The sequence below is a fragment of the Pagrus pagrus genome, assembly GCF_965226575.1.
Source record: "Pagrus pagrus genome assembly, chromosome: 1".
Classification (NCBI taxonomy): Eukaryota; Metazoa; Chordata; class Actinopteri; order Spariformes; family Sparidae; genus Pagrus; species Pagrus pagrus.
In genome coordinates this window covers 11,120,264-11,192,352 of record NC_140185.1, presented here as the reverse complement: position 1 = coordinate 11,192,352, position 72,089 = coordinate 11,120,264, and the positions used below count along the sequence as shown (strand labels likewise).

The 72,089-nt window shown below is 39.6% G+C and overlaps 1 protein-coding gene across 1 annotated transcript; it reads right to left on the bottom strand.

The window, feature by feature from the left end:
* Positions 1 to 25,865: 25,865 nt before the first annotated feature.
* On the bottom strand, positions 25,866 to 64,890 carry LOC311263115 (mothers against decapentaplegic homolog 3). The gene is made up of 8 exons (XM_084363012.1): positions 64,431 to 64,890; positions 39,042 to 39,235; positions 38,558 to 38,692; positions 37,721 to 37,846; positions 36,330 to 36,542; positions 35,820 to 35,957; positions 33,464 to 33,608; positions 25,866 to 29,882 (listed from the first exon to the last, which is right to left on the bottom strand). The coding sequence occupies exons 1-8, from the start codon at positions 64,631 to 64,633 to the stop codon at positions 29,759 to 29,761; spliced, it is 1,278 nt and encodes a 425-aa protein (XP_084219138.1). The 5' UTR covers positions 64,634 to 64,890; the 3' UTR covers positions 25,866 to 29,758.
* Between the last annotated feature and the right edge of the window lie 7,199 nt (positions 64,891 to 72,089).

Below are 72,089 nucleotides of genomic sequence, written 5' to 3'. Positions count from 1 at the left end.
GCCATAGACATACATCTGTAAGTTGATAAAGGAATTATCGTGACAGGCCTAGTCGGGATGTGGCATCATTTAATTACTTTATCTTCTGTTGGGTAGTTTGATTTATATGATGCGTCAGATTTCATTTGAATCATATGTTAAATCTTGCCTGCAACCTGCAGAGTAACTGATTACTAAAGTCATCAAATTAAAGTAAAAAGTATGATACTTCCCTGTGAAATTCAGTTGCTTTGACCTATATATAAAGAAATTACTCAATTAAAGTACAAGTACCTCAAAACTGTACTTCAGTTTAGTACTTGAGTAAATGTACCTAGCAGTCTTGCAAAAAGTATCCAAAAATCATACTCGAGTAAAAGCAAGAATATGGTGTTAAAATATTACTTTGGTAAAGGTGATAGTCACACATGGTATTAAATGTACTTAAGTATAAAAAGTACAAGTAAAAGTTGATTATGAATATATTTCCATGTACAGAATGTAAATGCTGTATACTAAGGGTCAACCAATTATCAGCCTGGCTACGATGCAGCATGCAATCTGAAAAATACTGTATCTACTAACCAAAGTTAGCAAATAAATATAGTGATGTAAAAAGTAATCCTCCAAAATGTAATGGAGTAGAAGTATAAAGTAGCAAAAAGTAGGAATCCTCAGGGAAGGTAAGCGTACCTCAAAATTGCGCTCAAGCACAGACTCACTGTCACTTCCGGGTCGACAACTGGTGGTTGGTTGGCACAACAGAGATATGTGATCAGCAAACTTGTTTATCACTGTTGTCATCTACAGTCGTAACTGTGACATTTAAAGATATATAGTAACGCTCTGTGGTCCAGCCTATCTGACATTTCTGCTGTGCTTATTTAATGTACTGTGTTGCTTTGCAGCGACATCTCAAACTAACTGCTAGTTTCGGGTAAACTCAAGCTGTCATTTTCTTTAGTCTATTAGGGCTCCAACCTAATGTTAGTGGGAGTTTTGTTATTAGTGCGATATGACATGCATTTTAGATGAATTAAATGTATACACTGTGAAATAACATCATAAAAAGGCAATTGAATTGTATGAAAGCCAGTGTGTGATTCTGGGGTTTTCTACCCAGAAGTTATTGTAAACAAACTTTATGATTGGTTTACAATACTTTCCAACACTGTCCGTCTATCTGTGTCAGTCTACAGACTCTTTCTATCTGCTTGTCTGTCTATTTAACTACACACATACTGTACACACACAGAGGTTAGAAGTTCATTGCATTGATCTGCTTCTACATGCATCGAATCTCTTACACTTGTACCAACAGCTGAGTTAATTGACCAATTCCATGTAATGCCTGAAATTATTACTTTGCCTTATTGTTACAGCAGAGTAAAGGGAAAAACAAAGCATTCTGATTAATGCCTCCACCAGCACTGCCCTCTGATGAGAAGCAGAGGATCTATATGGCACTTTGTCAAACATACTCTCTCAGGACTTGACGTTAGGGCCTTCTGCTTTAGGGGCAACTAGGATGAAGCCCAGTCAGCAATCCACATTATCAGAAATCAAACTCCTGACTTGGCTCGGAGGGGAAAGTGGAAAAGGAGGACCAGCACTCACTGTCTGGTAATTAAAACCTATTTTATCAGACCTCTTCTCTTGCTCCGTACCTCTTTTCTTCCTATTGACAAGCTGCTTAGTGCAAAGTGAGCTCAGTCTGACTCTAAATATATGAGGCACACTTATTTAACTTTCTCAGCAAACAGGGAAAATCAAGTAAACAAGACAGCAACTAAATTGTTCAGCAAGATTGCCCATTATTTATTTACTGTAGTTTTATTGTTATTTATGGATGTTTTTGTGTGTAACTAAGTGTCCAAACGCAGCCTGTGTTCACTTCCTCTCCCTTCTCCATCTCCTCCTCTGATGATTATCATTTCATTACTCTCTGTCAAATGTATTGGTTGGCTTGTTGTGCTTATTGACTAATGAGCCAAAGTCAGCACTGTCTTCCTTCACTGTAATGCTGATATAGAAGATCTTGAAATACTATTTGTCTGCTGGTTAAGTATTGAGCGTTCTTGCAGATATTGACTGTTACTTGGTAGCTTTCTATTTACAATGCCCCTTAACATTAATGGTAATTATTCAAAGTAGAAATGTGTGAGCTAGTGGTTTAAGGCCTTATTTACCTTGTTCGAACCAACAGTAGGGAATATATCACTGGCTTTGGTCTCAATAGGGGCTGAACCTGCTGTGGGTTCAGTTAGAAAAACGTGTCCCACCATCTGTCCAGGGCCGCGTCCCAACTCAGGTATCCAGATGCAAAGCCTCGGGCTGAAATAGAGATGTGTCTCCTCAGCCTTGAAGCCTGAAGCCTGTTGTTTATTGATGCTGCCAGAGTCCCTGCTCAGATCGATACCATCTCCCCTCAGATGGGCCTTCAAACACGCAGACTCCAAATTGAGGTCAGGATATGTAGAGGGTTATGGCACTTCAGCAGACATGAATTGCCTGAGAGGCTGCGATCATTTGTTATATCTTCCTTTAAAGTTCATCTCCAAGTTGACCTGTGCTGAAGCATGGAGAGTTTGTGAGTCATTGGTGTGAGAGTTATGAGGAAATGCACCAATACATGGACAAGCAGGTTGGACGAAATGGATTGTGTGACTACCTCTCAGCTCTCTGAGCCACATGGTTTCCCTGTCATTCCCCATGTTTCCGATTCACCTCTGAGGTCCCCTTTATGACTGCATGTTGTTTCGGTTGTTTCTAATAAAGAGGAAATATTGGTGCCTTCCTGACCTGCTCATAGGGGCCATAGAAAAATTTATGGGGTGTGTCTTCTCCATACAGGCTGCTTTTGAACCGAGCCTGACATAAATAACACAACACCAGTTCACCAGAGCTCTATTGACTCTTCTTTCGTGCTGTGGTCAAGTGACTTTATTGAATTCAAGATGTGACTACATGCTGTTTTTTTTCACATGATGAAGTCAAAACAAAAACACTTAAAGCCAAACAATATTTCACTTGAAGTATTTGCCTTTCATGCATTACAGAGCTGGTAGTTTCAAGGAAAAGCCAAGGAATTTTATTGTTAAAAATGTTAAAATTGTAGATTTCAACTGTGCTGATGATTTCCATGATGCATTATTTTTCCCCAAGCAAATCCCATGTGGAAGCCCAGCACCATTTTGCTCTGCTCTTTTTCGCTTACGTCCATTGTGGAAGTCTGTTTAAATATTAAACACGCAGAAATTGTATCTGTTTAGGCAGTTAGACCCATTGCTGGATGCACTTTCATATAAAATTTAATGATTCATTAAAAAAAACATTTTCTGGCTGATTTTTCAGTCATGTCATCAGCATAAGCAATGACAGTTACTTTCACTTTGTGGCCATGACCTATATTATGTTCCATCAATTAGTCTGTTGTTATTTATGTGCTTGGATTGAGGACTGATTGGCTAAAATATAAAGCACTGAGCTCAATGGACACCTCTCTCTACTCAGTTTAAAAACCATTAACATTTACACGTACGCTTCATTTTAATCTTAAACATCTTACCATTTCAGTGATGCTGTCGGGAAAGTCCACTGTTGAAGTCTATGGAAATATCGGATTCGTTGTCGGATGAAGTAAAAGATAACGGTTGGACTTTTTGACTTTGGTTTACATCAGGAACAAAGAGTGACATATGGTGCGCTGAGATCACAAATGGAGCCAGTTTAGACCAGAGAGCAAGTTAATGAATCTTTTTGTTTTCTCCTGTGTCATATTCTAATGTACATAAATAATTACCAAAAAACATTATGAGACATTTCATGACGTATAAAAGCCTTGCAAAAAACTACTTTACCCATGACGATAGTCATGAACAGCATAACAATATCTGGTTAGAAGTAAAATTCCTGCATTTAAAATGTTACTTAAAGTGGCAACATATGTATTTTCTGTTGTTTGTAGTCAAAACAAAAAGGTGACATAGTCCAGAAGTAAAAATCAATGGAAATAAACATTAAGTAAAACAGAATGGGTAACAACAACACCACTGTAACTGTATATACATGTGCATGCATATGTGCATGACTGTGGCCAAGATGAGCTCGTTCTCTCTAACCACACATTGCTTTGGTGCAGAGTGTCAGGTGGCCTGTTTGTCAGCTGAAATATTCATCAAACAGATCAACGGAAAGTCTGGCCGCCTTTTCAACTGACAACTGCTTGTCAATAATTGATAGGGAATGAGGCAAATGACTTAGTGAGTGTTTGGGGGGTCCTTCTCTTTCTGTAAGTGATGCCTCTGACCTTTGGTGTGTGAAAGAACTCATCATGGTCGGTGCTCACATGTCATATAAAGCCTGACACAATGAGCTGAACAGTGAAAGTAATAAAGAAAAGAAATTATACATTGATAGAGATAACTGAATAATTGTTTGGTACTTGAGTCAAATAAATGTGCCTTTATCTTCTACGAATCAGTGTTTTGAAATGTTGCCTTCCAGAAAATATTTTTAAATGCTGTATTAAATTATTGAGTGTTCATGATGATGCTGAATGACTAAATGGTTGGATATTGTGTGGAGACATTAAACATTGTGTACACAAAAGCACAGTGGATGTATTTATTTATTAGCTTGAAAATTTAATTTAATCTAGACATGTAAGACATTATATATTTTCGAAGAGTAATGCTTAATTTTAAATATAGATGATGTAAGTGTCCTTTATGAAACACACAGGCCTGGTTATTTTTAACTGCATTTTAACATGAAATAATTTATCAAGATATTTTTGAATAATGTGATAATTTGGACCAAGATTCTCATAGCATTAAACATTTACTATTAGTATTTAAATTATTTCAGGCTGCAACTGACAATTTTATCATTATCAATTAATCTAACAATCATGTTACAGAGGAATCGATAATTTGGTCTAAAAAAAAGTCCGAGGGGATGTCTTTAAATGTCTTGTTTTATCAGTCCAAAACCCAAATGTATTCAGTTATTATGATATAAAACAGAGAAGGCAACAAACCTCCACATTTGAAAGACTAAAAACACAACACAACACTATTTTCTGCCATTTTTGCATGAAAAGTTGTTTTAATGATTAATCGATTATAAGAATAGTTGGTAAATCATTTTCTGTCATCAAATAATTGATTCGTCAATGAACTGTTAGAGGTCTAAAAAATAATTAATTACTTCCCCTAAACCCAGATAATCTCTGTCATTCCACAGCATCCTTTAAATACACACTTCCTACAAGGAAACTGCTCTGTCACTAACCTGACCTCTGACCTCCCTGGAGGGGAAACTGTTCTTATTATGAATCAATAAAATTTCATGTTAATATGGTGTTGTGATCAGAATGTGGTGTGGGTAGCAAATTATTTTCCGGTTGTGGTTAATCAAGTAAGGCTGTTAGCGCCTACGTACTTTTGGTCTAATTTATGGCTGACAACATACCTGATACCGTGGTGAGTCAGTGGAAAGTTGTCGTGAGGGTTGGTGTGTGTTGGTCCTTCCTGTCAGATGAGATTCTCCCGACTGCCAACACACTCAAATCTTTATCCTTCTGTCTATTGTCTGACCTTCTGCTCACAATAACCAATAGTGGCTGCACAGCGTTTTCACGGTTCCAATTCCCTCTGTAACACCTGCACAACAGACTGTATTTAAGATACACTGTCAGCATGAAGCTGAAAATACAGTTTCTTGTGTAAAATTTGCGCGTTCACAAAAGCTTTTACATGTGTAAACAATAGATTACACTCAGTCATATTACTGTTTAAGACCATAATATGATCATATTATTGTTATGTTATTCATTGTGTAATAATTGTATGTAACTGTAACTGCTGAATCACAATGTTAGTGACTTCCTGACTCAAGTAGCCTATTGAGAAATTTTCTGAATATATTCGAAAATATATATTTTTATGGAGCTTCATGCCACTGAAACAGGCTGTGAATGGTACAGAAACTGTCTGGGTTCAAGACAAGACTACAGATTTGAGCTTCATTAATTATTTGCCAAACTTGCCAATAATTTTTGAGCTTGCCAGGGTCAGCTGTCCTGTCATTGTCTACGGGAGGCACAATGCAGTTTCTGAATTGCAAAGTAAACAGTTTCAACCTGGGATGGTCAGATGACAATGCCCTATTTTGAGATTGATGGTTTGATTGAAAATTACTGGGTGACACATTGTGGGCTAACAATAAGTGTGATGAGCCCTCTGAAGGTGCTTTGGGTAAATTTCAAAGGGGCCCACTTGATACTGCCGATGATAAGCCCTTACCTATTATACTGTCATTTCATCCAGCTCCTATAAAAGCAGTTTCCTCGTCCAGTTAATGATTAAACTGTTGTGAATTATTAGGATTAATGCGTCATGTTGAATAAGAAACTAACTCGGATGCCAATCAGTTAAAAGGGAACCTAGAGTAGGTGTAGTTTTTACAACAAGAAAGTAAAACCTTATGCTCAAACAAAGAAAATGGTTTTATTTCAGGTGGTGTCTTTTAAAAGCTCTACTGCTTAAAAAAAATGAATTTGTTTTACATATTAAAATCCAAAAATAAGTTAATACATGTAGTGTGAGGGTAATATGTTATTATCACTTCGCTTTATTTGCTGCTGATACAAAACTAATTAAAATGAGACATAAATGACGAACATTATTGAGGCAAGTAAATTATACATTTTTGAGGTGTTTCAACTAGAAGTATCCCGACTGAACAAGTCTGGCCTTGAACACTGCAACAAGCCCACAAAGGTCTCCGTGCTGCCTGCCTGCCTGTTTCAGATTATTACCAAAAATAATAAGATTTTCTTCCATTAACAAAGTGCCATTTAATGGACATATATTATAACCAATATGTGAAGGAAGCTTAAAGACCTTTAATATCTAAACACGTTTGAGATTCTGTCAAATGATCAAAGATACCAACATTTGCTTTTTACAGGGAAATACACGTGTTGTCTGCCACTACAGTAGGTGTTATTGTCTGGTTAAATCTGCGTGTGTGCGGGTGTGTGCCTGAGTGTGTGTACACACTGCCTCATTGTGGAATATAACAAAGCCCTGGAAACACAACCTCCAGGGGTCTTACCTGGATGTGGCGGCCCCCACTTTTTCATTAAAAACTGCAATCCTGCAGCTGAGGCTCCGTTACACCACAATGTGACAGAGCTATACAAGGGCAAACATATGCGACCTGGACACAACCTTCAAATATGGCCCAATAGATAGATCTCTTGCTCATCTCTATTTTACGACAAGTTTGAATGCAAATTGATGCAGACCATTTTCAACGGATGTGTGTCTGGCTTTGTCGTTGGCCTTGCTGTGCTGTTTTCTCAAGCGTCCCTTGTTTAAGTATTGAAATGTCTGCATATCGAAATGAAGAATTTACAAGCCTGTCTATGGAGGTGCATGACAACTAGGGTTTAATTTTTTCCTCCCTGACATCATGTATGTTATTAAGTATCCAAATGACATAAAAGGAATAACACTTGACATAAAAATATTTGTCTTTTGTTTTTCCGTTGTCACGTTTTCCCTGTAATGGCTTTATATTGGCAGACTTTGCTGTAGCACACGTAGTAAAATTTGAATCAGTCTATTCCCTGGACTATCATTATGATTTTGCTGGGCCGCTGAGAGCAACAGAGGTATTGAAGTGAGGTAATAGAAGTGTCCGAGACCAAACTACTCCAGTGAGATGTGAGAGCAAAGTAGCAATGTAATTACAGGTCATAAGTTGACCACCTCAGAACCGCAGCAGGTGCAGGGAGAGCTGAGCCTGTCAGGCACTCTGACATGTCTGTACACACACAGACTCACACACACACACAAACACACACACACACATACCCAACATACAGCCGTCACTTTTGCCATAAATCCTCAAAATCAACTGTCATTACACCATCTTCAATCTTAGTGCTGTGTGAGGATCCTGGAAGTTGTGAGTGAATTTGCCAGAAACAGATTTGATTAAAGCTGTACCAGGAAGTCAGAGTATCTTATTGAGAGCCATCTTCAAGTCCGTCCATATAATACTACCCCCTAGTGATTAGATGAGGAACTACCAAAACTAGGAGGGTAATGCAGTTAAATTAAGAGGGAGCTACTCTAGAGAATTTAATATATAATTGACAAAAATGTTTGTAATATTCAGATAAACATCTGAATTTTATGATAATCTGTGGATTTATCGTCATTATTATCACGCTTAAATTCTGGTACGAGGATAAACAATGGACTCTTAAAGTGTGTGTCTGTAATTGATTTGGACACATCCTTTACCTGGTGAAGTGCTGTAACTGGTCCAGGGTGAGTCAGGCGCAGCACCCTCCCCCCTCAGTTGAGTCATTTGTTATCACCTCATGGCTCCTCCAATGCGCTGCGCAATTGTCCGAGCTCCTCCGGGGTGAAGGGGTCAGGCCTTTAAAAGGGAATTACTTCATTGACACAATAAGAGATGACAGTTTATTTGACGTCTTACCACCACTTCACTCCCCTCCTACATCCAGCCCTGCCCTGCATCCTAACTGCTCCCTGGGGAGCACTGAATCTGTTTGTGTGTGTGTGTGTGTGGTTGTGTGTAGGTTGGTGGGTGCATCCATGTGCTTTCCAGTGTGTTTATGTGTGTGTGTTGTAATTTTATCTGTCTTGGTGTGTTTATCTGTGTCCAATGTATCTTTGTTTCTGCGAAAGCTTCTGTGCCTGAAGAAATTGTGACTTAAATGTAGTCATATATGAATATAACGCGACACAACAGGGGGATTATTGTGGTTTTAGAGAGATGCACAGAAATGAATGGAAGTGTATTTATGATTGTAGTTAAAGTTTGTACCTGCGTATCCAGATCTCACATTGTATTGTGCTGTGTGCGTGTGTGTGTATTTATTACTGCATACCTGTCAGGTGTATTTAGAATGAATGGACTGCAGATGTTACTTAGGATTCAAGCACAGTCTTGCGGCCTCTGCTCGTGTGTGTGTGTTTGTGTGTGTGTGTGTCTTTGCGTGTGTGTGTGAAAGAGAGAGACAGAGAGTGAGTGAGAGAGTGATTGACACCAGACTTGTGTGTCACACTTCAGGGGATTGGGAGAGGCCATGCAACCAGTCTGGCAGGTCATTATCAGTGTGTCACACAGCGGCGTGACGGCTACTTCCTCTGAGACAAAACACATCACACACACACACACACACACACACACACACACACACACACACACACACACACACACACACACACACACCGCACACAGAACACACACCAACTCCTTCCCTAAGTCATTGAGGAATGCCTATCCAAGCCAATCAATTGGGCGATCAATTGGGGACCAACTGGCAATCCCCTGCAATCAATACGCCCCTTGTTGCATGGCTCCAGAAGTGCCACAATGGCTGTGGCACTTAATTAAGTTGTTAATTGCTGCGTTAAGCTTTCTCAGGTACCCTCCCTAGACAGTAATTGAGAGTGGCTGGACAATTCGGCTATCGGCAGCACTTTGCTAAATTTAATCACAAATCCAAGTAATGGCAAAGGCTGTGATACAACGAGCCGAACAACACTTACAGTGTCAGTTTAAGTGGAGGAGAGACAGAGCAGACTGTCACACTCTGACTGGTGGAAGTAGACGCAATGCCGAATTCAGTTTCTGTTGAACATCCTGTTTATTGCACCATGTAGACGTCTGGATGACATCATGCAGCTGTGCCAGCCAATCACAGTGCAGTACAGACTAATCAGCATTTTTAGGGATGATGAGGTTTGTTTTAAATATTTCCTCCTGCGGATGTTATGAAGCTCAACTGTGAACTTTATTCAGCTTCAGGAAATCAACAGTAAGGAAGAGGAAGGTTTTCAGAAGGTGGGGGTGCATACAGTACTGGTGCTACAACAACATCCTGGCTGGTTTCTTAGTTACCCACAGTTAAAGTAACCTTCAGTTTTTGTTGAGAAGATGATGAAGGTGAGAGAAGGTCAAATTTGTTTTAGTGCCATACCACCAGACTCAGAGCAGCTTCTTTCTTCTGGCTGTGACACTCCTCAATTCATCCTGAGCACTCGGCCATGAAAAATAGTTTTAATTTGATGACTTAAGTTGGAATCTGACCCGATGATGGGCGTTAAGAATAACTATAATTATCGCACAGAAATCTTCAACTTCTTTTGCTTATGTAGGTCGTATAGAGGCAACAGTTTTGAATCGTGACCGTTTCATAACCAGGTAAAACTCTGTGTAGTATGTTTAAAGTCACTCATTACTGAATTCATGGCTGTTAGTTGACAGCCAATACTGACTATGCATGCTCAGGTTAAAGTAAGTAGGATGATTAATCCCTCGGTAATCACTGTTACATCTACTTACATCTGAAAGCTACTTAGCAACAGCATCAAATAGCTATTAATAAATCTCTGGTCCAGAGTATTAAGATAGTTATTTTGTGATGAAGTAAATCCACTTCCACTCATTGTCTCATCTCTCAACAATTCCAAAAATGACTTGCTGTTGTGGATACAGTGGAAATGTCTTGGCGCAAGGTCACATTACGTGTCCTCAGTTATCCAAAGTAATAATAGATAATGCAAAAAATAGAAATATACAGTATATTGACAACAGTTTAAAAGTTGTATGTGTTTTCACTGAACAGAAGTCCTGTGTTATTTCTGACTATTGTGTTCAGAATTACTTCCATGAAGAGGTCTCTCATAACTCCATAAATTCAACACATGACAAAGTCTTAAAATGTGTGTGTGTCGTACGTATCGTATCACATTTCTACACATGTATGAGCTGACTTTAATGTCGGGAGGAGGAGAAGTTGGTGGTGACCAAGCCAGAGGCCATGGACCGAGACAGCGTTATAAGCATGAAATCACTGCATATATTTAAGGAGACGTCAGGACAATTTCCAGTCGTGTTTGAGGTAACAGCACCAGATACTGTAAACCAAAACATCCCGATCTTTTCCAAACCCTAACCAGACCATGAGCACAGCGTTGTTGCACCATAAAATTGAAACTTTACATAAACAAACTAGAGCCTGGGTGATACACCGGTTGAGATTCTAATGCAGAAAAATATACTTGGGTCATTTTTTATTATTAAATTCATAGTGACTGTTTCTGTGTTCTGATGTAATTTTTGACAATAAAGTTTATTGTTAAACATTAACATATCCTGCTTCTGTTGCATATTTTTGTCAAGTCAAGTGTTTGATGACCACATTTGTCATTGCAAAGCGTGTGTGTATATCAGCCAATATAACAATATCAGAATTTTTTATTCCCTAATATCTGTATTTGGACCAAAAAAAAAACAAAAAAATACTCAAAAATGTAGTATCTAGTATTTAGTAACGTTAAGTTTCAACATAAAGCATCAACATATCCACACTTTGCAGAAACTTACATTACACTGTGGTGTATGGGTTGGATGTAATATGCTCACATATAGAATTGACCCTGATCACTGCAAACAACATGAACTGCTATTCAAATGGATTTGTTATACCATATGCAAGACGTATGGTACAGCTCTCCACTGTCTGATTGCTGTTCTGTTCGCGCTTATCTAAAATGTTGCCCATGCAATGAAATTAAAACAGCAGGTCTTCCATTTCAAACAGGTAGCTTTACCCGATTTGTGTGTTCTTAACAAAAATGGGTCTAATTTAATGAAATATTGATGTTCCTGCAAGAGTTCTGTGATAAAATCAAACACTCTACCTCCCACATAGCCGAGGCCTGATTCCTCTCTCCTCTACATGGTGCTCAGTCTGAGGGGGGTGATTACCAGCACTGCCTCCAAACAGGGTGGGGTTACGAGGGAGTCAGACCACTGCTGGCTGGCACTTTTATAGTGTTATTAGTGCACGTCTCGGTGTTAACACGCCTTTTGTAGTCTAATCCCATTACTTTCAACACTCAAATGGAATTCAGATGGAATGGGTGTCCTCCATTTTAAGAAACGACTCCAAACACAGCAGGCGTCTACATTCTTATCCCTGATTTGCTGGGAAATTAGAGCAGCGCAGGCAGGAGCCAAGAGCGTATCAAATCATCATTACAAAATAGGAGCTTTTACCTCACACATAGTGCAAACCGTTTTCCTCGCAGCACATCCACTTCCCCTGCTTTCAAAAAGGGCTGAAAGTGCTGCACAGCTCTTCAGAGATTTCGTAAGAAGTGTTGGGGTGTAGTGGAGCAGGAAAAGTGGAAGTAGCAGTGAGACAATGAGAAACAACCACTGCTGCTCTAGGCACTGTGAACAGGCTTGCCATTGATTAAAACAGCAAGGTGTGCAATAAAGCGCAAGGCAAAGTGTTGCCTTCCATATGGACCCCAAGACCCTTAGGCTCTGGCCACCAATTGGGCCTTTCTGTCTGCCGCTGTTCCCCCTTTCTCCTTTCTGCTTCCCCTTCTCTCTGTCCCCAGATGGTAAAAACAATTTTCCAGCCCTCTGTCTCTTTCTGCTGCTGTCCGCCACTCTGCAACCACAAAGGGCCCTGGCCGTGATTCAACCGTTTACTCCAGTAATTAACAGCACCCATACCACAACAATTACAGTCACTAGGCTACTACACTCCAAATATACACTCTCTCTCTCTCTCTCTCTCTCTCTCTCTCTCTCTCTCTCTCACACACACACACACACACACACACACACACACACACACACACACACACAGTATTAACGGTGTCACAGTGTGAATCAGACGGGAAGGTAACAGCCGGAAGCTGTAAAATAAAATAAAAATAGTATTAACAAAAAGGTGAAAACAACATGTTGGCACTACAGCAATGATTACCTCATAATTAGACGAGACAAAGCTCTCCCTCTGTCTAGTGGCAAAACACTGTAATTACTGCCGTGACAGAAAATCAAAGGCTACTTTGTAAGCAGCAGGAAAAATTAACATTTCAGGCCCTGAAGCTGTATGTCCTGATTAGAAACGTATTAAATCAATGCATTGCTAACTGCTGGGCATAAATACGTCCCCTCCTGAAGGGGCCTATAATTGCGAGAGCAAAAAAAGTGGGTTTCAATTTCACAAGGAAGTGGCATTAATCCTAATGGCGGTGTTATGTGGCAAACGTACACTCCTTTTGTTATAAGATAACGCACTTAATGCAGCACTGTTTTCAATGTGTTTTTGGTTGAGTGAAGATCAAAGCGTGGGTTACTTTAATTGTCATAAATGTGCCTCTCAGAATATTGCAATACACCACAGCAACAGCATTTGGTGCAAACTCTATTATACAAGACCATTAGCATGTTGTTTTTTGCTTAATTCTTGCTAACTGGGGATTGGCTGTTTGAAAATACACTGATGAGGTTTTTGATTTTAAATTTCAGAAAAATGCAGTTAGGGCTGCAGAAATTGTAAAACCGTTTTCAAGGCATGCAATGGCATGACCGTTGTTCAGTGTACAAATTCATTAACTATGGTATTGAACTCTACCATATTAGTATTGTTAAAAAAATTATATTTCAAGTCTGGCAGGACATAATATTTTATTAGATAATACCAAAACATTTGTTCAACCAAAACCCTTCTGTTTTCATTTTGTGAAGGGTCACTGTAACTTATAATAACAATTATAATAATTGTGCAATACCATAGACAGTGATAAAATCTCATATTGTTGCAACCCCAAAGGCAGAACACGTGGTCTCTGCAAGTCCATTTGTTTCTGTCTGCTTCTCCTGTTGTTTGTTGCCTTTTATTATGCTTTTCAGCTCCACTAATTAAGACTTGCTTTATATGCAGCATGACATTGTAATAAGAATTTGCTCTGAGATTGGCTGAATCAAGGTTAATAAAAAGGAAATTAATTATGTGATAGCCATCAACTACAAAAACAAAATTAGCATGCAAAAACCTGTTGTTGAACTGCTCCGGGGTCATGGCTACAAACAATATAAAACCAGTTTTAGAAAAACTGCAGTGGCACATGAACTTCAATACATAGAGTAATATTTTCTCGATTTAACAAAGTGATAAATGGAGAGGCTAATTTTTTGTTAATTACAACTGTCAGCTTGTATTTATATTGTCAAGCACTGCAGACATTTCACCTACTCTCCAGGCCTGCATGGTGGACATGTGACTCATCAGAAGCCACATGGGTTATGACCCACCTAGTTTCTGTTCCTGTTTAAATTGATAAAAGCTGCTGGTGGGAAAGCCAGCTGATCCCGAGCATCTTTAACATGCCCACAATAGGCTCCTTGGGAATACAACTAATTACTTCACATCTGTATTTATTTGATCCGCGTGGAATTCTCCCTTCTGTCACCACTGCCGAGCTATGCCAGCTTGGACTAACAGTGATTTATCTAAGTGACACTTCTGGCGCAGATTCACATCAAAGCAGCGCCAAAATCAATGAGGGAAACATGGGGAAGACGGGGAGGAGGAACTTTTTTTCCCCTCAGCAAAACTGTCATGCATAAAATGCACCAGCATAAATAAAGCACGCCTGTGCTTGCAGGTTTGCTGAATCAGATTGGGCGGAAATAAGATACAAGCTGTTTGTTAATGGTAGCTTAAAGAAAGACTTCCACAACTACAGCATTTTTAGGGAAACTTTAGTCCACAGCATTCAGTATGACAGACCGGCTCTGATGGAGAGGATGTGCCAACTTCATGCAAGAGCAGCTTCTACTGACCTCTGTTGTACACTGAGTAAACTGCAAACACCTCACCCTGTGGTGGACTGATGGGGTCCTGTTCAGTAAATCAGCCAGTTCAAATGACTGGAGAGCTGCAAAACCAACAAATGTGAATATTTAGAAGAACTATTTTCACAGAACCAGATTCATATCAGCTTTTTCTTACTACTTTACTTACACACATCATCCAAATTAAAGTTAAAAATGACCCTGGCAGCCTGTTTTAAGTTAATGAAAATGGTTTGATAATTGCTCTCATTAAAAGGTTGAACACACAAGTCTAAAGCCCCCTAGCGCCCCCTAGAGGTTACAGTATTCATCACATCATATCAAAATGTTGGACAGATTAAACAACTTACTCGTTATTTATTATAAGACCCTTGGAGGTGGAGAAGGCCTGAGGGCGGTTAAGGAAAGAAAGGTCATTTCATGACCAATGTAAACATCATAAATCTGTGCAGTAAATGTCACAGCAATCTGCTCAGATGATTTGTGAAATAAATTTGGTAGACATGCTGTATTTTGAGTTTGGTAGTGAAGGCCTGATCCCTGGACTGGCAGGATAAATCTGGTTGGGGAACAGTAAAGAGCAGTGCTAGCCCCTTGTTCATAACAAAAGATGATGTGATGCTTCTGTAATGTAACGTAACGTAATGTAACACACAACCCTGAGCTGCTCAGAGGACAACTTGTTTTTTTGTACAAGTGGATGGTTTGTGTGAAATATAACGATACATCTTATGGAGACCATGAATAATGCGCAGCATCTTGCCTTTGCTTTGAGTTTTTTGAAATCGTATTGTGGTACAAATTTTACATTTTTGGGAGCATCCATTTATTAATATCTAATGTTAATTTACACTAATTAAGCAGTATATGGCAGCCATTAATGCAAACTCATCACTGAAAACAAACACACATTTCATGATAAAATCCATTCTAAATCTTAAATGTTTCATTTTTTCTTAAAAGCACAGTATGTAATTTCAGCCGTTTAGGAATCCCAATCTAAACAAACACACAAAAGACATAACTAGAGTGGGATCATGGGAGTTGTTGTTTTCAGGGATAAACAATCATTGCCTTTAAAAAACTATCCAACAGACTCAAACACAAATGTTTACGGACAGGTAATGCATTTAAGTTTTATTCATGTTCACAGACTTTCTTTCTTACTCTCTGACTTGCTCCTGGAAGTGAAATCCTCCATTGCCTTGAATAAAATTAGGATTTCTAAGGTTTGAATATTGTTGGAAACATGTAGAATAATGTAGTTTAAGTACACAACTCAACAAAATATATAACAAATGTCTATTTGCTTTTATGCAGAAATGCTACATATCATATGTTTGAAAGGCTTGTAACCCACCGAAATGAAGCAATGTCTACCTATAAGGCAACTTCACATGTCGAGAAAAGTATTCTTATATTTATCCCTTTATCTTATGGAAGTCATAATCCCCAGGTTGGGAATGACTGAACGGACTTGTTTATTTTCTCTTTTTAAAGTACAAATCAATAGCATCTGTGGTATTGTGTCAATTAAAAAACAGCATTGTTTTCCTTAAGACATTCAGTACCATAGCGTAAAATACTGTCCGACTCACTTGAAGAGTTACAGTCTCCCCAATGAGCCCTCGGGCAGCGTGAACATCTCAGCATGACGCTCCGCAGCCTTTACACGCTGCTTCCCTCCAGAAAAGAGACAAACTGAAGTCTCAATAAATGAATACAAATCTCTACATCTCCACAACCTAGAGGCTTGAAGGTGATAGCTGCTCCTGGCAACGCATTCATAAAAACTATATTGCTAATTTAAAACAAATTTACATTATAGTGTTGATTATTTAAACACAACTTGTAAAAAAAACAGGACTTCAACTTCTTAATTATTCTTGTTCACACTGCATTTCCCATGCACACAGTCGCCTTAAGTGCAAATAAAGCCTCCCATCTGTTTGTAATTACAACTACATAATTTCAGTCATTGTGGCTAATCATTTTGACTGCACATTCAATTAAAACGAGTACGGAAATGGTGCAGGTTTGAGTTTTTGTGTTAAACCTTTTGTGCTATATACAGATGTGAGCAGAAAATATAACAGATTTACATCTGTCTACAAAAGAGCGACTGAAAATGTATAAAAGCTGGTTTAGGCCAACTGGCTCAATACCAAATCCTTTATAGCCCATTTTCCATGAGCACTGAAAATTACACCACTGCTAGAAAGCGTTTCCAGCTAGCTTGTGTGATGCTTTTTATTTGCCAAATCCCCCAAATTAAATGATCTTTGACGCAAGAAATTTAAAATGTCTTGTCATCAAGCCTCTGCTCTCATCATGTCTTATTTCCCTGTGGTGCCCGTGGAATAGGACAAGCAGCTCGCATGGCAGGCTCCTTCAATAAAAGGAGGTGAGAAACGTCATGTAACATCACTTTACTGCGTCTCTATGTAAGCTAATGACATTATGAACCCCGGGGCAATGGTGAAAGCTAATGATGGGAGGATGATGGCAACGCAATGTTGCCATAGAAGCCAATTTCCAGTGGCTCGCCAGATGTTAAACATCTAAATGTGCATTGATCAGTGACAGGATAGCCCATAGAGATTTCTTCATTTGCCCAAATAGAAAACAAGCTTTGACTACGCCCCTCTTCAGTTTACCAGGAACTGAGCGAGGCAGCATAAATGATATGATTTGAATTAATTACATATGTAAAAAACATCTAGTCTCAATTAATCTAGTTAGCCTGCAACATGATTCCACTGGCAAGGGGTAGATTAGATGGTGTAATTAACAGAAAATGCCTGACAACACAACAGTACACACACACATACACACACAAGGAGTAAACCCTAATTAAAAAGTGATCAGCACACCCAAACAGATTTTAGTTTTGACTTAAACACTATAGGCCTTGCATTAATATACACAAAGTTTACACGGCGCTGAAGTGATTAGTCAATTAATCAATAAGTTGATCAACTAGTAAATATATATGAATATATATTGATATTAATAAATATATATTGGTATTAATAACAACTAATTAATCGTTTACAGTAAATTATCTAAGGAAAATATTTCAAGCTTCTTAAATGTGGGGATATGAGACTTTTTTAGGCACGCATATAATTGTAAATTGAATATATTTGGGTTTTGGGCCATATTTCTCTATTTGCTGGTTATATGCTTGTATGGTATTTTGAAAAACTTTATCAATAAATCAAAAATAACTGACAAATTAACTGAACATTTAAATAATATCAGCTAAGTGTAGAAAAGCCCATTAGTTTGAAGGGCATCATGTTCCCTTTGACTCAATACTGTATTGTCCAACATCAGTTTCCTAATTTCAGTCAGATAGCTAATTTGCTGATATTTTACCCATGCAAGACAAACATGCAGATGAATAAACCTACTGGGTTAAAGTAGCAGCTCATTTTACACACAAGCACATACACAGTGAAGTTTGACTCTCAAAGCTCATTTTCAAAAGGGAATAATATAAAAGCATTAATATAAGATGTGTACTGATAACATGTTAGCTAATGTTAGCTATCACTAGCTGGGTTAACGTTAGCCCTACTAACAACAAAAGCAATTCAGGGGTTTACTGTATACTATAAGGGCAATGTTCGCATTAGTAAAAGAGCTCTGATTAACAAAAATTGAAAGATGAATACATTTTTCTCAGTTGCACAAACATTCAGTGGCGTATTATATCATTTCCAGTTAAAGTGTGAAACATACATCAATATGTTCTAAAGTTTAGTATTCATTAAATACTGTATAAAGTCAGTATGTGGTGGAGCAAAGTTTTCCGTGGGCTCTCCTCCACTGCAGGACCCTGGATGAACTCCTCTCCACCGTCATGTGACAGAGTTTAACCAACGCCTGCTGTGCTCTGTTTATCTGTGGCTCCCATTCAGCAGCACTGATTTATAGCAACAGTTGCTGAAGAGAGATTGCTGAATCTTCCAACTCTGTGAAGTTGGCTGGTTCAGCAGCTTGTGATCAGTGCTGAGTCACACACACACACACACACACACACACACACACACACACACACACACACACACACACACACTGCTGCTACCCTGCATCATCTGACATCTTGTATTAATTTGGTTTGGTGGAGTACAGACCTGCCAGCTGACATCCTGCTCTGAGGACTCATTTTCATGTCATCTTTTATCAACAATCACACAACACTGTTATTCAAAATGACAGCTGCCCTGATCTTTCGACAACAGATCAATAACATCATGTTTATCTCCTCCCATCTGACTCCACACCAGTCAGACTGATAACAGCAGCTCTAGTTACCATCAAACTGATTTTCTCAGCTACACAAAAGATGACAACCAAGTGACAGGGCCTCGCCCAATAAACACGAAACAAGCAATTAACCCAACTATCACCCTATAATCAGGAATCAACTGTGGAGCTAGCTGGTTCCCGCTTTGCTAGCGACCGTCTCCATTTTGGCAGCAGAGGCTTTTGGAGGGAAAACATGGAACATCTGGTGGAAGCAGACAGGGGCTGGCGCTACACGATGGGAGAACAAGTGCCTGAAAGCTTCATTATGTCCCAGCTGTTGGGCTTGCTGTTGCCTTCAGCAAAAACAACCTCGGCAGGATGATGTTCCTGGCAAATACACCGCAGATTATCTGAAGCAAGACCCATTTTTTTGTGGTGCTTTGTGGAAAAATGTGAGCAGGAGCTGGTGGCGATTTCATGTGTTGACCTGTGTGGAAGTAATACCAACATGTAGCTCAGCATGGACACGCTCTCATTGAATGTTTTCTCTAAAGGTTTCTTTCTTTCTTTTTCTTTCTTTCTTTCTTTCTTTCTGTTGGTCTAAAAAAATTGTCTTGACTAAAAAAGCTCAAACTACTTTGTAGACTCTTTAGTTCTTTATTTGTGAGTTTGATAAACAAAAACACAAAATAATACATATTCATAGGAAAATGCACAGTTGGAATGAAAAAACCCCTGATGCCTGAGGATTCAGGTGTACAGGGAGTCTGCAGGTTGGCTGACCACTTTGGTTCCAACTTAAATAACTCAACATTTATATGACGCATTGCCGTGAGTTTGAATACAGTCATTCATTCTCCCCTAAGAACCAACTGTAATAAGTTCTTGTCAAGCTTCTCATTATCGGCTTAAACATTTAACTTGTCCAAGACTTTGGTTTTTCTGTTTAGCAAATGTTCATATGTTAACGTTACCTACAAGTACAGCCTCACAGAGCTGTGGAGTCTTGTTTTGTTGTACATAAAACATATGACTGACAGGTTCTTGGTTCAGTTATCACTTTGCAAAGTGAATATACAGTATGAACTAAAGTTGTAGCCCAGTCTCGAATCAGTCTAGAATAAGCCTTAAGAATGTGTAATTCATGTGTAAATACCTGCGCTGCTTTTTGCTAAAATGTAAAAAGTGAGGTCAGGACTCAAAATTACTGTAAAAAATGTTTCAGCAATCAAAAAAAAGACACAGAATACAGTCTGTAAATCTTTACCAACCATAATTGTGTTAAAATGTGAAGTATCAACTCCTCCTGGGTTTGATAAATCCCCAAATTCCTACAACCAGTAGCTACTGAGGATGTGTCCTCACAGATGCCACAGGAATGAGTCCGAAAACCTGGAAAATAAATCAGCATTTCACTTCTGGTTTCCTCGTCTTTGCCATCAATGAAGATTATCTTGCTGAACAAAGAGAGAACCAGGGCGATGCTGACTTCCAGGTTAGTCAACAAAAATACTTGATCCCTGCAGCGCTCTACTGGCCCATAACCTCACAATGATTCACCTTTGAAGAAACCATCAGTTACAGTTATGAGACACCACAGCTGTCAATGATGCCACACAATGATTGATTCATAAGTATCTCAAATTTACTGCTCACTGCTTGATACAACTATTACAGGTGTATTAAGTAGAGAACAGTCAGTGAGTGAACAAAGTGGTTTTGGACTGAGCGTGGATCAGTTCAGGTGTTCGGAGTTCAAAGGTGGCGACGTGAACCTTCTTACCTCGTTTCTAACTTTTCTTATTTCCTCTTCCTTCCAGCTGTAGCACGGCCCGCTCTCTCTCAGGTTGGACAGCTTGTTCAAGTCGAATGCTATTAGTTCTAGGTCAGCGCCTGGGCTTTCTCTACACCCCAACAACACCTTTTCACCAGGCAGGGATTCCAACCACCATTAATCAGAGCGGTGACAGCCCATGGATGTCAGTAAATATGTTTCCCTCACTGCCTCTTTTTCCCACCACTTTCCTTTCCCACCCTCTCTGCAGCTCCTGATTGTTCTTTTTCCTTCTTCTGTGGGGTTTAATGTTGCTGTTCTTGATTTGATCTCTATCGTTTACACCAGGTTTTAGCACTGGAAGCATCCCTTTACACTTTCAAGTGAAGATAGTTTCGGTAGAGAGAGAAACTGAGAACATATTGACAGAAAAAAAAAAAGAAATTGTTTCTCGAGGCAAAAATTAAACTCTTTTTCTTGTTCCTGCTGCACCAAACATCCTCCTACAACCAGCCTGCGTTTGAATATTCTATATGCATGTTTTTCTGCACTGAACATAAGTGTTGGCCAGGTGCTTATGAATGTTGTGGAGTGAACGTGGAGACAGTGTGACAGTTTCCTCTCCTGCACGGGTGGTAAAGCTGACAAGGCGGGATGAGTGTTGGCGAGCATAGAGGCTGGTGCGTGTGTGTGTGTGTGTGTGTGTGTGTGTGTGGGTGACGTGCCGGCAGAGGGCCAACGGCAGCCAGTTGGAGAAGTGGGCGCACATATCGGTTGGCATGCAGCGCCGGGTACCTGCTGCTGTCCAGAGACAGCTGTAATGTAGCCACCCGTGGCAGTGCAATCAGGTTGGTGGCTACTGAATGCTGATAATGCTGCAGTATGGCAGAAGGAGCTGTGACCAGCCAACGACAGGAAGTCCTCATGAAAATAACTCAGGCTGGAGAAGTAAACAGAAAGCAGCATAGAGCAGGAAGAGATAAAGAGGGGATGCAGAAAGAGAAATAAATGGTGACCTTTGCAGAGATGGATTTGTTTACCTACAAATGTTCTCGCCGTCGACACCTGCTCCACAGTGACCTTCACACCGAGGCAGAGCTGACGGCACTCATCTGTTCATCTTTGTGCCCACTCGTCAAGTCCTATCAATTCAACACACATCATGAGCCCATGTTTCCTCCATCTCTGTCCATGCAGGGAGCCCTTTCATTCCCCTGCATGCATTCATGTTCATTTAATCACTATTAGCTGTAATCACGAGGGCCAGAACAGACTCGCGGTGATGATTTTTTCCCTGATTAATGGCTCATTCTCATACTCTCTATTGTTGTAGAAAAATATGAACCCATTTCATTTAAAAATATCTGTGCTGCTAAATGAGTTCAATATTTGTGCAGTGATTGAATCCTAATATGATTATTGGTGTTGAACCGTAGTGTTTCATGTGTCGTCTCAGTGCAAATGTCTAATTTGAAGCACCTGCCTCGTGTGTTTGAACGGCGCCTCACAGGTCAACTGGACATTTGTTAGTTAACTTTTAAAGGTCCTGATCAGTTTAACTAGAAACAAAAAGAAAAACTATCTGTGAATATATTAGAGAGCTGAAGTCACGCCCCTTCCGGTGGACCTCATGGGACCTCGATTCAGAAAAACTTTGTATGGTAGTGAACGGAGAGAGACAAATCATTTTTTGATCCTGCTTGAATTGTGTCATGAACTCCACCACATATGATGTCAATTTAAAAGATAATTTTCCAAGTCAATAAAGTCACAGTTTGTCGTAAAATACCATCTAGTTTTGTGTAAAACTGTTCAGTGAACTACTAAAAATGATGAAAATCACAATAAATCTGCTCACACTGACAACTGCAGTTATGTGAAAGGAGAGTTCATCAGTTCTGTGAGCTGCTAATGTACAGGAGCAGCTCTACAACGTTTCAGTTACGGGTCTTGGTGAGCGTTCAACAAGACGATGTCACTAACGAGACTGTTGGCTGTGACATCTGTTAATAATGTATTTTCACACTCTTATATTTCATTAGTTAGACGACAAACTGCGACTTTATTGACTTGGAAAATCATCTTTTAAATTGACAAACATCATATATGTGCTTCATGACACAATTCAAACAGGATCCAAAAAGTTTTTGTCTCTCTCCATTCACTCCTGTACTAAGTTTACTACTTCTACATGAAGAAGCTGTGCTGCTTTCCATCCTGCTGACAAACCAACCAACCTACAAACAGACACCTACACCACAACCTCTGTGGTGTAGGTTATAACAGTAGTGGTGGCATTATGGTGGTGGTCACACTGTAACTCCAGAGTGCAGAACCTTTTATGATTCTTTGACAGTTTTTAATTCATTTCTTAATTATTGTGTAGTTGTGATGTTTCTGTTTGTGTTCTCGTGAATGTTTAATGTTCTCGGGTCTCCTTTAGAAAAGATATCTCGATGAGACGGCCTGATTAAATAAAGAATAATTAAATACATATGCAGTTCACTTTATATCAGGCTCGTCAGTGATCCCTGCAGCCAACAGATGGCAGTGTTGAGATGAAGAAGCAGTTGCTGGGTGGCTTCTACTTTACACACACACACTTCGGCTGCGACAGGGGTGCAGCCTGTCTTATAATGAGTGTGTTCTCATATCAATGTAAGTTAGTGTTAGTGCCAAGCTGCCATTGTCAATAAGAATTTGTTCTTCATGACTTGCCTGGTTAAATAAAGGTCAAATAAATAACTGTTTCTTTTTCCAGGATAATGTGAGACGTTATGATGGTTTTAACCGACAAAGAAAATACAGAGATAAAGAGAGAAAATATTTAAAAGCTAAAACGATTATAGAGCATAATGAAGTTGACCTCAACATGTCCTCCTGCTCTTCACTCATTTTAAAATGGCTTTTTTCTGCATCTCGTCTGTGTAGAATAAATCATACGAGGCCATGATTTATAAATGATTTTCTCTCAGACAGAACCAGCGTCTGATGCCTGACATCGTCTACTGTATGACTGTCATTTACTGTACAACACCATGGACAAGATACATCCCATTCTTTATTTAGTTTGGTACATTAGTAATCTTAAAGTATTTTATATTTTCTGTCTCGGGGTATACTTCTGAAGAACATAACTTGATAATTAGAAAGTAGCCACATTAAACTGTATTTCTTGTACAAGTCTCAGTGAGTGTCTTGTTTATTTTGTTAGTACAGCTGATGAACTACATGACATAGAAAAGGTTCCACATAGAAATAATTCAGACTGCTAATTCAAGCATCGATTAACCTGCCGATTATTTCCACAATTAATCGTTTAGCCTATAGGATGTCAAAAAATCATGAAAAATGTTCAACTGACATCTTCAAAATGCTTCTTTTGTCCAACCAACAGTCCAAAAACCAAAGACTCTTCATTTACTGTCATAAATGACAAAGAAAAGCAGCAAATCCTCACATTTAAGAAGCTGGAACCAGCAAATGTTTCACATCTTTGCCTGAAAAATGACTAAAACGATTAATCGATTACCAAATTGCCCAGCAACTTTTTTTTTTTTTTTTACAATCATTTAATTGTTGCAGCTCTAATTAAGTTGCTTGTATGTTGCTGACTGCATGCACCATGTACCTATTGTGCTGTCCTAATTCTTTGAGAAGCAGCTCTGCCTCCTCCATTATTACTGGAGCAGCTCCAGATGTAATGCATGCACATATACAGTACAGTCTCAATCAATGATTCATATTTGTCCTGCGTTTGACTCTGCTGCAAACCCTCAAATTTAATTATTCAATGTCTGTGTTGTCTGGAACGAGGCTCAGGCAGAGCAGGAGACTGTGGTGGAGAGGTAATGTAAAGCTGACGTCACACAATGGAGACACTCAGACCTGCAGCTGTCATGTTGTACAAAATGTAAAAAATATCTTGATGGGGACTCTTCCAGCTGACCTGACTTGTTTTGGTCCTGACGTCCTCTTGCTTCAACAATTGATTTTCTCATGTAGCCCCAAACTATTTGTCACCACAGTGCTGCGGTTTGAAGTACTTTGTTCGTCCCTCTTTACCTTCAGGGCGTCAGAACAAAGCAGCATTCACATTCAAAGCCATGTCGTGCCTCTGTGACAGCACAAACACTTATGGCTTGCATTAGCTTGGAACGTAGCAATAAGTGAAGAAACATGAGAGTGTCTACTTGGAGCCTTTAATTACTGGTTCTGTCTGTCTCTGAAGACAGCGCCAAATTATCCACCACAGATGAGGAAATCCCCAAACTGAAGAAGAAAACCTGAAATGTTTCCAAAGAGGACCGGAATGACTGCATTTATATAGGCTGCATGCTAACAAACAACTGCAGTAAGGACTCAGTATGCTATAATAGTCTATGAAATATCATTGTATGTGAAAGGTGTCATTTGTAAGAAATGGCCAGAACTCAAAGGTACATCCTTACTCTTTTTACATTTCCCATTTCACAGACACTATCAGACGATCTCCTCTTGTGATATGAAGTGGTATTAGGAGACAGGACGGGCCGGGGCTAGCTGGTTAGCATGCTAACTTCAGTAGACATCTTTGCAACACAGAACGCAGACGTCTCTAACATAAGGTCAGCAATGTTGTTTTTTCAAATCCTGTTGATAATGTTAGTTCTTTTTTTGAATGTTTTAAACTAAAAACTTGGTCATTTCTTATATATTTCTCCTTTAACACACACAATGAAAACTTATGATACTGTACAGATCATTACAACATACTATGAGTCCTGCTACAGTTGATTGTTGAGCATTAAGAACATCCATAAGACACCAGAAATAATAATTTAATATAAATCACATCGATAATGTTTTATAACTGTTGATATAGAGTGAAAGCATCGTGGGTGTATGAATGTAGTCATGAAGCATTAGGAATGCATTCTAGTTCACTATGAATGCCCCCATGAAGCACTATAGATGGCCTACATTCTCACAGAAAGTGTTACATAAAAAGTTGGCTTGGTTAGTCTGATTTCTAATGTTGAATTATTCTGTATTTGATCACTTAGAGAGAATCTGACTGAACACGCTGACTGAAATACAGATGTGGTTTGACATTTAAGATGCTTCAGTTTCCTTCTAAAACGTAATGTTGGCCGCAGTATCACCACAAGATATATATTTTTATTCATGGACCAACAATAATAAACAAAAATATAAAGCATCACATCAACTTTTTATAGGCAGAGAAAAATATGGGTACAATTTTTATACAAGACATCTAAAAAGACCAATTGAGAGCACAAAAACATGAATCACAACTAAGAAACGACGATTACAGTGAACAATTTAAACGTGGGGGAAAAAGCACAAGCATCATAACTTGAAGAGCATATAAAAAATGACAAATTTGCTTGCAAAACATTCCCTACTGGGTAATTACATTGACCACTGGGTGGTTAAAGAGCCCATTAGGATCAGGACTGCTGCGTTCAAGGACACTAGAAGCTCTAAAAGAGCTGTCTGTCTCAGATTAGTAGATGCTACTGTTTCTGAAACAATCCCACACTACAGTTTGAAAAAAAGAGATCGATATCTACCAGCTTTGAGAGTCAAATCCTATGGCTTTGTGGTTCTCTTGAGTCCCTAAAATGTTAAAAGATTAGCACCACTGGGCTGGCATCAACATCAAAAGCTGGGTTAATGTAAATAAGTACTGTAAAAAGAATCCAAACATGTCCGTGTTCACCCACTGTGTCTTTGTCTAGTGTTATAGAACCAGAAGGAAATCGATCCACTTCCACCACAGCGGGGGGTTGACAGGAAACAGGACCAAAGCTAAGACTTTTCTTTTTCAGCAATAGCTTTTCTTGACATTTACTTAACTTTTTTAATTTTCAAGCTTCTTTCTTTTGTTTACAAAACCATCAACATTATAAAGGTTAATGGTCAGATTATAACACATGTATGTGCTTTATGTACATTGACCTAAAAAATAGGGACATCAGATGTTGAGAAGCTACTGTTATTTACAAGCCTCCGTCTGTCTAAACATTTCCCTTTGTAAAAAGCTTTGCCTTTGTCTTCACAGGTAGAAAAATACAAGGTTAGTATCCCTGCACCTGCTGGCAGTATTTTTCTGTCACGTCATGCAAAAACACTCGGGGCCAGATGTATAAACGATGTGTACGCACAAAAACAAGAGCACGCCTTTTCCCAAACACAAACTGGTAATTATTATAAAGGAAGAATGTGGGAATACATACTTCACACTAGGGGTGTCACAATATACTGGTATTTTAAAAATGAAATATGAATACTGTGTTAATAATAAAGGTATGATATCATTTAAAATATAACATGGCCATAGTAGGTGGCGGCTATAAACTGTAACGCTGGTTTCACCTCGCCAGAGAACTGAAGAAACTGAAAAGGTGTAATTGTTCTTATTGAATGCTTTTGTACAGTTCTGATAACATTCTTTTAGATTATTCTTTTATATTTAATAGATTTCCCTTTTAATGATCCTTTCATTTGATCCTGAATTGCGAAGTCTTTTTCAATATGAGCTCTATAGATTAATCATTGATCATCTGTCTGATGTTTAGTAATGATGACTGAGATGCAATGATGGTTTACAGGGACATGTGCGTGCGCTATAATTAGCCACCGTTGTACATAACCGTTGTACATAATGACAGCTGTTCTGGTGCTGTTGAATTGCTGATGCAACACAGCCTATAAATAACATGGCTCTTGATACTTTCTGTTTTCTAGGTCTAATGAGTGGTGTAGCGGGCACAAATATCAATGTTTAAGGACAGTTATGCATCGATTTATGGATAATTGTTGGAGTGGAAATGAAGCTTGTGCATGTGGATCCATTTCCAGATTTATAAAACAGAATCAGCAGTGACATTAGCTTGTCAGTCAGAGGAACTATGAATGATCGACCATCACCAAATCTTCAACAAAGTTTAGGATGAGGCTACATCTGTTGAGTGTTCGAATTTTTTTTAAATGACGGTCTTAGTAAGTAGTAGTTTGAGAAGCAGCCTTGACGCTGAACCAGAATGTGACACTACAGTTTGATTTGGTACAGTCACATATTGACTCAAGACCAATAGACTCAAATAAATACAAACCTTCAGGCGACAGAGAGAATGCATATACATATTTCTGTCTTTGTGCGTACACAGTTTTAGTCGTGAATCTAGACAGTTTTATGCATCTGGCCCCTGGAGCGGACAAAGTCGTCGTCACCTTTAATGTCCTACAAAAATAATTGGTAGCAAAATAGACTTTGAGAGTCACGCGTTTGTCCTTTTCACTAGAATCTGTACATAATTCTTTTTTTTGTTTGTTTTACAATCCTGAGTGTGCAAAAAGTCGATATCACTGATGGCTAAAAATAAGACCAATGTTATGGACTGCTGAGAGAGAAAATTAAAAAAGCAAAGGCATCTTCCTGCTCTCTTTACACAGCCGTCTGCAGAGCACACACAAGTGTTCCTACTACAGTTTGTGTTCACTTTAACTAAACATTTGCAGAATATTACAGTCTGTGAGATGTTTTCAAGTTCTGTGTAAATGCCTATTATATATACTACCTACGACACAATACAATGCTGCAAAAGTATTTTGCAAATTGGCAAAGCATCCTGAAATTAATGCAGGATATATTTCATAAAACCCTCTGACAAGAACTACCGCAGCTGTCAACTACAACTGCCATTAAATGTACTTTGCCAACTAGAATATTAACTTTTTACAAAAGTGCATCCTCCTCCTCGTGACATCTGATGAATGCCACCGTCTTTAAGTACTCATATATGGGTTCAAAGAGTTGTACCACCTGTCTGCTTTGACTGCTAAGTAATCTGGCCCACGATTCAAATCAAAGTGAGTTTACAGCTCGAGCACACTGAGAAAATAGTTTGCCTAAATCAGTAACTTTCAGTTTAGTGTAAAGGGTCACATTCAATGTTTGCTATCATTTTCAGCCAATGTGAATTAATAAAACAACGTAGTCTGATTAAACTAAATAAATGGGAATTTATATATTTAATAATTTATATAAAAACTTTATGTCATTCAGTTATTGCATATACATTTAAGGGGGACTTCTACACTGACAAAGTCTGACAAAGTGACTTTACTTAAAACGTAAACTTTAAACTACTTTAAGTAAATTCACTGTCAGATTTTACAGTGTAGGAAATTTTGCATTAAATTTGACCTTTTACACTGAACTTATCTAATAGAAATAGATGGAAAAATGTACATGTAATAAAAAAATACTTAAATTCACTGTTTTAGGCAAATTATTCTTCTGAGCTCAGGGGGGGGGAAATGGTTTTACCTCAAGTGTTTGTTTCTGTCTTTCTTTGTCTTGTCAGAGTAACACAGGCAGCATGAAATGACAGTATGAAAACCTAAACAAATATTCGTGCTAGGCTTACAGTATATTCCTTCACACAGTGCTAATAAATGGTGGTTGAACATTTCCTGTTATAAGCGCACTGGGTCACATTTGTAAATGTCTTCATAACCTATCAAATGCCCAAATACAGAAACAAAGTAACGTGAAATGCATTTAACATGATCATGCTTTACAAAATTGTTATTAATGCTTAAAAAAACGTAATTCATGTTTTAAAACCACTATTCACGTTAAAATCTGTACAAAAAATGTAAAAATCATGAAAAATAAGGAAAGAAAACCTCTGAATTAATAAAAACTTCCTCCCATGGTTTCAGCCTTTCTGGCTGTCAAAGATGCAAAAATTCTGGACAAAATGTGGAGATCATACTAACACGGTTTACTGCACTCGTCCCCTTTTGCCACAGACAACATGTATATAAAAAGTGCTTCGACAGCTGGTGGGAGGAAGTTACAGATTTAGGATTGGCTGAATGAGAGGGTGGGGGGGGGGGGGGGGGCTCAACATCTTTCCGTACTTGTGTAGCCGTTTCTTGTCTGCATGCAGTCTATGTGTTTTTAGTCACTGACAGGAGACGTGGTGTACAGGAAGTGAGTGTGAATGAACTGTTTCCCTAAGAGACGCTGGAGCAGCGGATGCTGGGGGAGCCCATTTGTGTGAGCACCTTGTCGAGCCACTGCAGGGGGCCGTTCAGGTGGAGCTCTATCCAGCAGGGGGTGCTGGTCACCGTCTGTCGCCTGGGAGAGACAGAGGAGAGCAGAAACAGATGTTGAGGATACAGAGGAAGCTGTTTCAAAGCAGGACCTGTGTGAGTAAACTTACAAAGTCAAGTCAAACTGCTCAACTTTCATTTTAGGCCTGAAGTGAGGCGGACAGAAGAAGCTACCCTCAAAAAACAAAACAAAAGTACCCAAAAATCTTTCTGTGAGTTACAATGAAACACTTTTAACAAACTTTAAAGGCGAAGTATGTCATTCCTGCTGTCAGGGATCTCTCAATTGAAACAATGACAACAAAAGATGGAGTTTGATAGCATCGTACAGTAGTATGGGATCATGGGAGTTCTTGTCTTCAATGTTAAACAACTGCCATCACAAATGAAAATGAATAATTGTGTTCCATCACGAGGTGAGCAATACAAACAGTGGTAAACAACAGAGTGTCTAACAAATTTGTCAACTTCCTTACTCACTCTCTGATGTATCATCTGGTGTTTCCCTGAAGTTATAAGCACTAGATGAGGAAAATTAATATGACGCCATTGTCAGGTGACCAAGTGCAATGCACCGTTAGTTTGAACAAAATGTATAGTGACTGTGAAGATAATTGGTAGATTAATCAATCAAGACAACAGTCATTAGTTGCAGTCCTATTGGAAACATTTGAGGTAAATAACTTGTAACTAAAGTTTTCAAATAAATGTAGTGAGTAAAAGTACAATATTTTCCTGCAAAATGTGGTGGAGTGGGTATATAAAGAAAATGGAAGTACCTCAAAATTGTACTTCAGTACAGTACTTGAGTAAATGTGCTTGGTTACATACCATCACTGATGTAAGTACACAACTTAACAGCCAGTCCTTGAGACATTTTAACTTGGATTATGCCTTTAATGCCAGTTTGGAAAGAATTTAAGATCAACACAATCTAAAATCAGCCAAGAGTGAGAAGTGAGCTGAAAAACAACCCTCTCTTTTTTATTCATGTTCTCATTTTTTTCACTTTTCACACCAAAACTCTGAGATCTGATCTTGGTTAATTTAGTTTCATAGGGGTCTATCTTATCAGAATAAATGTGATGTCCTGAGTCAAACTTGCTAGCCTCTGTGTCTCTCTAGAATCAAATAATACTGAAGAGAAAATGTTGTTGGCACATTTCATATGTCATCATATTGAAACTGAAAATAGGGAAGTTCAGTTTTCTAAACATTTTTGACCTTTGATCTACAAACCTGAAAAAACTCAGGATATACAAAGCAATGCCTATGTTTCTCCACTTACAAGCCCCATTCACAGTGCGGGAATCATGCGCTGATTCTCCGCATCGCCAGCTGTGTGAAAGTTACAGATGTGGAGAGGGGGAACAGTTTCACTGACGCCGGCTCTGATCCGCCTCCGGAGGCAGATCAGAGCCGGCGTCTGTGTGAATGGAAAAGCCGGTGGCGCGGATCAGGGGCTAATCGATCTGATGGTGTTCACAGTCTGACAGCTAAACAGATACTTCACTCATTAGATAAAAGAGAAATGACCCGCACTTCAACACACAAAGCAACGTTACAGGACCAAACAACAGTAATGTGGTAACTGGTAGTGTCTTTGGCAACTTATATGAGGAAAAAAACCCGCAGTTATACGTGGAAATGTGTCTGTCATCCTGTCTAGCATCCTGTCTGTCCTACCGACTCTTCGTCACATTTCTGCCCGATAAAGAGCGTCTGTCCCCGGCAGCAGAGCCAGGTGGCTCCTGCAGTTGAGTGGCGTTTATTATGTGACGCAATTCAGAGCAAAAAACTTGAACTCACTATGTCTTTGTCTCCTTCCACTATTGTGTTATTGTAGTTACCGGCTCTGGAATCTTGTATTGAAAAAAAATCACTGCGACTGTCAGCCCTCCCGACCGAGGCTTCAGTGAACTTTCCCCCAGAAAACGGCATCCCTCCCCACGAGTGAGAGCCAGTCAGAGTCCTCTATTTACTGATGGCGATTATGTAATTATGTAGTTTAGAGCCAAAAACTTAACTTTGTCACTTTCCACGATGCATGGTGGGTCAGGATCTCAACCACAACACTTTATAACTGCATCAATATGATTATAAATAGTCGGCGGATACATGTTTAGATTAACAGGTGGAAACTGGGGAAAACAGGTTGAAAGAAAACACACAGATGTCAACATCATGATGTGTACCGTCACGCCTCTTTTGGTTTTGCAGGCACTGCCTGGTTCAGTGTGAACAAACAAAGGCGGAGAAAAGGCGAGTAATATAGTAATAATGTGGAGTCTCTGTGTAAAAAGGGCTACAGATTATGTCTGAGAAACATCCTTTTCTTTTGCTCTTGATTCTTGAAAAGGGAAACCTTGAGAAGAGGCAGTATAAACAGAACTTCTTGATCTTTAAAACTTTCCCTGATTACAGCCATCATGCAGAAATAAGACCAACATCAGCAGCAGAAACACTGCTGACACTGTGTTATAAAGTACAGATTGTACTGTGTGTGCTATTTAAAAAAAAGAGGTTAGATTTTCAAAAAGATTCTGGTTTCAGTGAGCCTCACCCAATGATAACCCTGTCATTTCAGCATGTGCTCTGACACGGACTCCAGAGAGTGATGAGTGGACACGGCAGCAGGTTTAAGGGTTTTTATAAAACTGAAAATGTCATTTGGTTGAAAGTTTTGAGGCAGCACGAACAAGTTAAGTAAATAAAACAACTAATAGGATCTTCTCTCAGTCAAAGCCAACAACAGCAGCAGGAAAAGTGTTTCCTGTATGTTGTCATCCATCTAATTTATGTGTTGGCAAGCCAGATAAACAGAGACACTTGCCAGCTCTGAGTGGTTTATACGGTTTGTCTCATGAGGGCTGGAAATAAGCTGCTGTCTAGATCAATTAGGCGCACAAAAAAAGTAGTTTATGCAAGATCTTTTCGTTCATCTTTACATTTAACTCTTTGTTGTCTATTTTTAGTGAATTAAAAAAGGAAAGGTAAAAGGGACAGAATAGTTTTAAAAAACAACCAAGAGTCAGCGTGGGAAAAGAAGGAGAGAGTGAAGTGTGGGTGGAGGTAGAGGAGAAGGAGAGCCTGGCTGGTCCAGTAACCTGAGTCCTGTTTTTAAGTGTCTCCACATGTCAGGATCTGGTCTGGACAGGACTGCAGCATAAAGGTTTCCCCCTGAGGAAACCCTTGGGTGCAGAGCCAAATTTCAGCCAATCATCTTCTCCCCTTTTATTCCATCGCCTCCTTTCTTTCTTGCTATCAGTGAGTCAGACTGTGTGGAAAACGGGGAGGGGACGGAAGAGGGAAAGTCTGACATCTCTTTTTGACACAGCACATGTGTTTGTTTAAAAATACTCAGCCGTGCCAACTGGGGCTTGGTTCTATTGATGAAGCCTCGGCGACGTCACACACAGGATTCACCAGAGTGTGAGCAGATGCCTGCGAGCGGGGGCGGATGGATTGTGGGATGTGATTCATATTCTTTTTGTTTCTGTTGTCTGCGTTTATGTAAAGGATCGATTTTTGCACAACGGCACTTCTGTTGGCTGTGAGTTTAATCATCTGTGAGCCATTTGTCATTGTTCAAAGCTGATCAGTTACCTGTACTCGGCTCCCCAGCCCTTGACGAAGCTCATACGGATGGTGCACATCCTGGTGAGTTGGTACACAGCCTCAAAGCCCTGGTTGACTGACTGGGCCAGTAGGGCAGCAAACTCCTGGTTGTTGAAGATCTTTAGGTTACAACCTGGAGGGAACAACCGAGACACAACCACACGTCAGGCCACAACAATGTGTCACAATCACCTTTACTGTATTTAGAGGTTTACGTAAGATTGAGGACAGCTTTTGGAAGGTTTGATTTAAAGGGGAACTCATCACATTAAAGTATCTCTACAATTCTTGTGGAGTTTGACTGCATATGTGAAAAAAAGTATAAAAAAGACTTTTGTGGCTCCACTTTAAATACTGTTTCTTTTAAACTGTCCAACAAAGTTATGGGAAAGCAGTGCTACATCTTTGGAGCATTCTTTGAAACATGTGTGGGAGCTGTGGACGACAGCTGGTCTGAATGTTCTGTGCTTCTTTTTGCCCCTCACAGTTTATATGGACTGATCTGACATCGGTGGAATCTCCCTAGCATTGTTAAACCATCTGATTCACATTGTTTTATATGTACATAAATGGATTTTATTTTTTTAAACACAAATGTTACTCAAGTGAGATATTTAATACACCAGCCTTAATCATACCCCCTTTCCAACAACGTGCTCGTTCTGGTGCTCGTTCGTGCTGGTTCGGAGTTGGTTCAACCTGCGTACCCCGTAAAAACCTGTTTGCTTTCCCACCGACTATAGAGCAACTATAGAATCACGTCATTACGTTATTGCATACATCTCTAAATTTCCAAGCATCACGAGGAACAACTATGATGGACTACATCAACTTCTAACAAGTGTTGCTCCTGGCTTTGCATGCCTACACTGGCAACACTTTTGTGCTGGTCATCGTGATTGCTATGAAGGATGATTATGAGTGAGAAGAAAGGTAATTACCTACCACATTTTGATTATTTTGAACAATTAACATAAGCTGCTAATGTTAGCATTTGTAAACCCTTTAGCCTTTAGCTAGCTACAGTATCTAGCTTCAACTACGCTGGTATCAATACATAGAGAAAATCTTTTGTTTATTCCTCTCTGGATAAGTCAGACTATATGCTACACTAGCTCTGATTTTTAAAAAGGTTTTAGATGGTCCTGGCGTAAGCGGTTCTTTCCTCTAGTGCTAAGTGCTGTATCATAAGCAACTGGACTTGTTTTAGTTGCCTACGGTCCAGATGCCTACGATACAGCACTTACAGAATTACCAGAATTACTATGACCAGAATTACCAGGACCTGGATGACTGACAACCTTCATCAACATCGTCTTCCCTCTAGACCAGCAAAGTATTAGTGCCGCTCTTGAACCAGTTTTTCTGAGCGGAAGAGACAGTGGCTGTCGAAATGTGAAGAACTGGTTCAAAAATAGGCACTAGCTGCGGACTGGCCATGGAACTACCTTGGTGTAAAAGGCCATCAGATATACAAGATGTGGATTTAATTTCTAGGTATATTTAACATTGTGAAGCCTTAACATTAATCTGACTGTATCCAATCCAGACTTGTGTGGAAAGTGTTACAAAAATGTCTGAACTTATAAGAAAGCAGTCGTATCTTTTATGTAAAAGTGACTCAGGTGCTTTTTCAGAAACGAAACTAACACTGCACACTGACATAAAGAGGTGCAAATCTGAAAGGGGGAGTGACTCAGACAACCAAGTGCAAAACTGTTTGTGTAATCATCTTGCTTCTGACAACAAATCTCTATTGAGACTTTAAAACATGTTGTACTCAGGAAAAACTTGTAACACTCGGAACACTTTTGCAAGTCATGTGGTAAAAGTAAACAGATCACTGCGAAGAGGAAAAACTTCTGCTCTGAATCATCCATATAAAAAAAAAATTAAGTTAGATTAATCACAATTTGGCAGCTAACGATGTTCTCCAGTGTCGTCAGTTTTGCCAGAGAAATTAAAAGTGCTTAAACTGGAGAATTTGGCAGCAGAAAGTCACTGACAAACACACATCTGGAGGAGATGTGATTGTCAGTGACATGCAGTTCTGCAGGTTTATATTCCTGCCTGAAAGACTATACTCTTTCTCTGGGGGCTCAGTGTCTTGCTCAAGGACTCTTCAACATGTGGACAGAACGAGCTGGAAATCAAACCACCATCTCTGTCATTGGTAGGCAACCCACTTTACCTCCTGAGCCAAAGCTACTCTCCATTTCCAGTAAGCCTTTCGATTTTTCTTTCCATCTACCTCCTTGACTCTTCATCTCTCCATTTCTCCCCATTTGTACATCTCTCCCTGTCCCCAACTTTCTCTCTCTGTCTCTGTCAGCTTGACACATACCTGGAGGGATCTTGCAGACGGTGGCAGGGTGCCAGCCATAGCGTTGGTTACAGTTTGGGCTCTGGACAAAGATGGCGCTGTCGCTCAGACACTCAGCAAACACCTCTCCTCCGATGTAGTAGAGCCGAACTCCACGACCTTGAAGAAAACAGAAAGAACAACTCCTCAGACAAAACTCAAGTAAATAAAGAGTAATATCTTACTTGGAATTAGCATAAAAGGAAGTATCATTTGTTTCTGAATGAATTATCAGATGTGCAGAGCAGATGTGAATCTGAAATTTCAGATTATTTTCCCCAGTATTATTAACATATCTGTGTACAACAAGTTGGAAAAGCTAGAGGAGATAATAAATAAACAAGACCATAAAAGCTTTAAGTCAAAACTTGCTAAAGAAGTAGAAGGATAGAAAGGTGTGTGAAGTGGGAAAATTCAGTTGGTTAGTTGTGATTCTCTCCACATTTTTACATTAATTTTGCTTACATAATGGTAGGAAAACCCTTTAAATACCAATATGTCTGCGTGTTAACTCCACAGCTGCGTTGCGGTTCACGTTGGACAACAGGCCCAGGCAGAAGCGCTCTGAGTTGGAGGGGTCTGTGAAGCCATCCACTGTCAGCGAGGGCTGTGAGGCATGGAAGGTCTCTCCTACTCGCTGGTTCAACTCGTAGTAGGAAATGGAGCACCAGAAGGCCGGCTCGCAGTACGTCACTGGCTGAAGGTCTGACAGAGAGACGGAGAGAGTTACAGTTTGCTTTAGAGCAGCACAATTAATTGAAATATGATTATAATGAAGTGCTGTAGTGCTGCAGAGATCTCCTGGCCACTAAACCTTGTTCTCCAGGTGTAGGAAAACTACACACCAAAACAAATGTTGCATCATCATGACTTTAATAGTTTTTTTTTCAGTGTAAATGAAAAATTAGATGCAAAAATGATCATTCCAATCATTCATATCATGACTGTAATCTCTGTCAAAATAATCCATATCATGCAGCCCTAGTTTGCTTTCATCAAACCAAAATGGAAAGTACAGAGAGAGTCCAGAGACGGCTGTAAACAGGCTGAAAGTGCAGATCAATAAGAAATTTAATGCATGAAATAATACAGCAGGAGAGAAACGAATGGGTAATGGGAGACATGTGTCGAGGTTAACAGGGTGCAAATCAGAGACACAATAGCCAGAAAACCTTGTTGATGGGAGAGAAAACAGAATTGAAGAGCAATGGAAGCAAGGAAGATGCAAAATGGGTAAAACGTGGGGAGAGCAGGGGCTGAGGTGGATGTTGAGGGGGAAGAAAAACACTACCAAAGAAAATATTAGGATGAACTTGCGTCACAAAATGTCAAACCCATACGCTGTTTCCCAGAAGCTTTTACCAGACAAAATGTGGAAACTCAACCCTCACTGGTGGGACGCTGGAGCCAAAACTGTCTAATTACAGGCTTATCCATGATAATTTTCAGTAACTTCAACTGCTTCTCGTAATTTGCTCTTTTTTCCCTCAACATGGCCACAGTGTCCTTCACTTTGAAGTCCAGAACAGAGCTGGACAGCACTGCCAAATGAAACTGGTGTGATTTTGTTATTTCACTAGTAGATTTCCAGCCAAGTCCCCTGGCGTGTTTCCCATCCTGATAGAATAAACGTAGGATATTGTTATTGATGTTAGTGTGGGCTGAATGGTGTCTTGGCCTGTTCAACGGCTCACAGGGTGAAGGGAAGACAAAGGCTCCTTTCATCACCTGGTTTCCTCTTACAAAAATGGAGTTAAATCAAAGAGAGAATTCCCACTGGGGGAGATACACTATTGAAACATTTGTCTGTGAGAGAAGTCAGACAGACAGGAAGGTACACAAACACACACACACACACACACACACACACACACAGTCCTTACCTAAGTTGCTGTGTGTGGGTGAGACGGGGTTGGGTGAAAGGTTTGGGGAGCTCGTGTCCATGCTGTGGGTCATCTGGTGATCGCTGGTCTCTCCATCCTCACTGAGGTAGCCGGGCGGTGGCGTTTCTAAGACAAACACACACACACAGACAACAACTCATCACATTTATGGCAAAGTTTCCTGAGACAGATTTGGAGGAAAGCTTTATTCGCATACACTAGCTGGTTGATTGAAACAGTAACACAGGAACACATGAAATTAATATCAGATACAGCAAAAATTTAGTTTTCCTCATCTGCTTGTTCTCTGTATATCTGTTTCTCTTTTCAACTTGCTCTTTTTCACTAATCTGACACTGAGTGGAATTATCCTACCTGATAGAAACTCATTGTCAGGTTTCATAAACAAAGAAACCTGATTGGTATCTAATGTTCAACACTGGTTTGGAGGAGTATGTTGAAGCCATGTTAGATAACAATTGTTGACTCGTTAAGATCCACGGCATGTAGGTAGCTTGCCTTCCAGACATGTAACTTCTGATCTCCAAAACTTTCCCTGATTACAGCAGAAATACTCCTGCCACAATATTACAAAGTAAAGATTGTACTGTATGTGCTATAAAAAAAGGGGTCAGATTTCATAAAAGATTCTGGTTTCAGTGAGCCTCATCCAGTGACAGCCCTGTCATCCTCTGTCCTCTGACACTGACTCCACAGAGTTGTGTGGAGTCATGTGTGGAGGATAATCTGACTCGGTTTAAAATATTCTCATACAAGTCTTTGGTCAAAGGGGTTTCTGACTCTCAGTGTGAGTCATGGTAGGAAGCCTGCTGGTACCTGGTATGTAGTTGCTCTGGGGCTCAATGCCAGCAGGAAAGTTGGTGTTTTCAGGGATTGAATGGCTGTAGTCATCCAGAGGTGGGAACTCACTGGGGATTTCTGTGTGTCTGGGCACCAGCACAGGTGGGAGTACTGTATAATGGACATAAACACACAAACAGACCAAGTAGTTCCTTAGAACATAGCAACAGTGATTGGTTTCATGTAAGCATGAAATAAACAAATATGTAAATCAACACAGCTAAATATGAAAAAAATAAAATGACGCAATAAAACAATAAAATAGGACAAAGTTAACTTCAGTAAATCACAGGACAAATATTGGATAAGCCCTCAAGATAAAAACAAGTCTATAAAAATGTGTCCTGGAAAAATAGGCAGCTCGTTCCAAAGAAAAGGGCCCTAACAGAAAAGACAAATGCTTGCCATGAAACCACACTAACATCTGAAGAAGGAATCAACACACTCCAAGCTGTCATACCTGGCGTCTCTACTCTCTGGTAGTGGTATGGGTTGACGCACACTTCATCCTTCTTCGTATGGAAGGCATACTCGCACAGCTCCACCGCCCGCAGCTCATGGTGGGACTGCAGGTCGGGCCAGCGCCACAGACGGCAGTAGATGACGTGGGGGAGACCTTTTCTGTGGGAAACCTGCAGACGGCCATCCAGAGACCTGCAGACAGACGGAGAGGATGAAGAGGGAAGAATAGAAGGGTTTGTTAACAGCCTGCAACATTTTGTTTAAACACACAGTAAGTCATTTCTGCCTGAGGTCTCTCAGTCAAAATAAAAGTTAGTTAGTATTGCTGGTTCATCTTCATTGTTTAACAACCACAATTATTGATGAACATCTAATTTCACATTCCCCATCTAATCTTTTATAACATCTATAGACACATTTCTTTTTCTTTATTATGTGTTGTAGTCAAAGGACTTTGACATGCATTGTTCTTGATACTGATGTGGTAATTGTCTCAGGTTTTTGAGATTTAACGCCTCTTTTTGACTGGTTATTATAACCTGCAGTTTAACTACCAACATCAATCACATTGTGATTATTTTGACGGATATGAATGTGATATGATTCGTGATTATTGGGAATAATCCTTTTTTCTTTTCTTTCTTTCTTTCCTTTTCTTTCTTTCTTTTTTGGGGGGGTTGTTCGTACTTTTAGAAGGACAAATGTGTGTTCTAAATAAAAACGACGTTGTGTACAGTCCAACTGAAAGCTCAGTAGTGCCCCATCTGGGTCAACCATTGTACATCCAGCAAGCAGAGAATTGTCTTTTAATTTTTCATGGCAGAAGCTTTCATTCACTGCTTCTGTACTTAAAAAAGGGGCTGGGAGTGTTGGAGGGGGAGGGTGTCTAGCATTTGTAAACAGTGTCTATACACTTAATGTCCACACAGACATACAAGAGTACAGTTGAAGAAGCAAACTTTCATGAGAGGACAGCTGGGGACACTTCAGATCTGAAAACCACATCCTTAAAGTCAAAAGCGAGAGCTGATGTGTTAACTTCTTTGGAGTCACACCTAAAATCTGCATCCAAAACCCTCATAAGATACCAGATCTTTCAAGAATAAGTTGATATAATTCAGAAGAATTGTCCTGCACACTACAAATCGTAAATGACAACATTTCCAGTATGATGAAAGTCAAGTAATGCAGCGAGAGAAGTTCCTTTACAGGCATCTTGTTATTGAAAAACTGGAATCAGAGGCTAGGGACAGATCGATTATTATACTGATATGACTGATATTCAGCATTTTTCAGATTATAAGTATTGATAATTTTTCTGTCAGATTGCCGATAAACTAATGCAAAAATGTGCTACTTTGCCTCTGAAGATGCATCCTCTCACAAAATGTCCCGCCCCCACACTATGTGATTAGTAACACGTAATCATGATTAGGCTATAAACACTGAATAATTTGAATCTGCAGTAACTAGTGATATATTTATCAAATAAATGTAGTCGGGAGGAAGTATGAAGAACCGGAAAATGGAAATACTCAAGTAAAGTACCTGAAAATTGTAATAAAGAACAGTACTTGAGTAAATTGTACTAAGGTTCATTCTTTCACTGGTTGTTCTATATTTTGAGACAAAGATTTTCATTTTTACTGTAAATGTATTACTAAAACCTTGAGTACAAATAATCAACCCTGAAAAAAACATATCGGCTAGTTCCTAATAAGTTTATGGCCTCAGGTAGAAGAGAAAAGAAGTAGTAGTAGAAGTAGAAGTAAAAACACAATATTAGAGTTAGTTGTAGGTTTAAGCATTCATTAACATCAGAAATGTGCGTTTTCCCTCAGAAGACAGAAATTAAAAGGACGGACGGACAAGTTAAATTAGGTAAAATGTTTGTGGCAATTAAGACTTTACAAACTCCAATTAAGGCCCAGTACTTATAAAATTAAGAAGATATTTTAAGACACAGAAACCCTGTGGAATTGAGTTGCAACTGATGGTTTAAAGGGGGCTTGAGGCTTTACACTTTACTGCTCCAGCAGCCACTATTGGAGAACTGAAAGTTAGCTCCCTCAACCATAAAATGCTATCAGGGTCATTCAATAACACATAAAACAGTTGTTTTTCTTCTTCATACGTGTCACAATAAAAACAGAAATGGTGTCTTTCTTATCGTACATCATGTCTCTATTGAAGTTTGTCATTATATTCATAAGTCATTTCTCAGAGTGAGCCACAGCAACAACACGCAGATTATCACTGCTCACACGTAGAAAAGGAAGAGAGCAACATTATGATAAAAATAGACAAGGCAAGCAGAATTATTTATTTAGCACCTTATAATAAACAGACGTCAGTCAATGTTCTTTACAGGCCAATAACAATAATAATAATCATATTAAAAAATCTATTATATCACGGCTTAGAACATTACATAACAAATGCAACACCAACAAAAGCGTCTGATCAAAGAAGTCCCAGACTTCAGGCTTTAACATCAAGGACAAACAGCCGAGCTCGGCTCATACTCTTTTGATCTGAGTGTCTGGAGAAAACATTTATCAATACTAAGAGCTCTGGCTGTATCACCGAGCACAATCTGGATACTTAGACTAAACAAACAAACAGGAACACCTTGGGTTGTTACGCAATCAAGTACAAACCTCCTGCAGTAGTTACAATCTTTGCAAAGCTAATATTTTTAATTCTGTCAACAGGTTTTATTGTAGCTTTGCGTGATGTGAAGCTAACACATAGATAAATGTCCTTTTGTTTGTGAGGGGCCACTTGTGAACACTGTTCCTCTTTTCTATTGTGAATTTCCTGTTTAGCCTATATTTTCATGATTTATTGAAGCTGTTTCCCTTTACCAGACTGCATCATTATTCATTGCTTGTGACTGAAGCTACAGCAACTGATGCCTTTTAGTACCTCTGTAAGTAGCCACAAAACTCACTTAAAAATACCAGTTAACTTTCCACTAAAGCTAACTGGTATTTAACTCACTGACTCACTTTGGAACCCTGTTTTACAAGGTTTGGACAGAATAAAATAAACAAAAAAAAGGATCACAGTTTATGAAGTAACTAAATAACTACAAAAGTGATTCACAGGAAATTGTCCAAAATTCATGATGGCATGAGGGAAACACATGAAAAGTTCATTTGCAAAGAGGAACAATGATCACATGCGGACACTCACAGCACTTACTGAAGGAAACAAGATATTTACTTAATAACAGTGACAGTGACTCTAACCACAAAATAGTGCATTAGAAGCAGTATTTAAAGCGGGGTTATTGTGGTCTTTTGGAGCAGAAAAGAGACGTTTTCACTGGCAATGTGTTAAATGGTCAGACAGGGCTGATCTGATGTCAGTGGTATGTGTGTTCGGTCCCTGCTGCTGAGTGGGCGTTTGGTGGGGCTGGACTCTGCGTGGGCTGAGACACACATGCACAAACTGCAGTGGCATTACTGGCTATTTGGTGTCCTGCAGTACTAAGTGTCCTTCTCTCTGTAAAACCTTTTTCCAGTCAGTGTTTTTCAAGAACAGAGTTACAGTAACAGTATGGCATGAGTCACACTATTAAGTTCAAGAGTTGAACAGCACATGTGCTATACAATAGTAGCAGAGTATCTACACTGCACCCGTTACAGTGGACCAACATCACCAATTTGCCATTATTACTCATTTTAAGTTAATGGAGAGTCAAATCAAGGCAAGTACACTTATATACATGCCCAGTTTAAGGTCTTGGTGGGATTTACAACTGCACAAAAGGATCAGTTGACAAAGCCCAAATTCTCCAAGAAGCCTAGCAAATGTCCATTACAATTTCTGAGAGCCTGTGGTTACATAATTAAAGGTCAGGTTGCACCCATTTATATTCTGCTATTGGGGGAAAAATGTCCTGGCTTGATTGTATTTCCTTAAACCAATCACAACCGTTTTTGGCACCACAAAGCGTGTCAAAACAGTGGGGAACTTGTTTTGGTGGTGTCATTTGCATGTGGGGAGGCAAGCGCTGGAATTAAAATGGGTATATCGCCACAACAAAGGGTGAAACTGCTATCTTGTTTAAGATCGTACCATTAGCAACTAGGTTAGGGTTACCACCGCCACTAGTAGGGTGCCACTTTCAGGTTGCTAGCTTGGAGGTTGTTTTTGTTGTTTCCTGAGAGATGGGGATTTTTAAAACGCTAACATGCAGATAGAAAGGAGGAGAATGCCAGCTGAAATAGTCAGCCAATGGCGGGTTTATCACCACAGTCTACATCCGGTGAGTAATAGTATGTTTTCTCCAACTAAGAGTCAAGACCCCAGATTTACAATTATATAGGATGAGGAAAGGGCAGCAACCTAGAACCATTACATTTTTTGCTTCAAAAACAACTGAAACGATTAATGAATTATCAAATAGAAGCCCATTTATTTTGTGCTGATTCCCTAATAAATTAATGGACTTTGATTGCAGCTCTATTGTGAATTGTTTAAATAAACCTTTACCTGCCACAGGCCCTTCTTCTTTAGTGCTTTGGTTTGTTATTTGTATGTTTTTTGCATGGTATTGCCTCCAAATGTTGAACAGAGGAAAAGCATAAAACTGACAGCAGGAAGATAATTTTCCAAGGGTGTTGTAGTCATGCCAGCCCTGATCTGCCTCTGATTAGTTAATACTTGTTGTCTTCATTGGTTCAGTTAGTTAGGTTAAGGCTTGAGGTGTTAGTCAAGCCTTCGCTTTCCTGGGAAAAAAACATATTATCAGCAGGAATGAGTATCACATCACCAAAAAGCTCATAAAAAAGCATGGTGGATACGTGAAATGCAAACAGGACAGGCAACAGCTCATAAAAATATTGCTCAATAGCACTACTTGTGGTAAAAAATGTTCCTGGGTACCTTTAAGTTATTTGGTGTAGTCTACAGTATGTGAGGGCCATGACTGTTTACTCTGGTTTAATTTAGTTCTAAACAGCAACAGTCAAAACATTGTGCTCATCCAGCACATGGACAGGTCCAGACACACACCATCAATCCGAATTACTCACTTCATTGAGATTTATGACGGCACATTGAATGAGGAGCACCTCACTGACAGTAAAACCACTCCTGCACCAGCTTCAAGTCCCAGCCTGTTGTTTTGAGGAAGAGCAAGTAGCACTGTCTAAACAGCCAACCTCAGATCCTCCAAAACACTTAAAATGATTTGGAGCTCAGAGTCTTCAGCTATGTGGCAGAGGGAGGCAGGAGGGGGGAGAACCATGACCCCGAGTTCCCTGCTGTGTTTGTGTGTGTGTTCCAGACTGAAGATTTGAAGGACATGGCTGGGATCTGAAGGCTTCCAAGAATTTGGGCCAACAGTTTTCAACCTTCAGCTCCACCAGAAAGTGGTCAACACGCCACAGATCACCACAGGCTGATTTTATTTACAGACGAAGTCACGCTAAAAAAACGACGAAGAGCTTTATTTTTTTCCCCTTCAGACACATTTTTTGCAACCCTGACTTTGTGTAAATAGTTTTTGTTGTGTGCCTCATATTTGGCTTTCAGAAAAGCAAACGGCAGTACCTCAAAACCTCAACATGAAAATTGCATAACTCTAGGCTGGAGAAGGCCGACTTTAGCATGTGCAGCTAGATAAATGTGTTCAGAGTACAAGTGGTGCACTGTGTGGTATAAGGGCTGCAACTTCATTATTTCACAATCCACCATTTCTTTCTTGATTAATTAAATTGTTTTGTCTCTAAAATGTCAGAAAACTGTCAATAGTTTCATTGCAGTTTCACAGAGTCCTATGTGATGTCTTTAAATGTTGTTTTAGCAAGACTGTCATTTACTTTCCATTTAATGTCCATCAATTAATTGATTAATATCCAGATGTTTCAGCATATGGCATCTCACACAACTGCAATAGGAATTTTAATGTGATTTTAACTCCACATTTCACACTACAGTTTGCAGGTTTGAACAATGTGATATGTCACAATTATTTGAAGTTGTTAGTAGAGCTGGAACGATCAGTTGATTAATTGATAAGTCGATCGAAAGAAAGATCAGTTAAAATCGGTTAAGCATTTAAGTCACTTTTCAAGCAGAAATGTCACATTTGTGGGTTCAAGCTTCTTAAATGTGAGGATTTCTTGCCGTTCTTAGTTTTTTATGATAACAAATGAAGAGTCTTTGTGTTTTGGACTGTTGATTGGACAAAAGAAGCAATATGAAAAAAGTCACTTGGGTCTTTATGATGAGCATTTTTCACAATTACTCTATTAATCATGAAAATAATAAGCAGATTAATTTAAAATGAAAATATTTTTCTGTTGTAGCCCGTAGTTACCCCATCAGACACTCCAGAAACACCAGATATTTGATTTTGTGTCACATGCCACAAGTAAAAACATTACATTGTAGGACAGGCTAAAACTAGGGGATATTTGGCATTTTTTAGACAAATGGCTTGAAGGATAAATCAATTAATTATCAAAATAACTGGCCATTAACTTCCACAGTCAATAGAATAACTGATTAACAGACTAACCCTTTCAACACAAGGTAATAAAAACAGACGTTTCCATTTTAAAGTTTACTGCAGGAATGAAAAAGATCAAGGCGAATAAATGAAAGCCTCACTGCAAGCACAACTGCACAAGCACCGACTAGATAACCCAAAGAATAAAAACATGAGTTGAAATATCCAACACTCCCTCCACTCTTCTGTCCTGTATTGATTATTATTTCCATCTGTGGATACAACATGTAAGGCTAGTTAAAGCATGCAAGTGTTACTTTAGGCCATCTAATTCCCTTGCTGACAGAAAACAAGATCCACAGTGCTGACATTTCTCTGTCAAGAGACACTCAGAGTGGAATTGATGTTCAAAAGTGAAAGGGACAAATTGGTATAGATTTTTTGCCACAGGGGAAATTGTGTCAACATCATAGTGCTCCATGACCTGAGGCTGCGGCTGAGCCTGACCTTTACGCCCAACCTGCTCTGTTTGTGTGTGCATGGAAGGGAGTGCAATCTGTCCCTACACACAAAGGACACACACACACACAAACACACACACACACACACACACACACAGACACAGGGATGAGGAAGAGGGAGATAAAAAAGCTTTACATCTGAAGGAGTCACATTTTGTTATAATCTGAGCAAAGGGAGTGTTTGAATGGAAAAGAAAGAGCTGAGTGATTGTGAAGAGGAGTGGATACACAAATTTCAGATGTGTGTGTGTGTGTGTGTGTGTGTGTGTGTGTGTGTGTGTGTGTGCGTGTGTGTGTGTGTGTTTGGATGACTCATAAAACAGACTCAGACAGAGCAGATTGAGCTTCACTGAGCTGGGGAGGAGGGAGGAGGAGGGGGCAAAACAAACACTCTGAGGCATGCCCAGTTACGCTCAGAGACACAAACAGTTATACACTGTTGTGTGTGCGTGTGTGTGTGTGTTCAGGCTGGCGATGGTCCGAGCAGTGCTGAACAAACACACACACACACACTCGCTGACTGTGGGCTCAGACCTTTTGACATGGACTTTTTACAACTCTCTGCCAAGCTTCAAACTCAACTGAAAGTTTGAGCCAGCAAACACTCAGAGAAGCTGAACGTCTCTCAGAGTTTTCATTATCAAATTGTTATATATTAACTTTTTTCAAGAGGCTAAACTCTCATGTTGAATTCAAGAAAGAAAAGAAATGATTTTAAGTGCCTGAGAGTGTATGTAAACACGAGGACCTCCACTCACAAACTGTCCTATAAGAGCACAGAGGGGGGAGGACAAAGTGATAAAGAAAGGAGGGTGCTGCTGGACAATAGGGCTGGCAGACTGTCTCGACAGCTCAGGGCAGCTCAGAGTGTCTGTGACCGGGCCCCTAAAAACCCCCCTTCCCTCTCCTCCGTCTGTCCCACTGTCCCACTATCCTGACCGCCCTGCCTCCGTCCCAGTACTGTGCGAGTGAGGTGTGAGGGTGGGAGTGTGGTGGGGGTGTGTAGGGCTGAAATGGCCTTTGTGCTTTTCATAAAGTCTGTGGCCAGTCTGTCGAGCCATGACCAACAGGGCTGCAGTCCAATGACATTTAGCAGAAGGCTGCTGCTGTCCAATAAAAACATGTGAAGAGACAAATCATTCACTAATTCCGGAGAAGGGGCTGCAAAGACGTTTTGAAACCTGACACATTTCAGGAGTTATTTTGCGATGGATTGTTGGTGAAATAATTTTCTCTTCTACTGCAGTTTTCCCCTTTTTACGGGACACCTTCATCATGCTGTTTCAACCCACGCTGGGTTTGTTCTTGCACAACTGTGATCACAGGTTAATCCCCTGTTGTGCCACCATTCAAAGAATCTGCAACCAAAGAATTACACAGAATTACTGACATTACATAATTACAAAAATAAAAATAGTCACAGTTATAGTCCTCTTAGCAGCAAAATGCTCCATAAGCTCTCTCTTTGTCTTGCTCTCCCAATATAATTGTTGGAGGGAGATGGCTAAATGTTATCGAAACACCAATAACTAGTACAATAATAAAGGTACAAGAAATACCTGTTCAGCTAAGATGGGTAGCATCTACGTTCAATTTTGGTCAGGAGGACAGATTCTTCAAGGATAGGGGTGTTTCACAACAACAGCTTGACATTATTCTGGTGTCTTTCTCCAATTTTGGGTTAGGCAAGTTAAAAAATGATTCACCAAGAAAGAAGATATCTGAGTTCAACAAAAAATGCCATCCTTTGGGAGATCAACTATAAACAACAAAAGACACTAATAGGTTTGACAAAAAGTTCAGTTTCTCAAATCCTCTTCTCAAACAAATCAATAAAGGATCTCATCTCCAATCTATCTCAGTTGAATCTGGTACTGATCGCCTTCGTGCACAGAGAATAAGTGTCTTGGGGTGCAACTGACGGTAAGCTAGCTATATATACATATATATATATATATGTATATATATATATATGAACAATTTTAATCTGATATGTAAAACAGAAATTTTCATAAGGAGGTAAGGAGGAGAAAGAAAATAGCTGACTGGATATTATTAGAGGTATGAATCTTCACTGGCCTCACGATTTGATTTGATTAAGATTCAGCTTTCAACTATTCGGATACAAAACGATTCTCCATGCATCTCAGTGTATGGCGTCCTCAGTGATCTATATTACTGCACATGGCTACCTTTCATCATTTAAATTCCCCTTTTATTTGGAAAGTCCTTCCAATAATCAGACAGCAGTCTACAAAATAAAAGCTTTTTTTCAATCCATAAACATTACAAAAACAAAACATTAATCCATCTGCTGTGCCTTACACGTTTGTTGTACTATACAATAATATTGTTTTCACATGGCAGCTTTAAGATAAGGCATTTATTGACTCTGCTGCACACACCTCTCTCAGAGTTGAAAGGCAAAGTTGACAGCGCCTCCTCAGATCTTGGCTGATTAGCTGGGCTTATTGTAACAGTTATTATTTATGGCTGCAGACGTTAGCTCAGGTGAAAATGGCTAACGTGATTGTTGTGAGCCAGAAGTCAAGCTCAGCCCGGGTCTCGTCCAGTTCCTTCTTCACCATCAAGTTGATAAAATCCGACACGTGCCCCGAGATGTCCATTTTAAGGAATGATGATCTCTGTCTCCCTCTGACACACCTCCTTCATAAGTAATGTTAGCCTAATGTCAGCCCACAGTTCAAAGTATGGGAGCAACTTCGCAACGTAAATCTATTGTCCAGCTGAGGTCAGACAGTCAACAATCAACATAAGCTGCGGACTCTAGATTATCAGCACCCAAATCCCCTTGGCTTTGAGTGTTGGCGTAGAGCTAAATAAGAAAACGATCAAACTTTCAATCATAGAAAGAAGTCCTTGTTGTTTGGTAATGAGAGACAGATGGTAAAACCTTAGTCTTGGTCAGTTTTATTTTAACATGGATATTTTCTCAAAAATCAAACTGATTTCAAATCCTTTTTCTTATTTGGATATTTTGGTTTACGCAAATATTTAATCATTGTGGGTAAGCAGCGATCAACATAATCACAGAAAATGCTTAAAGAGAACAAAACTCGACTCGTGAGTACAAACCAACAGTGGTGCAACTATCGCAGGGGAACATATTCCACACACACACACACACACACACACACACACACACACACACACACACACACACATACACACACACACACATCCCACTCTCTCTGGAAAAGCCATCAAACTTCTCTTTTTCTTACAAAAGAAGGGGGGCGGTGAAGGAAGAGAACCAAGAATAGAGTGTGAGAGAAAAGCAAGTCTGACTGTGGCCCACAGGTGATATCATAGGACTGGAGTGTGCTCGGACCAGTGAAGGAGTGAAATCAGAAACCAGCAGACAGGCGACCGGCAGGGCTAGACGACAAAAACATAGCCTGGACTTAGAAAACTGGGACGACGACAGAGGACTTGGATCCATTAGTTTTACTGCTGATAGTCAATGAGCTGGCCAGCCGGTTTCTCGCTTTCTCAATCAAAATGATGAATGAAAATATTCCAGATGCAAGTCATCAATACATTTTTCTCCACAGTATTTTTCCTACAGAGTGTAGGCAGGTCTACCGGTCCAGTGAATTAATGTTTATTCATTCTTATAAACAGACAGACACGTACCAGCCTCCACCTGGATCTGATATCCCACAAATTATAAAGTAATAAGTTTGCAGCATGTTTGAGCTTGATAAATAGCTGATATTTACTTGTTATGACAAATTACGACTATTTCTTGGGACTCAGTGGCTAAATTTATTTATATTAAGATTTTGATTTCACCTATGTACAAATTTTGGCCTATTTTTTATTTTACATGGATGTTCATAAATCAATTCTAGTTTTAAGGAGGTTTTTTCTCTGTAACTCTGGCCACAAATGTTAACCTTGTGGTCAGTCGCACAGCTGACATCAGTGGTTGATTGATTATTTTTCCAAGCTGATGGTCAGAGATCTGAAATATAGGCCAAAGTAAGTCAGGTCAAAGTCAAAGGTCAAAATGGGTCGGATGCAGCTAGAGTTAAAAAAATAAAAAAACTGTGTGTGTTTATTTCCCAATGTACAAAAAACATAAACAAAAATGAAAATATACTCATACTGACAATACTGAGAGTAAAGTACACTACTGTTGACAGATCAGCAAAAAGTAATTTGATATAGAGGCTCAGTTTTTCCCATCCTTAACTTTCTAAGGATAATTATAAATGTTACAATCGCAGCACAAGACAGGAGACGATATTTGTCATCCATCTATCCCTTCATTGTCTAAACTGCTTATCTATTCAGCATTCTTGAGGGGCAGGAGCCTATTCCATCATGCACTTCGAGTTAGGAAGGGTACAGCCAGGACAAGGACTAGGTATTGTTTGAAAAGTTGTAATTCTGGTGTTTTTGAGTTACTGAGTTGACAAATATCAAAAAAATTTGGCCACAAAAGCTGTTTTTCATTTGTGAAATGTTAAGCCAAAGCTCTAAAACGTTAAACGCTGTCTAAACATTGGCAGCCACACATGAACTAACAAAGCCTTTGATGGCAAAAATTGGATTTAAATTTAGATGTAATCAAACCATATGTGAACAAGACATATGTAAAACTTGATATGCTTGTTTAAGGTGCATTCTGCCTTTTTTGAAATAGAGTAGATGCGCTTAATGGAGATCGAATAACCTTTTCTGAATACGTTCTGACACAGCATCCACTCCGAGAGAAACAGAAGAAATTGTTTATGTTGTTGTCGTCTTCCCAGATATTCGCATAACATGCACAAACATGGATGGCGACTGGTTTGTTTCTTCTTCTTCTTTGAGGTTTTTAGCAATTGGAAAAAACTAGTTTTGTTTCCAGCTTGCAACCTCTTCTTTTACTCTGTTTATACAGTTATGTGAAGTGTAGCCTCAGCCAAATTCTGATAAAACTCTGCTTAGTGTAGCCTGGTTTATTTGCTTCAACCCAGTCTATGGAAAGATGGCTAATTCGCATTTTCAAAAGTCTCAAAAGTTTGATTCAATTAGTTGGTAACACATTTATTCAAACATACAGTCTCCAATTTACCTGACCTGCATGTTTCCAGACTGTGGGAGAGACCTGGAGTACCCAGGGTTCCTTGCAGCCCAGGCAAAGCAAGTCATAGTTAAATAAATATCACCCGTACTTACACAACCTAGAAGGTGGCCCCTTGGGGAAATACATAAGGTTGAATATTTTGATCCCAGGATACAACAGTGAAATTCGACACAAATCTTGACAAACTCAGATGAGGCTGCTGAGTTCAAAATCACTTGTGTTACTGTATACGGTGTCCCTGACAGTGTCTCGGGACCTCTTATCTAGACTTAACTTTCTGGTTCTACTTTGGCTCAAGCACTGCTCTCGTCTTAAGAGTAGATTCAAGGATGAATTTTTCAGACAACCTGATAAAATAAAAGATCAACAGAGTCGACCAGTGTCACGCAAAGATTCTTATCTAGTCCTGAACCACTATCCTCTCCGCCATCTTACACTCTCTATCTGTATTTTAAGACTTTCACTTGTACTCATAGCTTCAAAGTAATCCCCCTTCTCCATTTAAACCGCTGCTCCTTCATGACAGGTTGTTTTCCCACACATATCCAGCTGTAGTCCAGCAGCAGTAGCAGCAGCGGTGGTGGTGGTGGTAGTGGCCAGTGGAGCACAAAGGCAGGCTTGTTGTCTGGTGAACGTGTCTGTGTGCATATGACTGTGTGTGCGTGCGTGTGTTTCTGCGTTGTGCACGTGCACTCCCCCGCAGATAGTGAGAAGGCCAGAGCCAAGTTGAGGCAGAGCTGTCTCCATAACCCCCTCCACCCCTACTGCAAGCTGTAATCCAAACAGCAGCCCACGCCCTCAAGGCCCCAGCAGGCAGAAAGAGCATTCCTCTGAGCTGACTAACCACACACACACACACACACACACACACAAACACACACACACACACACACACACACACACACACAAACACACACACACACTGAAATGTATGATGACATAAAATCCATTTGATATTAGTTCACTAATCCCCTTGGTTAACCGGCCTGAATGAGGTAGTCAAATGTCTTTACGTGAGTTTATAATAATAAATATAAAATCACATGTTAAATCAAAAGCTAACCACAATAAACTATGGGATTTCATTCAAAACATTTCAAATACTTCTTTCACACATTGTTTTGTTAGTTTCTAAATAAAATATAGCTGTCATTCATCCACACATCAAGAATATCAGCAATAAAATCATAAAATCACAATATGTTGATACCATCACTGTATGACTCCTCCTAAACACAGTATACAATTCCATTACATTATTATCAAGCAGTAGCAACCAGGTTTAGCAACTTAGTTTTGACTCATTCAGTTTGCTTTTAAGTCAAAACTCTCTGGTTACAACAAGGTAAACACCATAACACACATACACTTCACTTAGTGTGTGCATCTGTCGTGACTCACAGCTGTATTCTCTTTCTATCAAACAAATCAAACAATGACAGGAATCCTGAACCCAGCTTATTACAGTCATTAGAGCAGCCAAACCACACGCAGACAGACAACACACATCAACTTTGTGTGACCTGTCTTGCACCGTGTCCCTGTTGAACAATGCTGTCTCGGATGACTCAGGTGTGAAGCTTGACATGAAAGCTACCTAAAGGGAGTGAGAGTGTGTGCGTGTGTAGAAAAGGAGATGGTCGACTTTTGGCCTCACTGAATAGTTAGGATAAAGGTGAGAAAAGTATTCTGATCATGTAACTGTTCATTTGTAATATTGTGATTGTTTTATGATTATTCAATCACTTTGCAGGGGGGTAATGGACATCAATTATTCCTGTGTCAGTGTCAGGCTGTTGCTACATAATCTAGAGCTGCTACATTTATCTATTGATCTATAAACAGAAAATTAATAAGAATCTTTTTGATCATCTTGAAAATGTATTATTCTTATAGCACTAGCTTGATGAGCCGTTTGTATGCAGTATAGAAATGATGCTGCTGAAATGTAAACCTCAGAAAGATGGAAATATGACTCATGATTTATAGTCTCTAGAAGTGTATGATGTGACTTTTACCTCGGTCCGGTGTTCAAAAAGCAAACTAGAAAATCGAAATCAATTGTAATATTGAATAACAATACTTGTAGAATTTGCACCCCAAGAACTATACTATACTAACAAATAGATCACACAACCTTATTCAGACCAAACAACTAATTGATTAATTGTGAAAATAATCAATGGATAATCGGCATTAGTTGCAGCCCTAGTCAAAAGTATCCAGTTTAACTGGTATTGACAGATGCTTCTGCAAGTGATTTGCAATGACGGTGTTAATCATCAGCTTTTAATATCAATCTTTGGTTCAACTTCAAATCCACTGCAATCCAAAACTGCACCTAAACCTGGATTTAACCTGCGCAGGTGTTGCTTAAAGTTAACCGCTGTGGCCGTATAATCATCACCCTCCATCTTCGGCTTTGCTCTCCACCATGCATGTCCATTCTTATTAACTGAAAAGTGAATTTGGTGTCTCAGCATTTCACTTGCGGCGTCATTCTAACAATCACAGTAAGAAATCAGCAAATACGATGACTACTACTGATTCAAGAGACATAATGGCGATATCGTAATAAAAATCAGTAGTGCATCCACAACACACACAATTCAGACAAACAATACGCACTGATACAGACAGGATGCACACATTTCTGCTACAGGTCGACTATGCTAACTGACAGGATGTATGCATACGATATGTACAGTATGTATGTGCGGCATTCAAGCAGGAGGGGTATCTCTTTCTCACAGAAGCTGCAGTGTGTGTGTGTGTGTGTGTGTGTGTGTGTGTGTCCTTAAAGCAGTCTGTCATCCAGACACACGCAGACACACTTCTTTTGAAGTTGAACTGCTGTCTTGCTGGAAAACAAACCAGTTCTATCTTAGCTATTAGCGTGTTTCTTTTTTAGCATGCAAACCACAGTAAACACAGACTCTGTCTGATAAGCTGCAGAATCCAACACGCTGCCTGTTGCCAAATATTCTGTCTCCTTCTCTTCCTTCATCTAAACCCCTAGCTTTCAGGTTTGCCTTTCTCTTTCACTCAAAATGAATCCCTTTTCTCACCTCTGTTGCTTTCACTCTTTAATTTGTCTTCTTCAGTCTAACATTTATGTGTCTTCCTCCCTTATTAAAGCACGCTCTCCCACTATGATAACAAGCCCTCCCCTGCAGCACCAGACACAACACTGGGAATCCCCAACTCCTCTTCATCCCTTTGTACTCCCACGTTTTCTATTGCAAACTTTCTCTCATTCAGATAAAAACTTGTCCTTTTATGTTGGTATTAATGTATTCACCTAGTAGGGCTAAGAAGAGCTGATGTGATCTTCAAAATAGTCTAAAAACTGGCACAATTTTATTTAAATCAGAGCTATTTGAAAAGTAAGGATGTACAATATATAAAGGGCTGATAATTTATGACTAGAGAGCCGAACATGTTGTTGCTGGTGTACATATTATTTTGGTCTTACAGTTCAAAAGGCAGAAAACTTGTTTTTTCTCATCAACCTGACATCAAAGAACTAGTGCCAACAAAGGCTGACTGTTGCGTCGCCTCACATTGCCTGTGTCTCGACCTAAAAGCTGCACCTGAACGCACTACAAAGACTACAGCTGACGGCCAACTAACTCATACGTCCCGCGCCTGTGTTAGAGGAAATAATTCTCCATACTAACAGGAAGCGGTACACTGTATTAGTCATTCAAAAAGGGACACCAGAAGACTCGTGACTGCAGATATCTAAACCATTGTAATGATAAAGAATCTTGCTATTGTAGTCACTTCTAATCAAGAATATGTCTGATGAAAATCTGCAAATGGCACTGGCGAAGATGTGGAGGTGAAAAATAAGGGGAAATCACGCTACACGGGTGAAATCACAGGCTTAAGGGGTTATCCCTCTCTTCTCCCATTTCATTTCTTGTGCATTGATTCGCTTAGATGAACAGCCAATCAGAGTGATTTCTCTCACCAACAGGCTCTACCAGTGATTCTACGTGCTCAATCGGCCAAAAAGCCGCTAACTATGTCTAACTAGTGCCAACGGTGCAGGACACACGACAGCAACTAGGGCCACAAACGCTGAGCGGCAGGCCACACACTGGCTGATAGCCGAACACAACAGATCTTTTTAGTGCTGTGGAATATTAAATCATCCATCTTTACTCATTACATCTTAGCCTTTCTTATCCTCATTCATGAATAAACTACAAACTTTTTTATAAAATACAAAATTATGAAATTTACCATTATCTTATCGGTATCCGCTGAAAAAAATCCATATTTATATGTAAATCTATGTATCCAAGTTTTCTTCTTTTGGTCTAATCCCAACCACGTTTTACTCTGAGTCTGACGCAGCTCTGGTATGAAATAGTGACTACAGGTTTCTGTAATTAGAGGATAACCTCAAGATTTAAGTTGATCTATGGGTTGTGACTCTTACAGTCATAAATCGTGCTGTTTGGATCCCAAAGAAATGGCTATGAAGCACCAGTTTTAGCACACAATGAGCTGACTAAATAATTTAAGAAAACCTCTCAACCAACACTAAATCGTACAAGAATCTCAACAACCCCGTCAAGTATCAACACATATAAATACTGTTGTGTTCTTGTCCTGTAAATTGCAATGTTTGTATTTGAAAAGGGTGTCTCTTTCCTGCTCTGCTTCCTCCCTTTCTTCCTATCTCCCTCATCCTCATTTTATCACATCTTTTATTTCAGTGCCTGAGACTCCTTCACTCCCTCCTTCCTGCCCTGACATGCAGCTGTGAGAATCAGACTGCAGTCTTGCTGCCAGGAGGGATGTGTGCGGACAAGACGAAAGCACTCCCCTGCACTGGCCCAATCTCAGGGAAAGTTAAGGTAGGTAAGAGAAAGGAATCCACTCCCCCAGGCTCTGTGAAAAGACACAACACACTCTTACACGCAACAAACACCTTGGATAATTTATTTTACCACTGGTGTTCCCCCAGATTATTTTACTGCTCCGTAAGCTCCTATGAAAACCTCTTAACTCATAAGCCACTGTCAGACATATATACCTGTAACATAAGTGGGTTTATTTTTCAATAAGGGTCAAGTCAAGGGTTGTTTGGCTTCATTAACAAAAGAACAAAAACTATTGCGTAGTTGACTGCAATCAATTAAAGCAAAAAGGAGTTCCAGTTTTTCCGGTGTGATGATTTTCTGCTTTTATTTGTTTTATATCAATATAAATTGAAAATGTTTGGGTTTGGACTGTTCGTTGAAGAAAAACAAACAATTTAAAAGTGTCAAACAGATTAATAAATGATGAAAATAGCTGTCGGTTGCAGGCCTGTTTGAAATACAAGTTAAATAATATCACTCTGTGACTGTGAAAAATTGTATTAAAATCATTTTTAAAGTTAAAGATACGATTACGATACACAGACCTCTGGATCGATCTAAATGTACTGTCAACTGGTCGATGGCCCGATTATAAAGTTATGAATCGGCTGAGTGAAGCTGATATGCTGCTACCTCCTCACAAAATCGTTAGCACAGAAACGTTAGCTTAGCGTTGCCAAGGGAACAAAAGCAACATGTCCGACAAAGCCGAAAAGATTTATAATGCACCGTCAAATCTAAAATCAAAAGTCTGGAAGAGATTTGGATTTTATAAGAAGAATGGGAAGTTGGACAAGAAGCATGCCGTTTGTAAGCTCTGTAGAACAGCACTCAAGTACAGTGGTAGCACCACAAATTAGCGTTCACCTGATGAGCTGGAATGGTGAAACCTGTGCAGATGACAAGGATGCTAGTAAAGCTAGCACTAGCAAGAACACACAAGACAAAGACACGGAGATTAAACACTTAAACGCTTTTTCCAGCTACAACTTAGCCACAACTCTTGGAGGTCTAAGGTAATCATCACATCTTTAGCCCGTTTTATTGCTAAGGACTTACGACCTGCCTGCTTTTGAACGTATTGCTATCATTAGCTGTATTCTGTGACTGCTGGTAGAAATATTTGAAGGTAAGCAACTTTTATAGAATTGGCTTATTCTAATTGATAATAGAAAATGAATGTCTACATGAAACTAAGAATTATATCGGATTGTATCGTATCGTACCCAAACCAGATCGAAACGAATCGCACCAAATCAGAATCAAGTCATATCAAATTGTTCCATAATAAAGAGAATCGTCCTTGAATCATATCGTAGCCCATGTATATAGATACGTTTCGAATCGTCATATAAGAGAGATGCACACCCCTACTGAAAAGGTTTTTATACAAGTCTGCCTGCTAATTAGTTTATTATTACTAATTATTTAATTAGTAGATTAGTCAATCAAAAGAAAATTAGTTACCAACTATTTTGACAAACGATTAATGGTTTCAACCGGGTTTTAAACAAAAATGTCAAACATAGATGGTTCCAGTTTCTTTGCCATTTATGATAGTTGATGAAGAGTTTTGGGGTTTTGGACTGTTGATTGGACAAAAGAACGCATTTGAAGGCGTCATTTGAGTTCTGGCAAAGTGTGATAAGCAGTTTTCATAATTTTTGACATTTGATAAACAATTAATTTGTTAGTTGTGAAAAAAATCAGCAGATTAATCTATAATGAGAATAATCTTTAGTTGCAACCCTTTTTGTTATTGTAGCAGCGGGCTAAATTAAAAAATGTAAACATGTCCTGATCTGACATTGTTATGTTAATGGTTGGGCAAGTCTAGGTATGAAAATGACTTGGTACAATTAGGGAAAGGTCTTGGTTTGGGTTAAAACAACTCATTAGTTCATGTCAGGGAAACATTGTGGTTTGGGTTAAAAGAACTACTTCCTTCAGGTTAAGGGTTAGGGAACAATCATGGCCATAGCAAAGAGAAACTAACTGGACTGAAACAGGAACTGAACAGAGGCCTCCTGTGTCAAGCCTTTTGTTGACAAATCAAACTAACTTGACCTCCTCCCTCTACCTCTGACTTTGCAGCTATTTCCTACATTGCTCTACAGGCAGACAAGTGTCAGTTCAGTGTGAGAGTATTCAGTTATTGGGCAGGTAACCACCTGAGATATTTACCATCCTACAGGTATGACTGAAACAGACTTGGCTTCTCTTGTTTAAAGGGACTCTCAGTGCATTTAAAAACAGAAGTAATCTGTGAGTCATCTTTTCACGTTCAGGCAGAGCAGGCCACCACACTTCACATCCACCCCTCGACCATAGGAAACTGGTAGATTTTCATGGCTTGACGCACTTTACACACCAATGTTTGTGACTAAGTTTACAGCTCACAGAAAAAGAGGGTTTTAAAAAGGAGAAACAGAGAAAAAAAGGGGGGGAGGGGGGAGGGGAGGTCAATACCACAATGCCACAATTGCTTGTTGTTGAGCGACTAAAGCTTAAACTTGGACTGATGCCTTAGCGTTCACTTTGCTCATTGCTCCTAAAAAAAGTAAAAACAAAACCACAGTGACCTAAAAGGGGAGTAGCGAAAGGTCCAAACTGATATACTGTGAAAGCCCTTTGTTTCCAATTTTAAATGGGAATGCAAGACTGAGAGACTGTGACTAACGTTTTTTCATAAGACGTGGTCTTTATCTCCAGTGTAAACATATGGGAACATACACACACAGACACACACACCGCCCACATTAACCACCCACACACAACCCAACCCCAAAAATAACTGTCTCAACCAAACCTGCCCAGTTGTGATACCGTGGCTTCTAACCAGAAACTATCATGTTATTTTATATGTCATCTAGCACGTCACAGCCTTCAAAAATAAGACAGCTAACTTTCTCCTAAACATCTCATTTGTATCACCAGGCAAGCTGAAAAGTTAGTAAGTAGCAGTAGGTTTAACAGACAAAACTTACAGGTAGGAGTAGCTTGGGATAGGGCTGCAACTAACAATTATTTTCTTTGTAGATTGTCTGGCGATTGTTTTCTCGATTAATTGGTTAGTTGTTTGGTCTAGAAAATGTCAAAAGAATAATGAATGTGTGTTTCTCAAAGCCCAGGATGACGTCCTCAAACGTCTTGTTTTGTCCCGCATCAAAAGATAGTGGCGTAAAGAAACCAGAAAATGTCCACATTACTGGAATGGGAACATTGACTTTTTTTTCTTAAAAAATGACTTAAAACTATTATTCGAAGATCAACATAGTTGGCGATTAATCTAATAGTTGACAACAAAATGATTAAATAAGGTTCATAGGTTCATTAAATCGTCTTTTGATAACACAGGGTTGTACAACAAAATGCAAGTTGTAGTAAGAAAAGTGTCTCACAGCCTGAGACAAATTATCTGTTGCATCTCTACTGCCGAGATAGCAAAAATGTACCAGACATGTTCATCCTGCCTGCGTGGAAGGGCTGTGGTCCAGATTTGGGCCAGTTCTGGTTTATTCATTTTCGTTCTTGGCTGACATGTGGTTATGTTCTGGCCTGCTTGTGGCTCAGACCTGCAAACAGGAGTGGACTGCCCAACGGCCATCATTCCATGTGGTGTGTGGGCAGGATGAACGTGTCTGGTGTAGGCCAAATGTGGGCCACAACAATTTTGCTATCTGGGTGTTGAAACAGTAAATTTGATAACATTTATTTCCATCAACTTTTAATTGGCTGATTATTTTCTCAATTGAATAATTGTATGACCTATAAAACATCAACTAACAGTTAAAAGTAGCCATCACAATGTGTTAGTATCCAAGGTGATTTCATTAAATGTTTTAAATATGAAATGTTTTTTTTAATTTTTTTTATTTACTGTCAAGTAAAGACATGGAAAAGCAGTAAATTCTACCATTTTAGAAGCTTGAAACCAGGAAATATTCACATTTAAGAAGGTGGAATCAGAGAATTTATTAAAAATGTTTCTTACCCAAACCGATAAATCCATTGCCGAAATAGCTGCTGATGAATTCAATAGTCGACAACTAATATATTGATCGTTGCAGCTAGTTTCGAGAAATACTTAAATTAACTTTGTTAATCAAATCAAATCAATTTATTTACACAGCCCAAAATCACAACTGGAAAATGTCAGCTTTCAGATTTCAAAATCAGCTTCTGGTATTCGGCCCTCTTAGATCTGATCATTCAGCTGTGATGAGTAAATAACATGTTTTCCATTATTTCAATACCAGCAATCCTACCTCAAATTACCACAGCAGAAACCTGATCTGCTCTTCCACCACCGGATACATCTATAGACTCAATCAATACACAGTGCCTGCTTCCTTCAGCACTCAGCATCACGGCCAACCGTCATCAAGAGGTGTAGCGATGAGCCTCATCAGGGAGTTCATGTATCAGCAAGAGATAGGAGCTGACCTCCCTGTGGACAGGCCCGAACACGCAGGCAGCTGCTGGCAGTGAGCCAGAACGTACAGGGAATTAATAGAAACAGCAGCTCTCCAGGGACACTGTTAGGCCACACTGACAGCCAGTTCTGATCTGGGGTCATCTTAATGCACTCTGCCTCTTCCCCTCCGCATTATTGGTGGGAAAGATGAAACCTGGATCATGGCAAATGTTATTCAACTTTCCGGGGAGGCTTAAGTCTGAACGCTGGTCCAGGCCTGTGCAAGCTGTGATATGCACACTTGTGGCAATCAAGAATGTGGGAGTGCCCTGCGTGCTGTTAAATCTTGACTTCCCTCACATGCAACTGGGATTTTGTGTACACAAGCAGAAGTTTGAGGCCTTTATTTGTCACTTACAACTTGCAAAAGTAGTGGAAAATTAAAGAGCTGTGAACACACACTTTGTTGCCAGTTTGAGTTACACCTGCCTGAGACTCATGCGGTCTAATATGACAAACCAGCAATAAATCCTACGCTGTAGATTGTGTGGCTTTTGAATTATTTGGCACTATAGCGAGAGGTCTTTCGGTTATTTAGACTACTCTCATTTATGGCTGCAACTAATGAACGTTTTCATTAATGATTAAAGTGCCACTTATTTTCCAGATAAATCAAATAATAAGAATGAGGTTTTTTTCTTTTGTCAGAAAATTGTAAAAAGCCCAAGATGATTTATTCAAATGTCTTAACTAATTTGACTAACTGTCCAAAACCGAATTATGTTTAGTTTACGTGACAAAACAAAAGCATTAAAAGCTCAAATTTGAAAAGTTGAAACTGGTGAGTGCTCGGTAGTGAATCAAGTTTTACTACTGTAGGTATACAAGAAAAAACTGACAACTGAGTGTAATAGATGATGGTCCATTATACTGTATGCAGGAATGCAATTCACATATTGGAGAATGTTAAGATAGACAAAGACTTAAATTCAACATTACTCCTGCTAGTCTAGCCCTTTTCACACAGAGACGCCGCATTATCGCCGCAGCGGCGGTTCGCCAATTCTGTTCACAAAGAGCCAAGCAGCTCCGGCGTAAAAGACGAACCAGAATGTAATTCACACAGCAAGGCGGCGCCGCGGCTCCAAAAGAGGCGTGACGATACACGTCATGGTGATGACGTATGTGTTTTTTTCAAGGTGTTTCCCCCGGTGTCCTCCTGTTAATCTAAACATGTACACACTGAATGTTTATAATCATATGGATGCAGTTATTATGTGTTGTGATTGGGATCCTGACCCACCAAACAACCTTTTTCAGGCAGAAATGTGACTAAGAGTCGGTAGGACCGACAGGCTGACAGACACTTCTCCACGTATAACTGCGGTATTTTTTTTCCTCATATACCTGTAAGTTGCCAAAGACACGACCAGTTACTACATTACTGTTGTTTGGTCCTGTAACGTTGCTTTGTGGGACATTTCTCTATATTTTGTTGAGTGTTGGACCTGTTTAGTTATCAGACAGTGAACACCATCAGATCGACACGCCCTCGCTCCACACTGCCGACTTATCCGTTCACACTGGTTCGGTTCGCCAATAATGCGCCTCTGATACTACCTCCGAAGGCGTATCAGAGGTGGAGGGAAATTTCACCCCTCGCCCCATCTGAAACTTTCACACAGAGGCGGATGTTGAGAATGGGCGCAGGATCCCCGCATGCAAACGGCAGTGTGAATGGGGCTTCTGATACACAGACTGTAAGGAACTGAGATTGGAGCTGCAGCCTTTAGTCGATTGATTGATTAATTGCCAACAATGTGGTCATCGATTAATTGTTTTGAGTCATTTTTTAAGAATGATGTCCAAATTCTATGATTTCTCTCTGGTTTCTTTGCTCCTCTATATGACAGTAAACTGAATATCTTTGGGAGCCCAACCGATACTCGATTTTTGGGGCCTAAGTCGCTATTGATATATTGGCCACTACACACACGTATTTGGCAATGATCTCTCAGATGTGCTTATAGAAAAAACCACTGCACTGAAACAGTAAACTTTACTGGGAATTTAATAATTCTAAAGTCTTCCAAGCATCTTTATCTGCATTAGAATCCCTAAATAGAAAGTTTTCATACTGGCGCATATCAGACAACATATGAGCCAATCCCTATAGGCCAATATCGGCCACTGATATATCTGTCAGGCTCTAATATACAGTTTTATATCATTATTGTGATATGAGACTATATATATATATATATATATATATATATATATATATATATATATATATATAGTCTTACAGTTTGGATATTGTTATTTCATAGTTTTAAAGGCTTTACAGTAAAGTACTACAATGTTCTACATGTTCCTATAGAGTGGTGTAGCAATGACATATTTTTGTAGGCTAACCTGGAAGCTAACATGGCCCTGGTTCCCTAATCAAAATGCCTATGGGATTTTTGAATTGGATTTTGGATTATTGCAGAAAATAATCTCTGCAGCAAACAACAAAAGTTTATGATATTTACACATTTTGTTCAGCAAGATAATCTTCACAGATGAACCACCATGTTGTGATTTTCAAAATGTAAATAGACATCTTACTACACAATAACTATTCACGTTTTCTATAAATTGATCCATCTACAAGTTGTTAAATTAGAGTAGAATAGTTTGCACCTGAAGTCGGCCTGTAAAGACGGACTACTGAGAAGATGAGCCTCCATGTTTGGTGTGATGACATTTAAAGTCTGTGACAACATCTGTAGTCCCATCTAGCCACTTGTTAGCAACTGCTGTTTTTAAGACACGTAAGCACTTTAGAATTAATATGTGGGACTTTAATGATGTATTTTATGTCGTAGAACAAAACGTATACAAATCTTTGGTCTGTGGTAACCACAGACCTTATTTCTGGCACTTAACCCAAAACTAATTCAAAAACATCATAGACTTTAGATAGAAAGATAGACAGATTTACGGGTTTCAGGACTACAAACTACATCACTTTATACATGCCTGTACACATCATTATATCCACACGACTGATGATTATTAATCAAAAATCTCATTGTGTTAGTATCGATAGTCCTCCTGACTGTCACAATATTGTTATCAGGCTATTTGGTGGAAATGAAGTGATTTTGAGGAGATTTTAAAATATCAAGATATAAATCATGTATCCTGATAAAGCCTAAACAAATATTAGGATATTACATTAAGGCCATATCACCCAACCTTACCTCTACTGATATGAAACACACTTTTAGAAAGTGAGACCTTTAGAGGACGTGGTCTATGTTTACAAACAGCTCCTCCTGAGCTCTTACCTGTCACAACCTTTCATCAGAGGAGGAAGGTGACGACTGAATCCCTCAAACTATAATACAGCAGTTTGATATCTCATGCCAGAGTGTAAATACAGTGTGGACACTACACAAAAGGCTGTATGGAGGCAGTGAAAGGAGAGCCACAGCTCCACTGACTCGCCTACGCACTCACACTAACCCACAGCGTTAGAAAGCGTCCCAGATTAAGGCCAAGTTATATAACTTGGACTCCATTTGTGCTTTTGCTTTGCATGTGCGCTGCTGGCTCGTCAATGCACACGTTAACAGTATATCCCCTCGTGAACAGAATCACGCCAGTATAAAGCCAATTTGATGAGCTAAGCTGTTTCAAAGTGTACATTTGATGGCATGGCAACAAAGTGGAGATATGATTTGCTAGCTTTCTTTATGGACCAGTGTTAGCTTGTGGAGCATTACCTCAGCCTCCGTGTTACTGTTCATAAACGTAAAAGGAAAGCAGAGTTAAATATTGACGTGAGACAGGAAGTGGAAACTTCTCTGTCAAGTAAACATGTGTACGGTGAGCATGCCACAGTTACGATACGTGTGTGTAACAAAGCTGTAATTAAATAAACAGTGTCCACCTCAGCAAGCTAACTCGGGATGCTGCATTCACGGTCACCATCAACAGCGGCGCCTAAACTCTCCTTACCTTGGTATGGTGATGCATTTCGTGTTGATATTCTGGGTGGTGATGGCTTTCTCCAGTTCGTCCAGCTGTCCCGTCTTCTTCAGCTTCTTCACCAGACTTTTCACCGCCTTTTCACACCATTTCTCCTCCTGGCCGTTCTGCTCTCCCTTCTTCCAGCCCAAAAGTCTTTTGACAATGGGGGGAGTGAAAGGCAAAATTGACATCTTGAGTTCAGTTTAAGTCCTTCCAGTGTCGAGAAGTGCGTCCTTTCTGGACAAAACACGGGGACGGCCGCTCCTCACACGGTCCAGATAGTTGAGAAGAACGCGTTGTTTAGCTGAAGACGGGTTGTTGTTGTTTATTAAGCGCCTCACAGATGCATCTCAGAGTTAAAGCCTCCAGTTTTAGCGCACTCCGTCTGTCTGGCTCGGGCTCAGCGGTGGACTGTGCACCGGCAGGCTGTTGCGCTGTGGATTTAGTGCTCCTCCGCTAAGAAACCTAGATCCGTCTGCACTTCTTTTAAGCCGGAGCTATTTTAAATATACCCGACCTTAATCACACCCAAACTACTTTTTTAACTCGAAAAAAGCCCAAACATCGAAGTGAAACCACTTTGCTGGTGTTTTCCTCCGGGTGCTCTAACCCTCGTTCAGCAAAGTTTTGTTGAGTTCAGAGTCCTCCGCCGTGTTGGGTCGCCGGCTGAAGTCTGCTCGAAGTCTGCATCAAATGCAAATGCAGGAGCTGCTGCTGAGAGTCTCTATTCAGGCTTCAGACTGCACAGCAGACCTGTGAAAGGCCAGCCCGAGCAGCTGGCCAAATGTGCTGCGCTGATATTGCACAATCCAATGCCTTTATCTGTGCTGATAAAATTGCATGCGCACACCCATGCACACATCTCTTGAGTTAGTTATTATGCAACACCGAGCAAGGCGGTTCATTGCATGTGGGTGCACTTGGAAAGTTTGATGAAATTAAGGTCCTTGTTCTCCTGCAGTTGGTCTCTTTTTGTGGCTGAATCTAAAAAATGATATGCCGGCTCTGCTTAAACTGAGGAAAAACTGCATTCCCACAAACAAAGATGTGATTATTCTTTGTGGATCCTTAGAGGCCTATGTAGAAGAAATCCCATTCACATATTGGAGAATGTTGATGGGTAAGGTAACCAATAAATGAAAATTCAGTCACCATCTACTCACCCTTTTGTTGATGGAAAGTCAGGTGGCTTTTCTTTATCTGCAAAAGATTTCTGGAGTTTTGCAGCAAAACAGCTTTGCAGTATTCTGCTAAACAATTGAAGTAGATGGGGACTAGATGAGGGGGAAACCAAACCCCCCACAAAATGACTCCATACAGCTCCTGTGGCAGAATCCAAGAGTCCAGTCCAAGAGAACCAAATTGATTTTAATGGCGTTGTTTACATCCTCGACACCTACCCAGTCTGAAGTGGAACACACTACTGTTTTTTAGCTTAGCAACCACGGTGAAAATTTTCGTCTTAAATAAGGCGTAAATAACGTCTTTTCAAATCAGTTTGGGATATTGGGCCTTCTGGACTCTGGAATTTTGCCACAGGAGCTGTATGAAGCCATTTTTTGTCTTTTTATCAGTTTTAAATCATTTCAAAACAAGTCCCCATCCACTTCAGTTGCTTAGCAGAATGTTGCACGATGTTTTGCTACGACGCTCCAGAAATGTTTTGTGGACTGTGACACTTCACCTGACTCCATCGACATATAGATAATGACTAAATTTTCATTTTTGGGTGAACTGTTCCTTTGATAAGACAGCCAACATCTGATATTCCCCATTACTCCTGCTAATATGACATACACACCTTTAGGAATTGAGATTACAGCTGAAACAATGTGTCAATTAACCAATTAGTTGTCAACTTTTACATTAATTGCCAACTATTTTGATAACTGATTAATCCTTTTTGAGTCATTTTCTAAGACATGTCCAGATTCTCTGATTCCAGCTCCTTAAATGTGAATATTTTCTGCTTTCTTTTCTCCTCTAAGACACTTAACTGAATATCTTTGGTTTGTGGACAAAACAAAACATGCAAGGACGTCATCTTGAGTTTTGGGAAACACTGATCAACATGAGAAAAAAACTACATTTCCACAGACCAAGATGCTTAATTTATTCTTTGTGAATCCTCTTTAAACTCCCCAAATGAAATCATCCATCTGTTTCGGTTTATCTACGTAACATAATTATAGTCCAAAGAGGGCCATGATGTTCTTACCTCCTAATTTCCCTCCACAGGGTAATAAAGTTTAGCTTTTTAACTTTAAAAGGGAAAATACACTCATTTTCTTTTCCATTTTATTTTTGGAAAACAACGTGCAGTCATGTAACTGCTATTACAGAAGGACACATTCCTGTGTGTGTTTACTGCACAAAGACTTAGGGGGGTTGACATTTAGTATCTTTACAGTAATTGCTACTGGGTTTCTCCACATGGGTAAATAACTCAGAGCTGCTGTATGTTATCATGGAAGGTGTGAAAATCAAGCTCTCAGGTACAAGCTGAGCCGCCGACTTGTCTCAGCTTGTTGGAGCTATGAACACGAGACGCCTCCTCAACAAGGTGGCAGTTTGGGTTGCAGTGCGGCTCAGCCCCTGAAACCACAACTTCTGCATAGGCTCACATATGAATCCACACGTGCATCCCCCTCCCTGACGCACTCACTGGTCCATGGACACACACACACACACACACACACACACACACACACACACACACACACACACACACAGTGTCAAGGAGTCAAAGTGCCAGATGCACAATAGAGTGTGAGCACAGCTGAGCTCAGCAGAGAGAGTGATAGTGGGACAGTTTAGGGTGTGGGGCTGCCTTTGTTCTTCAAGCTTCAAAAGAAAGATTTTATTGCAGTCAAAAGCAGTTTCCAAACTTGGGTGCCTTATTTGCAAGTGCTTGAAAGAGTTGTAAAAGTTGTGCACAAAGAAGACGGTGCACTTGTCTTTGCATTTACAAACTCCAATTTTGCAAGTAGTGTAATACACAAAGAGTATCAGAGCTGGATGAGACAAAAGAAGAATAACTTGCATCTTAAGAGCCCCAAAATGTTGCAAAAGTTTATTCAATTCTTTATTGACTTAAGTTTAGTTATTTTTTAGTTTAATAATAGTTTAGTTAATAGTTTTTTCACTGTTAAAGGTGCACTATGTAGTTTTGGGGAAGAAATTTTAATCAGAAGAGAAATGTCTTCATTGATTGATTCTTTATGCCTAAACAAACTAAATAAACAAACTCTCTTCGTTTTCATGACTAACTAAACTGAATAAACAAACTGACCTTAAAGGACAACACAATTTCATACTGATTTACTTTGTTTATATTTGGCGGACCCTGCCACCTTTCTAGCTTCAAATAGTGTTCTGGGGAGCTAATTTTCCTCGGAGAACAGCTTGTTTATTAAGTTATGAGTTTCTGAGATTATTACCTCATTAAAAATGTAAACATTAAGATTCTGAGTTTGAATGTCTTCTCCAAAATGACATAATGCCCCTTTAACCAATTTTAAAGGTTCATAAACATCACACATTTCATTTACTAAACTGATATATGATCCAATCCTGAAGTTAACCCCCTGTCTTATTGTCAAGAAGTGCAAACCTTTAATCAGTGCCTCCTCTGACAGTTCACACTCTTACATGAATAGTAGCATCGACCTGTGGTTACCATTTTGGTATGTGTGTACAGGCGCATTGACCTCTGTCCAGCAGCTCCCCCCCCCTTTCTCTTTGAGCAGCACAGTGTGTAGTTTGTGCTAAAAATACAGCTGGCTTCAGGCTCAACAGGACAGACCCCCTTCCTTTTATCTATTTTGGTCACACAGCAGTGCATATTTTTATACCTGCTGAAGGCATGTCGAGGTTCTTCCTTCATGCTTACAGCCAAAATAATGCATTCAAATAAAAAGGTCACATACAACTTTATTAATCTTCATGAATTAGATAATTTAATCAGTACTATGACAAACATTTACATTAATGACCCAGTGAGATGCTCACAGTGGTTTGAGCCATCAGCAGCTCCTCGTCTGTGGTAACAATCAAGTCCACAGCTGTAAAACACACCACTCTGCCTGCCTCTCTGGTGTGTTGGCAGGTTGGAGGAGCAGGCTGGAGGAGCGTGCTGCCATGTGTCACATGCTGAGGCCCTGCGGCCCTGCGGCCCTCTCGGCACCTGTTTACGCCCCCGGGGACACGACAGGCCAAGACAGCTGGTTTGTTTTGGAGAAGTGCAGGGTGAGACAGGGCAGATATGGGGGTGCAGGATGGGGGATGGGATTACAGATGGGCTGCAGCAGACTGGGGGTAGATCGTGCTGGACGGGGTGAACAGGGGACTGTGGGGGTGAAGGGGGGTCCTTCTGTGAGAAGAATTACTGAGCACAAAAGGCACGTCAGCAAGACTGAATGGGCAGTGACCACGTGCAATCCGATGGATGATAATGACATTGTGCTGGCTTCGACCTCAGGGGACTTGGTCCAGAGTGCATGTGTGTGTTTGTATGTGTGCGTGGGTGTGTGTGTGGGTGTGTGTGATGTCAGCTGGTGTCCCAATGGGGTAAAAGGGTCAGAAAGAATAGAAACTGTGGGTCTCTGGATGGATGAGATAAGGACACAGATGACTCATGTTTGGCCAACTTAAAGAGGAAATTATAATTATGTTGATGAACATAACATTGTAAAACTAAAAAAATAATTATTGTATTAATAAAGCGTATTTACTTTTATTTGTTATGATTTTCATCCACTATCCACCTTAAAGTTTTCCTTGAGTAGCTTAATTTGATTAACTCTTGTACCTTATTATATTTTTATCTACTGTAAGATATATGACAAACACTAATTGTGTGAAAAGTGCAGGATTTTGGAATATAATATAGAAAGGTACTGAGGACTGAGATCCTTTACTCCTTTAAAAATTAGCAATAAGACGATCAAATAATACTTAATCACTAGTAAAAGTACCAAATTCAGAAAATCTTTTGTAAAACTGCAGTACTGTCCGCAATATGCGTTTAATGTATCAAAAGTTAAAGAAATCAGTATGACTTGTGTGCTTCATATCATTTTAATCATATTAGAATGTAAGGCAAGGCAAGTTTATTTGTATAGCACAATTCAAAGTGCTTTACAGGGGCGTAAAATTACATTAAAAGACCAAAAAAAATTGCATTTAAAAGACATTAAAAACATGTAGGAAGACAACAAGAAACAAAACATTAGAACAAGTTAAAAAATAGAAAAATAAGCTAAAATAGAATAGGTTTAACAGAGACAAAGACAATGAAAGTTACGGTGCAGTTCGATATATTGATCAAAGCTTTAAAATTGCTTCAATACAAGGCAGTGACAAATAAAAAGGTCTTCAGCCTGGATTTAAAAGAGGTGAGAGTTGGAGTGGACCAGTAGTTTTCTGGGCATTTGTTCCAGACATGCGGTGCATAATAACTGAACGCTGCCTCTCCATGTTTCGTTTTGGCTCTAGGGACTGAAAGCAGACATGTACCTGATGACCTCAGAGCTCTGGATGGCTCATGACGTAGCAGCAGATCAAACATGTATTTTGTTATTACTGATGCATTATATGTAGAATTTTAGTTAACACCCTAAAAATGGCGCCTACTCCTTCTCCCTCATTAAACATTTCAGAATATATAAATATGCAAATATTGTCCACTTCACAACTTTAACAGCTGGACACAAGATGTCACCTACTCAGTCCATTCTCAGTGTATGTGCACTGGAGGATTCAAGTTTCCTCATCACACTTGTGTTTGCTGAATATTGGACCAGGATTGGCTTACCATCCATTTGTGATGTCACAAATCACGTTCCTAGGCCACGCCTCTTTAAATCAAATTTTCAATGAGCGCAGAGGAAATTAACACTTTGAATAAAATGAATGTGAAATCAGCCTTCTAGTGTCGAACTCTGCTCATACATCATTCTGTGCAGTAAAGCTCAAACATTCAACTAGGAACAGGAACACATTTTTGGCTGCAGGGAGACTTTAAGTACAGTTTTTGCGTTACTATACTTTGCAACATTCCACCATGAGTATTTGAAAACCACTAAATATAAGATTTGTGCAGAAATATGTGTAGAGTTAGTAATTATAGAGCCACAGGTGTGTCTATGAGGTTGTCACAACTTAGCAACAGATTTAAAAGTCTCTGCACACCTAAGAAATCCAAGCTCAATATTTGTCTAAATCATGTTACATATATACAGTGTGGGTGTGATCTCCTGCATGTATTTGATTTATGTACAAGAGAAATACAAGTGGGTGTTGTTTCAGGTATGTGAACTGTATGAGTGAGGAGCTCAGGGCAAACTGGTGAGAACCAAATAAAAGTGTTTTCGCTGATCTCCTTGGCAATAACGTGACACCGTGTTTTCTCTCTGAGAAAGCCATCAATCGCTCAACAGCTCCTGACAGCTCCTGACAGCTCCTCCAGCGCCTGGCAGAGCACATGGTGTACCTGAAGCTCGGCATCCGAACCCTCCTACACACACACAGAAAACACACCCTGCCACAAACAGCTGGCCTGTCCTTTCTCACTTCGGTACACTATAGATGACACTTTGTCTTCCCTTCCCTCTCTTTCACTTTTGTTTGCTCTCCCTTCACAAACACCCGTTTCTCGACATCTGTATTCTGATTTATTTCTGTAAATGTGTGTTCATATGAGACCATTGTTTACCTCAGATAATCCACTTAAGCAGAGGAAACAATTCTGGGTTCATGACTCTTCGGTGACAAACCTTTTGAAACTTCAGGCTGTTGCTCAACTCTCTGTGCTTTCAATAACAGGAAGACAGCTATTTTGCCTCTCAGGGTAATTGCCTGTCACTCAGCAAAATCCTCAGTGCCAGCCTGCATTAATGCAAACTACAAATAAAAGGTGGGCTTTGTTAAAATTACATGCCATATGCATGACAGTATGGATATAAGAACCTCTGAGATTAGGGTAAGATTAACTTCCTTTGTGTTTTCTTTCTATGTTTTACCATGATGGGCTGGACGGTACAACATGCTCACATACAGTATATGTCAAATATTACCTGTTATTTATAATACTGAATGTTTTAAACTTCACTCCTGTTTATCAACCTGACTGCAGCAGTGATTGGTAGGCTTGACCTCCGTTTTCGGGTGTTTATGTTCTGTAATGTTGAGAAGCAGAGACAAGCAGAGTCTCAGTTCCTGAATTTAACCACACAGACACACACACACTGTCGGTGTGTGATGTTGCTCGCTAACGTTAGCTTACGGTTAATGTACAGAAATGTCAGCTGGCTGTTTGGGGTGGATAAACACAAAAGTTCCTGCCGTCAAACTTGCTTCACCGTTGACGTATATACCATTAAACAACCAACACTGCTGATGAAAATGTATCTGATGTGACTTAGACACAAATGTTTACAGATGGGGTAATGCTTTGTTTCCCTGTCCTAGAAGTAGCGGTAGAGGAAAGTTGTGGATTTCTTTGAGTCTGAGCATTATTGGAAACAACTTGGGATAATGTACACAACTCAACACATTTTTTATAACAAAGTCAAGTCGTTTTTAGTCATTTTAATGCCGAATTCCAACATGCTACATCTTAATATATATAAACACTTGGATTTAGTT

Bases quoted from the DNA above. Each gene is read 5' to 3' on its own strand.
- LOC311263115 (XM_084363012.1), bottom strand. From the start codon at position 64,633: ATGTCAATTTTGCCTTTCACTCCCCCCATTGTCAAAAGACTTTTGGGC. The intron at 36,543-37,720 runs GTAAGGACTGTG...TCTCTCTGTCAG, and splicing joins ACCCACACACAGCAACTTAG to ACCTTCAGCCAGTGACGTAC. The intron at 35,958-36,329 runs GTATTTAAAGGG...GTTTTCTTCAAG, and splicing joins GTTAACACGCAGACATATTG to GTCGTGGAGTTCGGCTCTAC.